Genomic DNA, 72,089 nt, shown 5'->3' on the forward strand with positions numbered 1-72,089 from the left:
ATCCTCTATGAGCCACATATTCTAGTAAAGTTCTAACACCTCCTAATCTTATAATAGGAGAAAAAAATTCACCATAATCATTACCTTCTTCTTGAGAATAGCCTTTACATACCAACCATGCTTTGTTTCTGGAAACATTTCCATCTTCCTTTAGCTTATTTTTGAACACCCACTTTGTGCCAATTACATTTTTATCCTTGGGTCTAGGAATAAGAGTCTAGGTTTTTTTATTCTCTATTTGTTCTATTTCTTCATTCATTGCTCAATCAAACTTCCATTATCCAAAGCATCTTTAACATTTCTAGTTTTAAATTTAGCATGTAAACATGTACCTTTCAATTTTCTTCTTGTCATTGTTCCATTTGATTTGTCTCCAATGATCTGATCAAGTGCATGATGCCCTCTGACATATCTTGCTAACATGGGTTCTTTGGATTTGGACTGAGTTTCATTGATTTCATCATGAACTTCAATATTAAGCCTAGGTTCCATTATTTATGACTCAAGTCCATCAAACTTGATTTTCTCTAGCTCGGTAGCCTCTGATTGTGGCTCAGATTATACTGTTTACAACTCACTAGTTGTTGGAGATTTTGGGGACTCAGGAAGTGAAGCCTCTTTTCTTTTAGATAGATTTGGTAGGGTATCAGGTTCATAGTAGAAAAATCTTATGTAATCCTCAAGCTCTTTTCTACTTTCTTCTTCACTCCTTTCTACAAACTCATCAATTCTCACATGTGCACTTTCTATGATTTTATGAGTTGACAAATTAAAAATATTTGTATGCTTTACTTTTGCAGAAGTATCCTAGAAATATGCCTTCATCACCTTTGACATCAAATTTTTCTTTTCTAGATTCTTTCAAGATATAACATTTGCTACCAAATACTTTAAAGTAACTTACATTAGGTTTGTAGACATACTATAGCTCATAAGGAGTTTGATTTGAGTCTTTCTTCAACTGTACTCTATTCAAGGTATGAACTATAGTGTTGATAGCTTCCTTCCAGTACTTGATTGCAACATTTTTTTCTATCATTAAAGTTCTTGCACAATCCATGATGGATGTATTCCTTCTTTTAGCTATACCATTTTGCTCTGGTATACCAGGGGCTGATACTTGTCTTTTAATTCCTTTTTTAATGCAAAATTCATTGAATTCATTGGAGATGAATTCACCACCTCTATCTAACCTCAAACATTTCAATTTCTTTCTAGATTCTTTTTCTAGTCTTTCCCAATACCACTTGAATTTTTGAAAAGCTTCTGATTTTTCTTTTAGATACATTATAATCATCATTCTAGAATAATCATCAACAAAGAGAATGAAAAGTTTTTCTTCGCTATAACTTTCTATTCCAATAGGTCCACATAAGTTTGTATGCACAATCTCTAAGACTTCTTCGGAATGATCTTTCTTTCTTTTGAAACTAATATTCCCCATCTTACTAATTTAGTAATTTTTTCATAGACCCATATCAGGTTTCTTCAAGCTAGTAATACCTCTTACGTTTTTATGTGTTCTTATCTTAACCAAATTATCAAAGTTTACATGACATAATCTTTTGTGCCACAACTAGCTTTCTTCTACTTGAGCAATAAACCATGAACTTTCACTGAGATCAAGATAAAATAGATTGCCTTTTTTTTGTTTTCTAGATCCAAACATATTTCCTTTTCCATCCAACAGTTTGGCCTGCCCATTCATGAATTCTACCTTGAATCCAATGTTATTCAACTGTGCCACACTCAGTATATTATTCTTTAGTCCTTCAACCCAATAAGCATTACATATAAGTTCATTGGTCAAAGAGATACATCCTTTTATTTTTATGTAACAAGGTTCATTATTTCCAAATCTTACACTACCACCATCATAGTATTCCATGTTCTCATTTTTTTTTATCTTCAGTCATATGATGTGAGAAACCACTATCAATAATCCATGTATCATTTTTTCTAACATGAGAGATAAGGTCCATCTCATCTCTTTCATCATTAGATTCATTTTTTACAACTATATATACCATTTCATCTTCACTGTTATCAGAATATTTAGCCATAAAACAAAATTTCTTACCTTTTTCCTTGTGGTCCTTGTAGTTCTCAAATTCCTTCTTGCCTTTGTACTTTTTTCTTTTCTTTTCATCCTTGTTTTCTCTATTTGGGCACCTAGCAGCAATGTGACCAATTTCTTCACAAGAAAAGCATATTAAAGGAATCTTTCCTTTGTACTTTCCTCTGCCTTTAGAGTATTTCTTTGCAAATAGGACTTCAACAACTTCAAGATCACTATCAAAACTTTCTTCTATTTCTCCTTCACTTCTTGATTGATTGTCTTTTGATTTCTTACTCTTTTTCTTGAGTGAGAGTTTCACTTCAAATGCAGACTCAATATTTTTGAAACTAGGAACATAGTTATCATAGTTATCTAACTCAAAAGTTGTCAATCTTCCAACTGGAGCATCCAAAGTTATTTTTCTATTTGGATCACATCTTATTTCTTGAATAGTAGATACTCTAATTGCATAAATAGGAAGAAGGGTTCTGAGTACTTTGCTTACAATTGTTTTATCATCAATGTCTCCTCCAAATGCTTTGATTGCACTCACACTTGCTTTGATTCTTTCCACCTTTTTTGAAATGATTTCATCTTCTCTCATTTTCATCTAATCAAATTGACCTTCGAGACTTTCTACTTTATCTCTTCTTACATTATCATCTCCTCCATAGATTTCTTTTAGTTTGGTCCACATTGCATGAGTTGCTTTTTAGTCTTTTAATTCATCAAATTCAACATAACTAAGAGCAGATGCAATATCAATCATCATGATGTCATGATTCTTCTATTGGAATGTCTTAATGGGAAGAATGCTTCTGAGGTGGGGGGGGGGGGGGGGGGAGGTGAATCAAAAGTGTTGGCCTTTTAACCACTTTTAAACCCTTAGTAACATATAACTGAAATTAACATGTTTGCATATAAACATCAAACAATCATGAGAAAAAAACATGCATCACCACATAACACTTGAGCTTTTGGTAACCCAGAAACCCTCCAAGAATAAGAAGGTAAAATTAGGGTGGGAATGATAACCAAAAAATTACTACAGCAATTGATTTCAACCACTTCTAATGGTTTGCCCTATTAAAGGCTACAACATGCTATTAAATGTGACCCTATTAAAGGATTTCAACACCCTATTAGGAGTGTGCCTTGTTAGAGGACTTAAGAACATTCAACTTAGAATGTCACCCTGTTAAAGGATTTACATAATGTTTTTAAACCTACCCAAGTCCATGGGATTTCCAAGTTCTTAATACAATTGTGAGAGAGTATTAGAATAATATACTTTATCTAATGCAATCTCTGATGTTGATCTCAGGTACTTGTTCTACTCTTACTGTTAACTGATCTTTGCTAGATCTGATCAGCTAGATGTGTAAATGTTGTCCTTTCCTCTAAATCTTTGACACCAATGTTCTATAACAACCTTAATAGGCTCTGCTTTTCCTTCTTCTCATGATTCCTTTCTCCTCTCTATGTTCAATGACGTCAAGACTCCCTTATAAAGATTAGTGGTCAGTCATGCATCCTTGATTCAAATGTTCCTGCTCAAACCCTTGAAATTCACCTGTTGGTTGCATGTAGTTTCCAATTTTCTTATTGTTGCATGAGGATCACATAGGTGATTGTGAGGATTTCATCTTATCCTTTTATCCTTTCAATGAGTCATGCATAACTATTTTTCATCCTGGCTTGCGATTGCACAAACTTTTATGTTGATCCTACATTGCTCAGCACATGAAGTAATACTGATGCTTAGCACCATCTATTCTGGATTGCTCGGCATCTACTGTAGTTTCTACATTACTCGGCACCTGTTAGTTTTTTGCATTGCTCATCATCTCCTAATTCCTAAATTACTTCACTTGTATAGGATTACTGTGTCACTTAGCACCTATTGAATTCTTGCTTTGCTTGGCACCTATTTGACTTCTGCTTTGCTCAGCTCCTATTGGATCCTGAGTCACTCAGCACATGTTGAATTCTATATAGCTTGGCATATACTATAATGTGTTGTGCTCAATAACAACGATATTTTTACTCGGAACTATCTATAACTCGACACATAAATAAATTCTAGCTCAACTTCCATTGTGTACTCAACATGTATAGTGAAGATGGTTAAGTGTGTTGACACTCAGTTGTCAATCTTACTTATTGATCAACAATCTCCCCCTTTGACATGAGTGTCAAAAACACTTATTGATCATTCATGATCCAATCCTTGTGTGTCCTTTCTTCACTTACAAAATTTCAAGAAGATATTTTGAACAACAATATACCTTATGACTCCCCCTGAGTTGATTATGCCTTATTCTGTCATGAATTCTGATATCTTGTGCCATTGTGCCTGATGTTCTCTTTTTCTATCATGTTCTTGCCTTTTGATCCTATTTTTTCTCTATTTGATGACCCTATCTTCATGTGATTACCAAAAATTTTATGTCCCTTGACTCCTTTATTGCTATCTACAGACAATCAACTTCAAGCTGAACAAAATTTCAAAATTTAGCAATTGTGCTCCCCCTTAATATATATCCTACATTATCTCCCCTTTTCTATATTATCTCCCCCTTTCTACATTATCTCCCCCTTTTTGATACCTATGTCAAAGGGTTCTAAACATTAATTCCATGCTTGGCCAAAAATGTTTTATTTACCTCAAGGAGTATTTTGAGAGTTGCATCCCAGTTATTCAATGCTATATATAATGACTTGTATTAGATTGCAAGCTCTGCTTCTAGATCAACAAGTTCTTCATGTGTAAAAATGTTTGGATCCTTCTTCAAGACTCTTTTTGCATACATTTTCTCCTTATGTAATATCTCCAAGTAAGGAGTGATAGAGGCTTGTATTTGCATCAACTTTTCTTTAATAGTGGCCTCTTCTGCTGATAATGCAACTAATTCCCTCTGAGTGTGAAGCGTTTGAGAAAATTGCTTTTCACTTTGTGTAGGATTTGAGGGTAGTTGTATACTGGAGAGCTTAAGGTTTCTCTCAAGGTTTAAAATTTTTTGATTTATTTCTTGTGTGAATCTAGAAAAATCACATAATTTTCTATAAAGGGAAAAGATATTCCCTAATACAATCTTTACATTATCCAGTTTCTTGACTAGGTCAACCTGTCCCAAAATAATGTTATTAGCTATCTTTTGGTTGACCTTTCCTAGAAACTTCTTTACTGACCATTCCATGAGTTTTACATTTGTATCATGGTCTTCATTATTCACTTGGTCAACTATATCAGATAGTTGCTCAAGGATTGGCCTGCTTGAATCTGGAGGTTGTAGGCTGAATGCATCCATGAATATATCTTTGATCTCATTCATTGCCTACTTTTATTTGTAGTATTTCCTCCTTCTCTTATCCAATGCACTCTATATTTCATTCATATTTTCCTTAGTTAGAGTGCTTGAATCATAATAGGGTATTTAGATTTCTTCATCAAGCTCAAGAATACTATAATGAATGGTCTTGGCTACCCTAGTAGAACTTGAGCTTGGTGTACTGACTTGTAAGGTCAACTTGTTAGTACTTGACTGCTGGGTAGGTTTGGTAGGAGTACCTATTTTTGGCAATTCAACCAAAGTTTTTATCGTAGACTCCTCCTTAACTTGTGTTTCTTCTTTATCCTCTTCTTGCTTATCTTCTTCTTCTTCTATCACTACTGTGGGGGTGTACTTTCTCTCTGTACTATTATACCTATGACTTCTCATGCTATTGCACTCAGCTCCTGATGAGCTTGCATGGCTATTCTTGGTGGTGATGGAGGTGGTAGAAATGGAAGTCCAGTAGTTTGAGTGATTTGAGGTGGTTCTTGTGGTGACAACTTGGCTTCTTTGAGTTTATCTACTAACTTTTGAAGATCATCTACACTAACCAATATGGGACTTGTACACAATTGTGCTTGAAGAGTTGTTTGGTCAAGGATCTTAGTGAGATCCTTTACAATTAATGGGTTGATGTTTTGACTTGAGGTGTTAACAACATCCTTAATCTTTATGATTTCTGCAGGTGTGGTAGTAGAGTGAGGAGGGCTAGGAGGTGGAAGTTGTGTGTCTTGCACACTTTGTTGCTCATTAGTACCCTTGTCTTCCTCCTCTTTAACCTTTTTCTCAACTTCTATCTTTTCTTCTCTCCTCTTTCTTCTTTCTTCTGGCTAAGCAGTAGCCTCTTGTTTGTATTCTTCTCCAAATACATCTTAAACCCTTTTGTATAGATTCCTCCATGATCTTGTTGTCTGTTGTACGACTTCTTTAATTTTATTCTATAAAATGGAGAATGCTCTATATTTAGGTGTAAACCTTTTATTATTTCTTTTGACTACTTTATTTATTTGTTCCTTTGTCAAATTAGGCAGTATACTTGCTAGGGTTGATTCCCTCATCTCCTTTTCCATCATTAGACAGAAATGCCATCTGTCCTCTATAATTTTAAACAATTCCTTTGGAAATTACCTATCAAGTTCAAGAGGTGTATACTTGAACTATGCCATTAATGCATAGACTAATTCTTCTATTTTGTTTTGTTCCTCTTTGGTGAACTTATTGAAATCAATCTTTTTCATTTCACTTAAGTCTCCATTCCTAATATTTTCACATAATGTATCAACTGAAGACTTAGGAGGATGATTTAATTTTTTAGACTGATCTTCTTCATTTGTATCAGGTTGATCCATATATCTTCTTATTTCCTTGGCTCTTCCTATGCCTTCTCGATTGGTTTCTTCTTTGTGGCTTCCTCTTTGGATTTTTGTGTGGAGGCCCTTGTTGTAGCTCTGGTTGTTGGCTTCTTGGATGTTGGCACGGAAGCTTTCTTTGATTTGGGCTAAGGAGCAAGAGGTGTCTTTGCCTTCCTTCTGATGACTTTGCCTTTGATGGGTGCTTCCTTAGCTTCTTCTTCCTCGCCACTCTCATCTTTGTCTTCACCTTGGCCTTGTGTCAATTCAAGTGGCCCTTGTTCTAGCTCATCCTCATCTTTATTATCATCACCTTCTTCTTCTCCTTCACTAATCTCCTCTACTTCACTTGTTGCACTTGTTTCTACAACACCAAATTTCTTTTTTATTTTCTTTACTAACTTTTCCTTCTTCTTTACTATTGTGGTTATCTTGAGTTCGGTAACCACTCTTGATTTGACAGTGTCATATGTCCCAAATGCCTTTGCAGTTTTATCTATTTCCTCTGCAAGTAATGTTGTGATGGCTGCAGAAGCTTGGTCAACATCAAACTCATATCCCAATGGTCTAATCCATCTTTCTCTTGGAAGGACTACTTGGATGTAAGTAAAATCAATGTCAACCAAAAAGCATATGTCATATACAAGCTTTTCTACTAGTAAAACTGGTATCCTCATTCTTTTCTTCATTTCATTCTTGAAATCATCAAAATAGATGGACATTTGATCATCAAAGCTATCTCCTATTTGTGCAATGAAATCATTTATTTGATCAACAATTATTTTGTTCTGACTCCAGTTGACTTTTCCAAATGAAGGGAATTCCTTCATCACATAGAAGAACATACAAACTAGCACTGACCCAAATTTACATTGTACTCCCTTGGACTTTCTAATAGCTCCAAGATTTTCATTAATCTGTTGTAACATGAGCTCTGCAAGGTCATAGGTGTGGTCTTTCTTTACAAGCTTATATGCCACATCCACTGCTATTCAGGGTACAATATTCAACCTATTGGACTGATAAAATTTGTGTGATATGATCCTCATAGAAAAGTCTAGAAGTGGATCAGTTATGGTGTCTATGGCCATGCCTCTATTATTCCACTTTTCTCATGTGTTCTTCTCAATTTTTTCCTTTTTGTCACTTCTCAATGTCTTTAGTTGATCTAGGGTTGGAAAACCTATGATCCTATGAACCATTTTCTTGATAATCTTGACTGGTCCTTTCTCTAACCAGAATGCTCCATCATGGATTCTACTAAGTATTATGTGTATCCACTTAGTTTTGAATACAATTGGAAAAACTATGGCTTTGGTTAAACCCTTCTTCTCTATGATAGAAAACTCATCTTTCAATATACCATTATCACAGAGTTTGTCAAAGGCATTAAAGATTTTTAAGTCTCCTATGGCTCCTATTTTGCAGTTCTAACACTTTCACACATCTTGAACCATAACATATTTTTCATGGATGGCAGATAGGGCACCAATAGGATCATTTTTATATGTAACTTCTGGGATTGGCCTGAATTTAGGTTACTTAACCTCATTGCTAACAAGTTGAATTTCATGGCTTTCCTTCCTTTGGGTTGACTTTGAACTAGACACCATTTTGACTGAACTAGGGTTTAACATTTAAAAAAAACTTCACAAACTGTACAACTTGGCACCTAAAGGAAATACCTAGTTAGATGCTTAAAATCACTTGGGTAGATGTTGAATCAGTACAAATCTCTAGTTGAATGCTTGAAAAATCACTCAATCATGCTCCTGGTAATCGCTCTTTGTTTGAATGACTCAAAATGAATCTATTTTTACTTTTAAGTAGATCAAAAACCTTGTATTTAATGCATTTTTGTACCTTCACATGTCACATAGCTTCCAAAGGTTTTTCAACTCAGCATCCACTCGGCAGCTATTCACAATCAGCATCTACTGACTTTGTTAATAATTTAGCCACCACTACAGTTTTACTTGGTAGCATCATAATTCAAGTTTTGTCTTAGCATCTTATCTCATGCAAATTTATACTTTTTAGTGCTTCATCATGATTTAGGGCTGATGTATGATACCTCCTTATATGTATCAGCCCCATAGGCTCATCTTGTGATTAGTTTGATGAGATATGATCACTTGACCTCGTGGGTGAAGTGACCCTTCCATTGGATGTACTTGGTCCATCTTTTTTCTGCCATGTCTTCTTCATGTCTATTCTGATGTGTTTCACATCAACCTTTTCTTTGCCCTTATTTGCTTCAGTTTTGGGTAACTTGGCCTTTGTTGGACAATTCCTACTGACATGTCCAATTTTCAAGCAATTGAAGCAAGTAGTTTGGTTCAACCATCTTTTATAGTTCCCCTTGAAGTGTGTTCTTATGCAATTCTGAGGTATATGTCCATACTCTTGACAATAGTGATAGCTTTGCCTTGTATTGTAATCCCAATTGTAATGGTGTACATATTTTTCCCTCCTTACATGCTGATTTGGTGTCCTCGTAGGCTTTGATCTGCATTCAAAGGCTCTGTGTCCATACTTCTTGCAATTATGGCAATGTACATCAAATCTTTGTGTCCTTGTGACTTTAGACCTATAGTTTTGTGTCATATGTCCTTGCATGTTGCACTTGTGATAGTAACCTTTGCTTTTGGGTGTGTTTGGCTTATTGATCCTTCTACTCCTACAAACATTAGCAGTATGCCCCTTTTTATTACAGTAATGACAGGTGGGTTTAGAATCCTTACCTTTGTCACTTCTTTACTCAGCATTCTTTGATGATTCCCCAACTTCAATGCTGATGTATCCAAGTCCTGATGTATCATGGGCTGATCTTGGGGATTTCAACAACTCTTCAAAGTACTTGATAGCTTCACTTGACTTGTTGAGATTCTCTACTATTTCTTTTTCTCTATTCAATTCATTCTGTAGTTGTTCATTCTACATCCTCAAAGTAGAGATCTCAATATCTTTCATATTGAGTTCATGATGAAGATTCATCAGTTGGGAAAGTGTATCCATCTGCATGTTTGAGATTCTTGTTAATTCAATACATTTTTCTTCAAGTCTATTTGCAAGATTTATTTTGTCATCTTCCATCATGACTCTATCCTCAACTGCTCTTTTCTTTTGTTCAATGATTTCACATAGCATCATGGCCTATGATTCATGCTCTATCTTAAGAGTTCTTATCTCTTCTACTTAATTTCTATTTTTCTCCTTCAGTTCTACTATTGCTGCATCAAATTCTTTGGAATCTCCTTTGGAAAATATTTGTGTGGTGTCAATCTCTTTGTAGTGAATATCATTTTTTGCTATAGCTATTTCCTTCCTTCTTTTTAAGGATTTTCTTAATTCCTCTCTAGCTTCCTCTACCTTGTGTAGAGTGAGATGTACATCTATCACCTAGTTCTCAATGATCTTTCCAAGTTTGAAAACTTCCATCTTCAAATCTTTTCCTCCAAGTTGTTAGGCTTCTTCTTGAGAGAACTTGGCTCTGATAAAAATTCCAATTGTTGGAATGTCTTAATGGGAAGAATGCTTCTGAGAGGGCGGGGGGGGGGGGGGGGGGGGGTGAATTAGAAGTACTGGCCTTTTAACCACTATTAAACCCTTAATAACATATAACTAAAATTAACATGTATGCATATAAACATTAAACAATCATGAGAAACAAACATGCATCACCACATAACACTTGAGATTTTGGTAACCCAGAAACCCTCCAAGAATAAGAAGGTAAAAGTGGGGTGGGGATGATACCCACAAAATTACTACAGCAATTGATTTCAACCACTTCTAATGGTTTGCCCTGTTAAAGGCTACAACAAACTGTTAAATGTGACCCTGTTAAAGGATTTCAACACCCTATTAGGAGTGTGCCTTGTTAGAGGACTTAAGAACGTTCAACTTAGAATGTCACCCTATTAAAGGATTTGCATAAGGTTGTTCAACCTACCCAAGTCCATGGGATTTCCAAGTTCCTAATACAATTGTGAGAAAGTATTAGAATAATACACCTAATCTAATGCAATCTCTGATGCTGATCTCAGGTACTTGTTCTGCTCTTACTATTAACTAATCTCTGTTAGATCTAATCTACTGATTATGTTCCTTGTTATGTTCTGATAAACTAGATGTGTAAATGTTGTCCTTTCCTTTAAATCTTTGACAACAATGTTCTGTAATGACCTTAATAGGCTCTACTTTTCCTTCTTCTCACAATTCCTTTCTCCTCTCCATGTTCAATGGTGTCAAGACTCCCTTATAAATATTAGTGGTCTGTCATGTATCCTTGATTCAAATGTTCCCACTCAAACCCTTGAAATTCACCTATTGGCTACATGTAGTTTCCAATTTTATGATTGGTTGCATGAGGATCGCATAGGTGATTGTGAGGATTTGATCTTATCCTTTTATCCTGTCAATGAGTCATGCATAATCATTTTTTATCCTGGCTTGCGATTGCACAAACTTTTATGTTGATCTTGCATTGCTCAGTACATGAAGTAATACTGATACTTGGCACCATCTATTCTAGATTTCTTAGCATTTACTGTAGTTTCTACATTACTCAACACCTATTAGTTTTTTGCATTGCTCAGCTTCTACTAATTCTTGAATTACTCGGCTCATATAGGATTACTGTGTCACTTGGCACCTATTGAATTCCTACTTTTCTCGACACCTATTTGGCTTCTACTTTGCTTGACTCTTGTTGGATCCTAAGTCACTTGGCACATGTTGAATTCTATATAGCTCGACATATACTATAATGTGTTGTTCTTGATAGCAACTGTAGTTTTCTCGGCACTATCTGTGACTCGGCACATAAGAAATTCTAGCTCAGCTTCCATTGTGTACTCAACATGTATAGTGAAGATGGTTAATTGTGTTGACACTCATTTTTCAATCTTAATTATTGATCAACATATTATTTTCAGCAATTTCTTCAACTAATAATGTTCTAGTGGGAATCTTGTGTTTGGCATCAAGATACTTACAACTTGAATCACTAATAGTCACCAAATGTAATCTCATAAGTCCTTGTCATGCTGCAAAATTGTCTTTGTTCAACTTGGGAATCTCTCTTCTGTAAGACATCTTGATCTTTACGTTAGGTCCTTGAAATCTTCTTTGCAAGCACCAAAATCTCTAATACCAATTATTGGAAATATAAGAGAAGTAACTAAGAGGGGAGGAGTGAATCAGTTACTACAAAAATAAATCCCAAATCCCTTAGATATCAGTACAAAACAATTTCTCGATAAACACTTATCATGAAAATCTTAAGATGTTATCTATGATTACTTATTACTTTAACTTTATTTCAAACACATAAAATAAATAGCATGAGCACATTTGGCACCAAGATTTAACATGGAAACCTAATTTGGAAAAAACCACCAATTGGAACTAGTTACTATTTTTCACTCTTCTGAAGTGAGCATGTTAGGAGCCAACCCTGTTAAAGGTTACAAAACACACTATTAGGTGTGCAGTTAGAGGATTTAATCACCCATTAAGAGTGGCCTTATTAGATTTCTTTGGAAAATTCAATAGAACTACCACCTTGTTAGAGGATTTACAAATAGTTGTTAAGCCAACTCTATTAAGAGATTTAGATCACTGCTACAATGGTTAGAGAGTAACAATGACATGACCTAATTTTTGATGTACTAAACTACTAATTACAGATCTCAATTTTGGCTTCTACTTGATCCTTCTTGATCAAATATATATTTTTAGCTTCTCAAGGATATTTTTCTTATCCTTCTAATTTGCTTCCTCTTAGCATCATTAGATCTTCAAAAATCTTCCATGCATTCACATATACTTCACACATTCTATCCTTCAACTTAACCTTTTATTTATATCTTTCATTTTGTCAATTCAGCTCAAATACAACTTAGAATAAATAATATTTATCTTCTCAATTGGCTAGAACTACCAAATAAATCAATTCAACTCAATATGCCAAAACAAGAAAATCCTTCATTAGCCAACCCTGCTTGATAGATACTAACTCAGAAATGATTTTCCTATGTTAACCAAGTGAACTCAATTAACACTACATACTTGCTAAGTTCCTTTGGTAACTGAGTGAGCTTAGTTAGTAGTGGTTCCATCCAAAATTTCCTTTATTAACTGAGTGAGCCTAATTAACACTCATCTTTTGTAGACTTTCCTTTGACATCGAGTGAACTTGGTAGATACTGCCTTCTAAACAAAGAAAACTTAGGAATGCTCAGTAGCCACAGAAAACTATCTTCAATACCCAAGTGAGCTTGGCATGCAATGACTGGTAATGATATGACATTTTTTATAACATCAAAGATGATACATAATTAATCAATTGTTCTAGCAAACCTTGATGTAGATAAAGACCTTATGATATTGCAAACAATTAGATGTTGGTTTTGGATGATGATATATTCTTCCACTTGGAGATGAAAAAATGATCCCGAGTTAAAATAGGATACAAAATATATGACTGAATACTTGGTGATGGACAAATGATCCCAAGTGAGAGAGTGCAACTATGACAAGTTTTCTTAAGGATCAAGGTCTAATATCACACTTCGGAAAGATCTTTCTACCTATAGATTGGATTGAATATTGATGAAGGAGAAATATGATTGATGATATTGATTTGAGTTAATCAATATAGTTGTGATTAAAGTCCAAGGTTTATGATGGTTCTCTTGTGTTCAAAGTGGAAGATTTTTTGAAAAATTGAGTTGGAGGGAGATTTGAATAGATGAAGTTAGAAAGATTGATTTTGGATGAAGATGTAAATGGATTGAATTAGGAATTAATTAGAAATGAATGAATTTGACAAGGGATTGGATTAGAATGAGGATGATTTAAAAGATGCGAGTAAGGATGAATTATGAGATTGGATAAGGAAATTGGATCTTGATGTGGATTATGAATCATGACTAGGATGAAGATTGGGGATTTGATTGAATGATTAAGAAGATGAAGAAATGATTAGGATGATTAGAGATGATTAATATTTTGAGGAATGATTTGAATGAGTAAGACAAGTGATACATGATGGTGATGAGTTTGATGGATAGAAGAGGTGACATGGACATTATGTGGACAACTTGACTAAGAGGACTTAAAACAAGATCTTGTTATTGAAATTATTATTTTTGTCTCTTTTTTTTGGATTTTGAACTTATATTTTGTTTTTGGATTTTAAAATTTGGAATGCAAAATCAAACAATAAAATATCTACAAGAAAATTTTAGATGGTGTGTCCCCTTCAAGTAGGGAGGGCTTCGAACACTCAAGAATGTCAAACACACCAACAATCCTATAAGGTTTTAAATAGGATATACAAGCTAAACTAGGGGTGTCCTCAATAAATGTAAGATACATGAGTTCCAAATTTTTAGATGAAAGAAACTAATGTCACACAACCAGGAGGAGACCGTAACCAAAATCTCCACCTTCACTTCCCAAAGGTATAATGTTCTTTGGGGCTTAGCCAAGAGTGAAAAGATTTTACTTCCAAGAGAGGTGTCTTTCGATTCACCTCTTGATACTTATACTCCACCAAAATGCTAAAGTTGAGGTCATCCCAAGGGGTGATGAAATACCCAAGCAGGCCTCCTAAAAAAAAGTGTAAGTCAAGGCCACTTATTTCTTGTTCACTCAAGATCACCCGAAGGTGCGAGAGGAGTGAATATGTAAGTGGTCTTGGGTTTAAAAGACACTTTCTCTTTCCCAATGGAGCTTTAAGTTTTGTAATATATTTTTGAAGACACTTGTATTTATAGCATATGATGTTCTTTCCAACTTTATAACATTGTCAACATAAGAAATTGAGAGTTCATCAACAAAAATAAATCGACCAGCATCAACATAAAAATTTGATAGGGATAGAGAAAATTCCTTTATTGCATTCAATATCCCTGAATACCAAGATCACCAAGTCGGCCTTCTACCGCCCCCCCCCCCCCCCCCCCCGGCCCCCTGCACATGAAGCCCCCCCCCTCCCCCCCCCCCCTATAGAGAGTAGTGGGGCATGTTACGTATATGATTGAGTTCCTGCCCTAGTATCATAATCTCAGAATTTGGGGCGCGTAACATGCCCCATCCAACAATAGAATAGAGGGCCACCCTGCATAGCACCGCACTATTCCCACCTCTATCAGCCCTACTATTCTAATGGGCGGCCCCTATGCATGAACAATTCTATGGGGCCGACTCAGGACGAAACGCCCCATAAAATTTTAGGGCGCGGGCGGCAGAATAAGAAAAAAGAGGGGCCCTAGGGCCATAGAAAGTTTGCCATAGGCATGTTACGTATAGAATCTGCCCCCGCCAATGAATAAGATTAAATGAGTGTTCATTTTAAGCACCAAATCCAAATGTTCATAGAAATGACCTTTTAACCTTTAAGCATTCAAGATTGTTTTTTAACAACATTCATCCAAATGAAAGGTTTTTTTTTACTTGATTATGCATTCGAGATTGGATTTGATTTTTTTAAGTTTAGCCATTAATGTTTGATTAATCCAATTAAGTGAAACATGCATTCAAAGACAAGTTTTTAATCATTCAAGTTCATTTACCAAGACCAAAAACTGCAAGACACATGATTAGTTGTTTCTAGAATGCTCCAATTTGTAATGTTGCAAACAATCAACTTAATTAGCATCACCAAAATCCCAAAAATGAATGCTTAACTATGGAAAAAATTATTTTTACTTTTTCTATAATTTTTTATATATAAAAGTCAACTTAAAATATCTCACATCTTGTAGAACCACTAAAAAATGTAGTTGACAATAAGAAGAGTGGAGATGCCAAACCACACAGACAATAGAAAAGAACCAAGTACAATATAGCTGATACTTACACTTTTAGATCACATATGACAGGAGATATTCACAGATGATAGAACTCATAGATGCCAAAAAAAGTGGAAACGATAGTTAACTGAAACTATGGACTTTCAATCACCCACTAGACAGATGACATAACATTAATCTGTGGAGATGATAGTCAATAAAAACTACAAATTTTTAGTCACACACAATGTAGACAATAGAACAATAAACTTCAAAGATGATAGTTAAGTATGTAGAGACATCCAAACAATGGAGATGACAGAACCAAACTTTTTGCAATTTTAGGTGGTTATTGATTCTGTCACAGGAAGAGACACCAAACTATGTAGATGAGGATCTGTGGAGATGATGAAGCATAATCATAGATGATACTGCATCCTATCACATGTTCATTTTTGACATCCTATCCATATCTTGTATCCCTCGTCCTTGTTAGATTCATTTCCTCCATCCTCCATCCATAGTCCTACAAAATCTTGTTCTCCTTTTATGTGTCCTTGATCTTGATTATTCCATGCATTTCCTCTGTTTCATATTCATACCATCTATTCTTATGTCCTATATTCATATCTCTTCCACTTTCATACCTTGGCTTATGATAAAAACTAGAAGAACCAAAAATAACAACAAAAAAGTAATAAATCCATGTATTCTTTAGAAATAATTCACAAACCTCTATTTCCCTCATGTGTATCCTTTACACACCATCTTTCCATTTCTATGCATCCTTTCCCACCATATTTCCTTCTATTTTCCTATCCTTGGTATGGGGCATTTCAACTACTTTTAAATATGGTTCTTGGCTCCCCATTTTTTGATATCATGTCCTTTGGTCCCCCATATTCTTTCACCTTCCATTTTATCCATATATCATCCCAAAAGTCTCCCCACCTTTCCCATTCATTTACCATTCCTTGGTTCTCCCTTGTCATTGGTTCTAATATATTTCACCTTCCATTAATTTTTACTTCTTCTAATTCATTCAATCAATCCATTTATCCTCTAATGTAATCACATTCCCTTCTTCCAATCACTTCATACAAATCAATTTTCATCCTATCTAATTATCTTTTTCTTCTAACCCAAGCTTATCACAACCATTCCCCTTATCCAATCAAGTTCTTCTTTTATCCATCAACTTGTCCAAATTATTCTATTCATCATCTAATCTCATGATGTTGAGCTTCAACCCATCAAACTAAGCTTATCAAAATAGTGATTGCAATGAAAACTTACATAAATTTTCACTAAGACAAAATGATTTGAGAACCTTGTTCCTTTCACAAAATTGAAAGTGAAAAATCAAAACATTTCAAAACAATTCAATGAAACAATCACTTTTCACCTTACAGGATGCATCCTTCCTACACAAGCTTAATAGATTGACCATTAGAATAAAATTCATGACAAGAACCATTGATTGCATGACTACTTGGTCATAAGTTCTTTTTTTGATTTTATCTTTGTGTGTCAGTGATACCCTCCCCAAGTGTGCCCCGATCTTCAATATCTTGGTATCATTTGAATAGTGTAACCTGATTACATAGGTCATTTTGCAATATGACCTATTTTCATAATTCTTTAGCACATCTTTGTCAATTTTTGAGTTATGGTTATGCATTGCTCATTGGGGGCAATGGGTTTGCACACTTTCCACCAAGATCCCTAATAAGACTTTGGGTGTGCTCAGACCTCTCTAGTGCGTATATGCCATTTGTTCCCTCATGACTATGAGACCTACATCTATGTTGCTAAAGTCTCTATTGTTTTTGAGTCTATTCCATGCTAAGAAACCTTGTCATCTATGCTACTATAGCATTTGATGCATAAATCATCTTATAATATCAAACTAGGGTGTGCTCTCCCATATCAACACAACTGAATCTCATGTATTCATGTAGTTAGGATGCATCTAGTTAAATTATTATCCAATTCACCCTACTTCATTTTGATCTTACCAACAAGTCATGCAAGATCATCTTTTGAGCCTTTTTATTTCCCTTTTCCTTCTCATGTCTATTTTCAAGAAAATGTGGGAAATATACTCCTCTTTGACCCCATTTCCTCAAGGGGGCACTCTCCTCCCTTTTCATTGCTACAATGCAACTAATAGGACTCCTCTCCTCTCTAGGGAAACCTATATTTTATTTTCTTTGATATAATTCCATCCCAACATAACATTAAAAGAGGGAAAAATATAGACCCTTAAAATCATCTCAAACACTATATTAATTTATTTAATATTTCCCTTGACATTATAATTAATTATATTTGTCATATTCTTCTACTTATTTAATTAAATAGGTTCACTTCCCTAATGAAATTAAATTTAATTTGAATGCTTCCCCCTAATGTGTTAAATTTGTTTAATACACAGTGCTCCATAAATCACCTTTTAAATAAATTCTAATTTATTTAACTTCCCTCTAGTTTGTTCAATTTAATCCTAATCCCTCCTAAAACCTAGCCTACCACCCATCACTCTCATCCTTCTAAGCCTACCCACTAGTTAATCCCACTTTATTATCCTAAATACCCTCTTAAACACCTTTTAGTCCCTAAGTGGTTGCTCACATATGTGTGAGCAACTCAAAACCTAAGAAAGCCCCCCTTTCATTATTTCTTCCAAAATCCTCTTACAATCTTACACACTTGTCCCCTTTTCCTTTCTCCAAGGTTTCTCACACATGTATGAGCACACCTTGAGCCATCTTAATCACAAAAATACTTATGTTGACCTTTTCATGGCTTTTCCCTTAGCCCATGTGTATCCCTTGTGGCACCTATGTGGATGTCACATAGATGCCACCTCCTGAAGGCCTCTCTCAAGCCTATAAATAAAGCCCTTGTCTCAAGAATTCTTCATCTCCCTCATTTACATTGTTATTATGCTAGTATAATTCTAGAGCTCTTAGTAGTTTTATGCATTTTTTTAACCTTTGGTAATTTCTAGCTTCACTTTATTCTCATGGTTAACTTAGTTTATTTTCTTGCATCCATCTTCACCATCCTTGAATGCTTTGAGCACGATTTCATCCATAACCATTTTTTGAAACATTATCCTCACATGTAGTTAGCTTCATGCATCTTACACTTCATTTCAATCATCTTTATACTCAACCATTGTGTTTGGGAAAGCATATCCACATCCCTCCCACTAGAGCACATCAAAAAGGTTCACATGGTTGCCCTTGTTGAGCTACTTTGAGGTTTTCTAGGTTGCATATCTATTGGTTGATTAGCTTACTAAAATTAAAGTAATTTTAGTTGTTTTAATTGTTTAAATCTTGATTTATGAACATGTACAACTAATGTTTTTTTTTTTAAGTGTGCTCCTAACATATAGGTTTTCCATGTTTACAAACATATAAGTTCAAGTGACCTGACTTCACCTCAGTATTCTCTCATAAAGAGGGAGAGTGAGTCTCTGATAATGGAGAGTGTAGATCAAAATGAGAGGAGTATAGATGGGATGAATGATCAATAGTCCTTGTAGAAATAATATTGGTTATCTCACTATCTTTGATGTGCACTGAATCTTGTGCAAATTCAATTGTCTTCCATGTCCCACTATGTGTAATATGATAAATAAAGAGAAGGTTAGAGGATAAAGATTAAACACAAAGTACATCATGAAATGTACCATCACTAATTACAATAGAACCTTTCCCACATACAATAATAATAGTGTTTTTCACCATCAAAATGTGTGGAGTAGGAGAAGTCTCAAAAGAAGAGAAAAAATCCTAAGAAGATGTCATATGGTGTGAAGTACTTGAATCCACTAACCATCTAGAAGAGGGTGGAGTAGTAGTTGTACATAGTGCATGATCCTTTCCTATATCTTTACCATCTGAATGAAATGATGATGATGATGAAGAGTTATGAGAAGTAGAAGGAATATCAATGTTACTTTTCTAAAGGAGAGTTGTCAAATTTGAAACCTATTTGGCATAGTCATCTAACTTCTTCTCATTACAATGTGACTTATCATGATTGGGCTTATTACAATAAACACACTTTGATCTTTATAGATTTGGTTTATCTCCCTTAGGAGGAGGTGGTCCTGATGTGATGTGAGGGCTAGAATCAATCTGAGACTCTATAGGATGTAACATTTGTTTCTTCTCCTTCATTCCAGAAGATGGTTAAGATATCAATGCATAAGTCTGTAAGCCTGTGAGAGAATCCAACTAAGATATTTTAGCTTTCTCTTGAGACAAAAAATCAAAAAAACCTCAAAGGATGACATGGTAAATCTATTACCCAAAAGCATCTTTGGTGGAGAAGAAGGTAGAAGTAAAAATTTGAAAGTTTCCACAAAGCTTAAAAAGAAGCAGGTAAATGCACTCTGTGTTAGTCTTGGTTTTTCCACATCCTACAATAATGATATATGTTGCTTGAACTTCATCAAGAAGTCCTCAATGGAAGGAAAAAATTCTAGTACAAGAGACATAAGCTCTGTCTCAATTTGAAGTGCCCTAAACTCATTCATTGTACCAAAAACCTTCAATCCTAGTCCACATAGCTAGAGGGTTATTGCACCCATCAAGATGAAACTATAGACTATTGGATACTTGTAAAGAAATCAACCACATTGCCTCATCCATATTTTTTCTATGTTGCATGATCTCAAAAGGCCTCTATAAAACTGGTTGCACTACATCTAAACAAGAACACAACCCTTTTTCCCAAAGAATTCGTGTTATCAAAGACTTCCATGTGTGATAGTTATGAGGGGTCAGAAGTTCTAGACATGAAGGGGTCTCAACCATTGTTTTAGAAGGTGTTGGATTGTATTTTGAAAAAATTCTAGTTTACTGATGTAAATAATAGAAACAATAATACAAAACACCCCCTATAATAAAAAAAAACCAAACTCTAGTTGTTAGAAGGAATGTGTAAATAAGAAGAGAAAAAAATATTCATTTTGAGAATTACATGTCAATTTCATAAATAATGATGAAAAAATAGATAATCAAGATAAGGCTTGAGAAGGGCTTTTTGATGCTTCTTTCATATTAGAAAATAGAACTAAAACAAGCAAGTTAAGCCCCCAGGAAGATAGAAAGCATCATCAGAATTTGATCAAAATATGAGGTAACAAACTAGAAAAAAATCCAAAAAATACTTCACCATTATCTTCATCTCTAGATTGTCTTTCTAGTGCTTCTTATGAATTGAAAAAATACCTATGTATGCTCAAGTTAGAGCAAAAAGACTGCCAAGGCCTCCAAAAACCCCTTTTTTCTTAAATTTCAAAAAAAAAATTGTGTGGAGCTCAGGTGGCATGGTAGGTGGTGGTGCACTCATGACATGTGGGTTGAGTGGAGGTGGGGTGGCAGGCACTGGCAATGATGGTAGTGCAGTAGTGATGCAAGGGTGGTCAAAAACTTTGGCCACTGGCAGTTTAGCTGTGACCGCCTATTGTTAACAGTGAACCACTAGTGGTTAATAAATCATGGCAATTCTTTTAAATTGTTTGTATATAAAAAATGTGAATTTTGTGATTTTTTTGCAATATTTGTTGTCTCAATTTGCATGTAGAGGTCATACAACCTTGTTATGCAAAAAAAAATTGCCTCCCTAATCAACGTTGTCCAAAATCAACAATTTTTATATGAAAATGGGTGTGTTTATGCCTTTTGAATCAAACCATGAGGTCAGTTTAGCCTTAGAGTGTTGAAAAAATTAGAGACTTCACTTATTTCATAGAAAATACCTGAAAATAGCCAAATCTATTATGTCAAACCCTCATTCTTGTTTTTCTCCAAATAAGAACAAGCTACAATGGGTCAAGCTCTAATAACATGTAGGATTCGAGCAATACAAATCCACAAAACCTAAATAATATATGCATGAAAGAACTTGTCACATAGAAGAAAAGAGAAAGAAGAGGCAAGGATCTTTCTCTGAATATACAAAAAATTATATTATTAAACTAAAAAGATGAGAGATATTTAAAACAAATCAATCCTTATAGAAGGAGATTGAAAAAATTAAAAGGGAAACCCTAAGAGCTAAATGGAATTTAATAATTACTAATTAATTATTAAATAGAAATTCAAGTGCATAAAGAGAAATCTTAAGAAGGGAGTAAAGGTAATTTAATAAATTAAATTAAGTTAACCTTTTATTATAACAAACACATGCCCTAAATTTTTGAAGAAAATTCAAAATAGAATGGATAAATGTCATTTTGAGTCATATACATGATCTGAAGATGTGGTTGGAGAATAGACCAGTTAAGATCATGACGCAGATAATTCATGTCTTGTTATTAGATACCTTGTTACAGATAGGGTTAAGACTATTCGATGCCAAGGACAAGATGTGATTGAAGCCAATACATTGGCTAAATGGAATAATAGAGGAATGAATATTTCCACTATTGAAGATGAAGAAATTGAATTCACTATTAGAATCATTATCTATAGATTTTACCAATCAATTCAACCTCATAGTGTTTCATGTGTTGCAATAGAATTGGGTTGGAAATTTGTCAAAAAGGATCATAGTTATGACTTAGCCAAGCTCCAACTTGCCCAATTAGTAGAGAGTCTGAAGAGTATAAGGAAAGAAAATAACATTTTATGCAAGTTTGGTTCTTTGATAGTTTTCATTTTTTTTTATGTGCAAAATATGTTTCCCACTATTGGTAATGTTGTATGAGATAAGTCGAGGCCTATTACCTAGCAGATCAATGAGTTCATAAGAAATTGGTGATAATTTTGAAACCATTATGGATGATTATTTTGAGAAATTTAAGAGGAAAATGAAGAATAGGTCTAAGATACCACAATCTCTAGTAGACTTATACTATGATGATATTTTCTTCTTGGTGGCCATATACTATACCTATGTACAAGAAGTTCTACCTAGGGTTGCATGGTTAAGACCTCTACCTTATGAGGTAAACATTGATGAAGTTATTGCAGCCATCATAGATTTGTTGGCAAGATATATTGACAAGAATGCCAAGCCATTTGATAGATATGAAATAATCAAAGTAAATATTATTGTTCAAATCAATGCACCAAAGATGGTGAAGAAGAGGAAATCCATGATTGAAAAATTAGAGAAGGTTTTAGGAGAAGGAGTCGAGCAAGAGATGTCATTGGAAATTACTGAAGGAAAATGAGAGGAGAGAACTAGTAGTGATAAAGATGAAGAGGAATATGTAGAAGGAAAAGGCAAGGAGATAGGGGTAGTTGAGCCTTAAGAATGTGGAAATTAAATCCACATCTACACCACCAAGGGTGACAAGACAGAGAACAAGGGAAACTACTACATTTTTTTGAGCCTCAATAGAAAGGAATTGTGAAGAAAACTAAGACTACACTAATCAAGAGCTCAACAAAGAGACAAGATACCTATTTTCACAAAGGTTTGCACCCTTGTCCAAATTCTTACCTAAGGACAACCTTGTGAAACATGGAAACAACCTCCAAGTTGTGGGACTTGAACTATGAGGTTGAATCTCTAGAGAAGGCCGGCTTCCTCTTACTATCAGGCTTGCACCTAACTACTCTTGGAGAGGAAAAGGGAGAAGGAATGCATGAAAAGAAAATCTACCTATTCTAACCTAAGGGGGTGATGCACCAAAATAGAGTGTTCAAACCAATCTTTTCCCATACATGCACTATTGAACCATGACACCAAAAGATATACACATTCAAACTTGCTTTAATCTAACAACCACATGCAGATCAGAAAACCATAATGAATGACACAAGGAAAGAGAAGATTCACTTATATATCATTCACAAGCCAAAAGAGATACAATCATGCAGATTGCAGATCTCTACTAAACACCAATGAGAGGCAAAGATTCTTTCACATTAATGGCTAAAGGAGATAAGGTAGAATATCATACAGTTCAGAGGCAAAGGGAATTTTACACTAAAGATTTGTAGAGCAATATCAGAGAAATCAGAGAAGGTTCGGCCTTTACAAAATTTCCAAAATTTTCCTTTATAGCTCAGGCATAATTGGGATGTCCTTTAATTGTAATTACTCTACAACCACTACATTGAAGTCCTACAAAGAGCAATCATGGAGAAAATTTGATCTGGGTACAGATCCAGATGTAATGATATATAATCTTGGTTGGAACAAGGACCTCAGAAGACAAAAATGGCACCATTAAATAGTTATGACCAAGTAGATCGATAGGATCAGAGGTGGTGGAGTATTTTCTCGCATTCAACATTCATTCAAAGGTGGTTGGAAATCATTACAGGGATCAGATTGTGCAAAAAACCTTGATTTCCCCTATTTTTGGCTTGTGAATTAGCAAAGTCAAATAGTCAGCCAAATTTTGGCACTAGAATGACCAACATGGAATAATGATCTTCTTCTTTTTTTCCACCCCACAAATTCTCCTGTGGTTGACCAATATCTTCTTTACTAACTGTGCCACCTCAGCAGACCCTGATCGCAATGTAACTACTAGTCGTTGGCCCTAACCGCACTGCCTCCATGTTAGTACTTTGGCTAGGCCCACAAGGACACATTTCATGAGGGCACTTCCTTGCAATATTTAAAATCCTCATAACTTCATAATATAGGAATGCCATGATCATTGATCTCTATAAGATCAACAATCGTGAAAGATCTCCATTTTGTGTCTGTCCATATACCAAGCCCATGACACTTGGCACCACCTCAGCAACCTGTTCAACAACTCAATGTGATGTGGCACCACCTTGCATCATGTGATGACTCACAAAGGGATAGGCCCCATAGGGACACGCAGCAGCAAAGCGCTTCCCCACAATATTTAAAATCTCTACATCTTGATAATGTGAGGAAGCCTCGGTCATAGATCTATTTGCATCAGACAGTGAGAATTCTTCATGCATCACCCTACAAGAAAGGTGATCCCATGATGTTGTTCCCTCTATGTGTCATGAAGGGTCTTCCCCACATTTCTTAAAATCCTCACACCTTGATAAAGCGAGAATGCGCCAATTGTTTATCTGATTTGCATCTACAGTGCTCAGAACACGTGTAGAACTATAAGCCAAGTCAGCTGGATGGGCCAATGAAATACCTTCATCATACTCTAACTCACTTGACAAATTCCACAAAGGATGAGCTATCAATACTTCTGAGAAAATTGGGCCCTAACCCTACCTCTGCAGTAGTAAGACACCGAAAGCTCTGTCTCTACAACTTTGCAAACTGGAACTAGAGACCAAAACTTTTGCAACCCTCAAAACCTCAAAAAAATTGGCTATCTCACAGAGAGAAACATGTGCTCGTGTACTTCTTGGAAAATAAGAAACTATAGAAAGAAAACTACTCTAATATAAACATTTTTTTACAAAGAGAGAGGTCAAACAAACCCATTGACTGGTTTGCTGAAATAGCTGCCCTTGCTTATCAACTGGTTTCTTATTCCATGCATAATGGTAGTTAGGTGGATCAGTGGGTATGACAAGTACACTACTGCATGGAACACCTCCTTCCCAATGTTGAAAATAGTGAAGCTTTTCAACACTAGGGTGTTTCATTATGGAGAAAAATTTACCTGCTCCTCTTTGTGGTAATCTTCCTCATGCTCTGGAGTGAGCATGACTGGGGGCAACTTGTAGATTTTTTCCAAAGCTAGATTCCTTATGGGGCATCCCCTTGATGGTGTAGGGCTAGACAAATCATCCTTGACCACTTAACTGTGCTCTACAATGGTAGTCCTTAACTGGTTTGGAAGTGGCTCCTCCTTTTGATTTTTTTCCACATCTTTTTCATGCTACTCATGAACCACTTCCTTTGGACCTACTAGTATGGTGTGACTTTCCACTTGTTGTTGTTGTGGAACATGCTCCTCATATATAGGAGATACTAATTCAATATCCATGAAAGAGCAAAGAGCATCCATTTCATCCAAAAGATCATCCTCATCATTGATCTCCTCCATTGCAGTTTCAAAGATATGCATAGGTCAGGGGGCAACCTCATGCAAGTTAGCACATTCCTCCTTCGGGAAAAAGCTATCCTTGAGGCCTTCTTGTCCATCCTCCACATCATAGAGGGTTACCTACTACAGCAAATGATCCTCTTCCTTCTCTAGTAGCAGATCCTTATTCACTGGCAAGGGCTCAGAAGCCATAACTTGTTCCTCAAGAGGAGGAACAACCTTATTGTCTTCCTCTTCTTCCTTAACAAAAGAGGGAAGCTCTTTTGATAAGAGGGTTGGGTCCTCTTCCTTTGGCTCAGCAGTCTCCTCTTTTTTCTCCTCAACAGACTACAGCTCCTCACATGGAATCTTTGTGAGTTTGGACTCACTCTCCCGAAACTCCATATTTGGACCATCAAGAGTCGATACAACTGGCCCACCTAGAAATAGGGAAATAGTAATAGGTCTAGGGGGTTCATGACTAGTCCACCTCTCTCTTACATGGGTTGAAGGGGCTACAATAGCAAGCTCTTGTGATGGAGGGGGCTTCTTAAAGCTTGGGATGACATATTTTGGAGAGGGGGGGGTATCTGCCTCCTTGGCTTGAAAATGAACTGACTGGAGCCTCATTTCCTACTCTCTTGCTGCAGCAACTTGCCTTGCAAGGTTCTCCTCAAAATGTCTTTGTCTCTCCCTCTCTTCTTCTTGTTGTTGGAGATAGGCCTGGTAAGCCATCTCCTCCTGTTGCCTCTTAAGTTCTTGTTGCCTTGCAAACTCATCAAGTGGCCTATCAAGGTCGAGCAACAGCTCATCTTGTTCACACAGCCTCTGGTCCATTCTCATACTACTCTCCTAGATTTTGTAGTCATTCTACCTTTGTAACTCTAACATCATATCTTTAAGCTTCTCATACGAGGATGTTGAGACTAGTGGAGTAGAGGCAAGAGGAGGGTAATAATTTTGAGCAGCTTAGCTATAAGTAGCTTGGGGTTGGGATTGAAATTGGTAATATGAAGGCTAAGGAATAAAATTTTCCTTTATAGCTCAGGCATAACTGGGATGTCCTCTAATTGTAATTACTCTACAACCACTGCATTGAAGTCCTATAGAGAGAAATCATGGAGAAAATCTGATCTAGGTACAGATCTAGATGCAATGATATCTGATCTTGGTTGGAACAAGGACCTAAGAAGATAGAAATGGTGCCATTAAATAGTTTTGACCAGGTAGATTGATAGGATCAGAGGTGGTAGAGTGTTTTCTCGCATTCAACATTCATTTGAGGGTGGTTGGAAATCATCACAGGGAATCAGATTGTGCAAAAAACCTCGATTTCCCCTATTTTTGGCTCATGAATTAGCAAAGTCAAATAGTCAGCCAAATTTTGGCACCAAGATGAGCCACGTGGACTAATGATCTTCTTTTATTTTTCCACCCCACAAAGTCTCCTACGGTTGACCAATACCTTCTTTACTAACTGTGCCACCTCAACAAACCCTAACTGCAATGTAACTGCTAGCCATAGGCCCTAACCGTGTTGCCTCCATGTTAGTACCTTGGCTAGGCCCACAAGGACACATGTCATGAGGGTGCTTCCCTACAATATTTAAAATCCTCATAACTTCATAATGCAGGAATACCCTGATCGTTGATCTCGGTGAGATCAATGATCATGAAAGATCTCCATTTCATGCCTATCCATATACCAGGCCCACAAAACTTGGCACCACCTCAACAACCTATTCAACAACTCAACATGATGCAGCACCACCTGGCATCACCTAAGGACTCACAAAAAGATAGGCCCCACAGGGACATGCAACAGCAAAGCGCTTCCCCGCAATATTTAAAATCTTTGCATCTTGATAATGTGGGGAAGCCTCAGTCATAGATCTATTTGCATCGGATGGTGAGAATTTTTCATGCATCACCCTACGAGAAAGGTGGGCCCATGACATTGTTCCCTCCATGTGTCATGAAGGGTCTTCCTTGCATTTTTTAAAATCCTCGCACCTTGATAAAGCGGGAATGCGCCAGCCATTGATCTGATTTGTATCTACGATGCTCAGAACACATGCAGAACTATAAGCTAAGTCAACTATATGGTCCAATGAAATACCTTCATCATACTCCAACTCACCTGACAACTTCCATGGAGGATGAGCTATCAATACTTCTAAGAAAAGTGGTCCTAGGACATCACACCAACTACATGTCGTAAGGGCGCATACCTGCATTACTTAAAATCCTTGCATCTCCATCTTGTAGGCATGCGCCAACCATGGATCAGATCACATCAAGCAGTGGAAGGCATAATTAGGAATATGGAATTTCATGGGACAGGTGTCACAAGGGGGCATGCCCACATTATTTAAAGACCTTGTAACTCCATCTTACAGGCATGTGCCAGCCATTGATCTTGGAAATCTAACGGTATTGGTAACACGTGCATCCTTATCCTATGCAATTATCTTCTATGATTTCATCTGGACACGCATCAAAAAGGGGCTTTCCCACACTGTCAGAAAGTCTAATGAGCTCAGAATGCGAGGAAGTGGGCACCAATTGATCTGGCAGCTCAACCTGCCACCCTTTCTATGATGGCTTAGAGAAGATGGACCCACCTGAACCACATGTTGCCAAGGGGCTTTCCTACAATGTTAAGAGGTCATGCATTTTCAAAATGTAGGAAAGGATCCACCATAGATCTGTGCGAGATCTGATGGCATGGAAAGTTGTAGGCTTGCGAAGTAAAAAAGGGAAATACACTAAGGTTTTAATCATTTAATTTTTGTATTTCCTAAGCAATTAAATAATGTTAAATCTGGGAACTAGCCACTAGGCAGGGTGAGCTTTTGAATTCAAATTTTTGGCAGGGGGGCAAAAATAGGCAACAATACCATTGTTGAAGATGAGTCAAGAAAGTAAGAAAAGAAGCCAAGAAGAAAGGTTATTGTGCAGAAAGATGATGAGGAGGATGAAGCTTAAAGAATATAGTTAGAGGACCTGAGTCAATTTAGAGTTGCTATACACAAGAAGCCACAATCCATTGATGAGGTATGTGAAAATCTTAGGCATAGTGTAGGACCATCAGGCTTTCAATAAATAAAATATGCTACATTGAGTAAAGAGGACAAGGTTAAAGCAGAAGAGGTTGTAATAGATATGATGATAAATTTCAAATACAAACCTATAGAGTTAGGAAAGATGATTCCTAAATATTTGTATAATAAAATTGATGGGAAGTTAAAAAAATCTCTATCCATTGAGAAAGAAATCACATAAACTACATTGGCACAAATTATGCTAGAATTGAATAAAAGTCATATTTGTTTAGCATTGAGAGATTATACTAATAGGTTTGTACCAAATAGAAGAGTATTTTTAAGATTGAAGAATAAGATAAAAAATATTGTTGAGGAAAGAAAAATAATGTGGAAGAAGATTTATGGTTTGATGCCTAATGATGATCAAGAGGATAAGGAAGAAAAGGATGAGAAAATGAGTGTTGAGTTGAATAACACTGAAGATTTTGATGATGGGTAAGATAATATTGTTGATACTTTTAACAATTTGGTCTAGCTAAGAGGAGGTTAGATAGAGACTATAGTTATAGATGATGAAATTGACACCGGTCTTGTTAATAATGTCATGACAAATCTAGAGCAATAAAGTGTAAGTCAAGTTCAGACCGATTGTGTGTAAAATCTAGCCCATGAAAAGTTAATGGACCCTAACTCTATATTAATGTCTAGGTAACTACTCAAATCATTTAAATTTCATCTATTCATGTTATTACATTTAGTCTAGTTGACAACTAAGGTATTCTAAAGGTTGGTGTTGTAGAGCAACATAGTGTGTCGGTCAATACAGGGGACACCACACAAGTACCTGAAAAGAAATGAGATAACATAGAGGGTAATGTTTGTGTGATTAAAGAGATGAGAATAAAAATGAAAGCAAAATGATCAAGTAGATAAATCTACTATAGTTCTAAGACCAATCACTTAAGGACCTCAAATTGAGGGAAGTAAGGAGGCAGGATAGGTGAGTTCAGCAAGTGAACTCCAAATAGTTGAAGTCAAGGATGTACAAGATGAACCTATATAACATATAGGTACAATTTTAAGATTAGAAGAGAAGAATAAATGAGATGAAATAAATAAAGTTGAGATGACTATTGAGTCACAAAAGCTGAGTCTAGAGGTTACAACACAAAGTTTGCAAATAATTGTGCCAAGCTCGAACACACTAGACTCCAAGGGCAAGAAGTTGAAGAAGAAGATGAAACACTCACCTCAAGCCATTAGAGGTAAACCTATCACCTTATATGAAGAAATTTCTAATCAAGATTGGGATAAATCAAATTTGAGTGAGGAGGAAATGATCATTCTAAGTGAATTGTTTGCAAGAAAGGCAAAGCAAGCCGAGCTGAGAAGAGAGCATAAAAAGAGGCAAGTATTATATGGTATTAAAGATATTTTTCTTAATATAGCCATTGTTGATGATTTGGATGAGAATGCTCTAATTATTGAGCAATTAGTCAAAATTTTGGAGAAGTTCAATGATCTAGATGTGGATATTCAAGAGAAATTGATGCAAAGAGGAGAGAGGAAATATTCCACAAGAGTGATAAAAAAAGTATGCAATGAGATTGCTATTAAGAAAATTGAACTTTCCACTCTTGTCACTGAGCTAGAATAGTTGAATACAAATACAAATTCATTTTTTTTTAAAGTTGTGTGATGATATCCCCTCTTACTACAAGTCCATAAGAGATAGAATGGATAAAATAGATGGAGTGTTAAAGAAGGATAGTGAAGAGTTGAGCATGGACCTCATCTCCATCTCAGTTTACTATATATAGATCAATTTTTTTTTAAGGGAAGTAGTTATAATTGTCATAGGAAGAGTGCAACATAAGAAATGAGGTGAATGAAATTCAAGAAAGGTTGCTACCTTGTATGGAATTCATGTAGAGACACATATAGACTACTAAGGATATTGTGAAGGATCAACATTTATCCATTGCTAATAGTATGGTGAATCTAATGGCTAAGATTGAAATGGAAAAACAAGTATTGCATATGTTGAAGGCCAACTAGGACAACACTATGTCAATTATTATCAGATTGCACCATCCATTTTTTAACACATTTGGAATCCTATCATAATCCCAACTGAAAATCCATTCAAGTCATAAGTGACAAAAATAAATGGGAATTGAGAATGTGCATGATCAAGTGAGTGAAGTATGTGTATATGAGAATTATGATCATGTATATGTATGTATATGAAAGTAAAATAGTATGTATAGGTATGAATTATATTCTCAAGGGGAGTGCCTATTTTGAAGATTTGGAATGTCAAGTTTTGATAATGTCAATTTTTTTTTTCCACTAATGCCAAAGGGAGAGATTGTTTACCCTAAAGGAAATCTAGTATTGTCAATTTGTGAAAAACACCTAGTCATTTACTAGGTAGAGTTATTTAGTTGACACTATGACTAAGTGATTCTATTCAAGTTAAGCAATGTTATGTAAAGAAGGAGATTTATATATGAGTTATTGTCAAGCAATAGTTACTGCCAAGAATCCAAGTGTCATTGATTATTCTAGTGATTATCAAGTTATTCAAAAGCAACATAAGCTAAGTGTTATAGAGGCTAAATAGTTCATTGAAAGATGAGAAAAATAGTGAAGGCCAAACATAGTTGAGGCTGAGGGACATCATGAAGAATTATTAACACAATTTTGTATAAATGTTTGGAATGACACAAATATTGATGTAAATAATTTTTGTCAAGCTAGAAGTGTGTTTTTATGATCGAGGAGATAGCAAGGAGTTTATTATGCATGTAATTAAGATCATTAATCCCTATGTGAGGTGATTACCCAATCAAAAAATTAGAAGGACTAATTGGCAAAAAGGATGAATCTAGATTGTTGATCATGACCTAGAAGCTTAACCAAACAACTATTTAAGGAGGATCTTAGACCTAATTTCATGAAGGTTGCTTCTTATAAGTTTGGATGAAAATATGTTTTGGAAGCATGAATGTTGATGATATTCCTATGGGGGAGTATTGTAAAAACATGATTGGATCATTATCATGATGATATGTTATATTCATGACTGTGTTTGTCATTAATGGCAACATAGATGAAAAACATCTAGTTCTAAGAATACCAACTACAAAAGATTGTTAACCTTCCTTTTCAAATCCTCTTCATCAATCATTCTCCCCCATATACCTCAATGTGTTTTACATCAAACTATTTTTCCATGTTGTACTTATGTTTCATGCTATTTGATTTTCATGTTATACTTCTCCCCCATTGACATCAATGTCAAAGGTCTCAGCAACCATCAAACTCTACAACAATTGTTTCTAACTAGCTCAAGTGTCCAAAGGCACTATTCAAAAACAACATCTAAAAAGAGTCCTAGATGACTCTGTCCATCACAGATACTCCCCCATGTAGGAAGCATCAGCATTTAGTCCAGACAAATAATAGTGCTCTTTTACACTAGACTGTTGTGCTCTTGCAACATCTACCCTAATGTAGGAAGGGGAATAACCCCTAGCATACCTCAAAAATACTCAAAAGTCTCTTTGGGAAGAGGCATAGTGAAAATATCTGCAATTTTCTCTTTAGTGTTCACATACTCGAATCTAATTTTATTTTCTCTTCTTATTGGAAGGGCTACTCCTTCTTCAATATTTTTGTCCTCATCAAATCGTTTACTGCTAGCAAAGTCTCCTCTAGCACTTGTGCTCCTTGATAAACTAGGTCGAATATTCAAGGCACTAAAATTTGTTTCTATTCTGGTCAATTCTCTAGACTGTCTAAGCTCATTCTCAACTACTTCAAGTCTCCCAAGCAATGTCTCCTTTTTGAAATCTTTGGTACAAGATACTAGTAACTGTATCATTTGAATTGCTGACTTAAATGATGGCATTAAGATCTTCAATATAACCTCGTCATCTTCTTTGGTTCCTCCTTGAGATCTAATACTTGCAGTAATTTATGATATTCTACCTACATATGTTCTTATAGATTCATCTTCCATCATTTTAGTATCTTGAAATTCCCAAATCCAATTTTGTAGCCTCAATTTCTTAGAATGATCATCTCCTTCAAAACTAGTTTCCAAAGCTTTCCAAATCAAATAAGAAGTACCAAGTGATTTTATCTTATTGTATTAAATTTTAGGAAGTGCAAAAAATAGTGCTTCTCTAGCTCTCGTGTCACACATGAAAAGATCTCTCTCTTCCTTAGTACAAGTTTCCAAATTACTTTCAGCAATGGTTCTCTTTGATGATTTTTTCAAGATCCAATATCCTAAACCCATACACAGTAGATGTGTCTTTATATTTTCCTTCTATTTGTCATAAATTGTTTCGTTGAACTTCAAACTATCTTTCTTGAACATGTTTTCCATGAATCTCCCAAAGTTGTTTAACTTTTTCTTCAAGGACCCGATGCTCTGATACCAATTGATAGAAACAATAGTCCACTAAGATAATAAAGAGGGGGAGGGGGGGTGAATTAGTTATCTAATTATTAAAATATTTATCAACCTTAAACAATCTTATCCATTCAACCAAACTACACAACAACCATAACAAGATGCACATGGACAATTGCACCTGATATGTTAACTAGAGAAACCCTTGATCAAAAGGAAAACCCCAATGGGAATGATGCCCACAAGATGATGTACTAATATAAATATTCTTTGTTAGAGGATGGACCCTATTAGGACTCTATTACAATATTTAGTATATGATTCCTTGTTAGGAGACTTTGAATCCTTGCTAGAGGATTCCAACCTTGTTACAAGTTGTGCCAACCCTATTAGGAGTTGTAGAAGATAGAAAGACCCACTATCCAAATAGCTTCTCTAGAAAGACCACTAAACTCACTATCCAACTACTCTCTCAATTATTCCTTGCAAAATAATTGTGTGTATTGTGCTTCAACTTCTTTCCCCTATCCTGTCAACTAGACCAATCACTGTCAAACCTTGTAGACTAGGTCACGAACCTCAGATCCAAGTATCAAACTTCATATCACACAATAAAACCTTGACAATGAATTTTCCTTCACTTCCACTCTGCTTTTCTTAACTTCACATTCATCTATACATGATAAAGGAAAATGTCCTTCCTTTATACTGAATCCATAAAAAAATTCCTTGAGTTAGCTATTACACCTTCTCAATTAATTATTATAGGACCACATTAAGAACACATTACACTTAGTGATAACATTAATCTTTTTCCTTGCAACTAGAGTAAATTTTCATACATGTAACATTATGACCAGTGAGCTTAGCCACATCATCATTAAAATGTCTTTTTATATCTTTAACTTCAGCTTCTCAAAGTAAAAACTCTACTAAGAGATATAACAAGTTTGCCAAAACATGCCTCTGTAAACTCTATCTCAGAACAATCTTCACTAAAACTTGCATAACTTCCTCTAGGCCTAATATCTTATGCTTCTGAGGTTAGTTGATTATACTAGACACATAGTATAATCTCCCTTTAACCTTGCTACTAAAAGTAGTTAACAAACTATCCATACCAACTTGATCTTTACCATTTTTCTTTTGTTAGATACCACAAAAAATTGTTATGTTGACATCAATGAGAAACACAGTCATGAATGTAACATATCATCATGATAGTGATCTAATCATATTTCTACAATACTCCCTGATAGGAATATCATCAACATTCATGCTTCCAAAAATCTCCCCCTTTGGTAATGAATGTTGATGATATTCCTATGGGGGACTATTTTAGAAACATGATTAGATCATTATCATGATGATATGTTACATTCATGATTGTGTTCTTTATTGATGTCAACATAGAAGTTTTTTGTCGTATCTAACAAAAAAATAGCGGTAAAGATCAAGTTGGTATGGACATATCATTGAATACTTTTAGTAACACACTTGAAGGGAGATTATATTATGTGCCTAGTATACACAACTAACCTCAGAAGCATAAGATATTAAGTCTAGAGGAAGTTATGCAAGTTTTGGTGAAGACTATTTTGAGATAGAGTTGACATAGGCATGTTCTTTTAAACTTGTTATATCTCTTAGTAGATTTGCTATTCTAAGAAGCCAAAGTTAAAGATGTAAAGAAGACATGTTAGTGATGATGTGGCTAAGCTTGCTCATCATATGTTATGAAAAGTTATTCTAGTTACAAGGTAGAAGATAAGTGTAACATGTTCTTAATGTGGTAGTAGAAAGAAAAAAATTATAAGACAGCAAAAAAAAACATGGATTGGTCATAAATCAACCTATGTGTCTTGTTAACTTGTAAAAGGTAAAAGGTTTTTCCATCAATACCAAATGGGGGGATTTTTGCACTAAGAAATAATCAACTAGACAAATGATGTATAATGAACTCAAACAATGAGTTAGAAAATTGTGTTGCCATTGATTGGCAACCAGTTAATATGAAGTCATAAAATGTTGCAAGTGCAACTACTAGTAGACTAGCTTATTGATCAAGTTAGAAAAATAAAGGAGAAGCAAAAAAGAAGTGAATGAATGTGGTCTAGTCACCATTTATGTGACAATATAGGAAAAGTTCTGAACATAACAAGATATGTATCAAAGTTGTGTGGTCAAATGTAGTTATTTCTTGCACATTCATAAGTCTAGATGTAGGTATGTCATTGATCAAGATGACCTATAAGCATAGGCATCTATGGATAGGGAATCATGGGTCTCTTATGATTATTCTTGCTATAGATTTTGAATTTTAAACTACAATTTGAGTGGGATAACCATTAGGGTTTTTTATTCACAATAAAAGGTCATGATTTATAAGGAAAAAGCTAACACAAACATGTGTGTGAGTATAAGAGATTTGGAAAGAAAGTGAGAATAGAAACAAAGTGAGAAAGAGACAAGAAAGCTACTATTACTACAGTCATGTGATCTTGAGAATCCAAGAGGGTAGTCATTTTTGAATAGAAAGGAAGTGAAAAGTGCATGAGAGGCAGAGTGTGAGGGAAGACAGACATGAGCCAAAATAAGAAGAAGAAGAAGATCAAAGCATCTTCAAGGAGCCAAAAGTAGAGGATATATTAGGCAAGGTTTAACACTTAGATCTATTACTATAGTTTTATTTCTAACCATTTCATCTATTGTAAACCTTTGATAGGGAAGACTTGTAATACATCATCTAAATCCTCTAACAAAGTATCTATTAGAAAGGGATGTAATACCTCTAGCGAGGTAGTCTTAGCAAGACTGATTATAATCCTAACAGGTTACATACATTTCTAATAGGATGTATTCTCATAATGAATAGATGTAAAGCTCTTAATTGGGCACCCTTTTACTTGAATGGAAAGGATAGTGGGTAGATTATCCCCACTATGGTTTTCATCCTCTCATTGAGGGTTTTCACATATATCTATATATTTTATTGATGTATGCTTCTATGTGGAACATCCCATGGTTTTATTGCTTAGCTTTTATTATTTGTTTAATTTTTTTGAATTAAAAAATAGCCAAAACAAGGGAGTTGACCCATAAAATAGACAAACTGGTGAACCACTAGCAGATTACCATCAACCAAAATTACCCCCTACCACTTTTAACACAAAAAGATTTATTTGAAAGCACATCGTAAAAGTATCAACAAGCATAACACTACTACTACCTATACTAGAACTAATAAAATTAAGAAACCATAATAACAAAGGCACCACCACCTTAAACCTAGAAAAGTTCAACAACCAGTAGTAAAAAAACATAAGAAAACAAGAGGAAAGGGCCCTAAGGAATTTTGGCATACTTCCCCCCCCCCCCCCCCCCCAAGAGGATTTTAGCCCAATCTTCTACAAGGAAGTTGAATAGCATCTTAGAGTCCTTGTTGGTCAGATCACCCTCACGGTCCTTTAGTAGATGTAATGTGGTTGCAATAGCATGCATCACCTAGATATTGAATTTAGTCAAGAGACACATACTTTTCTCCATGGCATAGATTCTCTCCCATGGCTCATTGTCAGCCATCTTTTAGACCTCCTTAGTGACCTCCCTCTTGTTGCAATAGTAGTCATCCACATGCTCCTTAGTGACACCCTGTACAATCGAGGGGTTAGGTATAACATTATCTTTGGAAGAAACCCTAACAAGAGAGGATATCATAATAGAGGAGGGCACTCTATCCATAGTATTAGAGAACTGGTCCCAAGTTAGATCCACACATCCCAACCCAATGGTGGCTGAGACATGTGTCATCCTTTCCTCCCTTTAATCCCATATCCCAAGCCAAACCTTGAAGAATTGGAAACCTCCACTTCCTCCTCCTCCATATTCCCCCCACCAAAATTTGAAGCCTTCTATTTTATCCTTTGTTTGGGGTGGTCCATCTCCTCTGAATCTTAATCCTCCTCCTGTAAGGCCCTAGATCTCAACTTTCTTTTAGCATTATATTTTTCAATCCTCCCCAACCTCCTCCTACCACCTCTCCCCTCATCCTCTAATTCCTTTGGCTCCTTCTCTTTTCCTTTTTTAGACTTCCCTTTTTTCCCGGGGGGAAAGCTTCAACTCAATAGGGGACCCATTGGGCGAAGGTTGTGGGGTAGGGGCTCTAGGGCCCATGATCCTAAGGGGGATTTGTTAGGGAAAGGGGTTGGGGGGAACAAGGATATCAATATCAAAAATCCTAGGGGGGACCAAAGCAAGGTGGAATTGATAGAGGCAAAACATTAGCCCTTGAAGCAGAATGGTATAATTAAATCCCTTCCTCATTTTTTCTTTAACATGAGCAACCATGTCAACTAAATCATGTAATAGAAAGAATGGAATGAAAATAAAGTCACGGTGGAAAAAATGGTTTGGAAGAGGGAAATGATAGTAATAATAGACACCATACCTCCCTTCTAGAGTTAGGTACTTCATGAACATCAAACAAACTTTATTCCAAGACTCCAGGAGCTTATCCCTCATAAACCCTCCTCTATGTTGAATAGGTTCCTCCCCTTCTAGGAAAAAGTAATTCAAACTCACTTCATAAACCACCCTTGTCACTGTTTTCCATTTCCTTCCCCTCATAGAAATTCCCATCACCAGAGAGATGACTTCCTCCAAGATATGAAATGAGATACCATTAATCGTGACTCTTCAGTCCTCCCAAGAATTAAAAGAATCATTTGTTTAATTGTTAAAGAGGTAATAACTAAGTGCATTGAAAGAATCATTAGACTAATTGATAAAAAGAAGAAAAAATATAGGTACTAATTCACACCCCCCCCCCCTAAGTACCTATTGGGACTAACAATTTCTACCACTAAACTCCCAATGGAAGTACTAGATCTTGATGATCCACCAATGAGATTTTTTATTATTGAAATTATCTCCTCAAAGAAGCTAAGTTAAAGGAAAAAGAATATTTCAAGATGTAAGCCAGAGAAGAGGAAGTCCAATAGAAAGAAGAAGAAGAAAGGCTTTGGAAGGAAGAAGAGGAGCACCATTAGTAGGAAGAAAAGAAGAAAGAGGAAGAAGCACAAGAAGTAGAAAGACTCTATAGGAAGAAAGAACATGATAAGATAGAAGAAGCTTGGCTAAAGTCTAAGGAGGAGGCCCAAAGGAAATAAGAGGTCAAAGAGATAGAGCTCAATAAGAAGAGGAGAGAAGAGAAGCAGAGAAGAAATAATGCACGGTGGCATTGACTTTTGCACCATTGATAATTGAACCTGAGTGGGGTCAATAGACATGAAACATGTCATATGGGGGAGTTTTGGTAGAAAAATTGAAAGGAAAATCCTCTAAAGAAGTAAATAAAGAGAAGGAACCAATGACATCAAATAAATTGAAGGCCACAACGGATAAATACTAAGGTCAAGAAGAAATAAGAAAACTCTTTCCCACACCACTAGATTAGGTACCTAATCCCAAAAATAAAATAGGCATAAAAATCATCTATCCATCATGTCCTTGAGTGATTCCATGGTGTTAGATGGTAGTTTCTACCCATAAGCCAAAGAAAAGGGCCAAGATACTCTATCACATTTGGAGTGGACTGATGGGGGAGTTCACTACTAGCATTGTAGTACCTCCAGAGGGTCAAGATGAAGTAGATTTTGACACAAAAGGATACACCATACATGAATTCCACTTGAGGTACAAGAACAAGGTGAAGGAATTGAACATGATAGATCAAGTCTTCCACATAGTTAAAGCACAATATGAAAGACATGGGGAAAAGAATTAGGCCCTTGAAGATAAAAATATAAGTATAAGAATAGTCCTTTTGTAGTTGGTGTCACCAATTTAAGTGGTGATACACAAAGCATCAATCTTGAAAACCCAATCACATTGGGGGAGCTTGAAGGCCTAAGGATTATGAAGACTAAAGGACTTGGTGATGGATGACTAGATCTCTAATCAACTAAAAAAAATAAGAGGCCTTCTTGAAGATTCCCTTCAAATATTCTTTGGTTGTAGAAGAGTTAGCAAGATGCCTTAGTAGCTCCATCATCAGGTGGTTGAAGAAAAAAATACAATCCATACTATCCAAAAAAATGGATACTCTTAATGAAATCATAGGCATGGGAGAATTAACCATACACAAATATAGTGTTCTAGGAAACTAGGATATATTATTTCTTCTCATCTCCTACCAATTAACAAGCTTCAAGATAAAACCCTTACTTGACACACTTTGACCCCTAATCATAGACCTTTAAGTCCACATTAGCTAACCCATGGATGGAAATAGTGTTCACCCTAATTAAACCCTTTCTTTTTTAATTCAATGAGTATGAAAATAAAATATTATGCCATGCAGAGAATTTTGATAATAAGATGATTAGTGATCTTGCCAGTTTTGTGATAATCACTCATGAAGGTCTAAAAATCTTTGACTATTTGAAGCATATAATAAAGGAAGTGGAACATTAGTTAAGTGAGGAAATTTCTTGTCTTTATTGTATCAAGGAAATAGATGAATAAAAAGATCATGAAATGTTGGAGGTCTATGAGAGGTTTAAGGAAACCTCTAGGAGATGAGATTTTATATTCTTTGATCCATCATGTTTTCAATCTTTGTTATGTGGGCTTTATAATTCTAGAGCTTGAAATCAACATTATTTATTTATTCATTCTTTATGGTAGAAAATGTTAATGATTTCTCCAGAGCTAACCATTCATTGTACATCCTAAAAGATCTTGTTAGAAACACCATGTAAGAAATGGAGAGGTGATCTAACATAAATTTGACATGTAAAAGTTTGTCACACCTAGACCCCATCTGAGGTGTTGATAGAACATTGAAGGTTTCTTATAAAAATTAGTACCAAAGATAAAAATGTAGTTCTATGATTATGGAGTGAGCGACATGAGGATAGTGGATTAAATGAATATGCTAGACATATGTGTTGTGATCCTCCTCGAGATTGGGATCCCCAAGATTTTCCTTTCTCTCTTTGTCCCCCTTCTTTTATATCCCATTTGATTATGTAAATATGGAAATTTGTATGCTTTTAGTAGGTAGTGTTTTCTTGTAGATATGATGCAAATATGTAGAGTAGGTTGCAATTCCCAATGTATAGTTAGATTTTTGTGTCTAGATAAAAGGTTTTTTGCCCAATTAGGAGTTAATGAAATTGATGATTTTGTTGTCCATATGCTTGAGTATTTTCATTTTATAGTTCTAGTTTAGTAATATTGGTAGTAGTTAAATACTTTCATGGAGCATGGGTGTAATGTCATGTCCCCTTTTCAAATAATTTTTTAAAAAAAAATCTTTGCTTAGGCAGGCAGACCCAAGAAAGTGAAGTTTCGGAAAAAGGGGGTTAATCTTTGGAAACCGTTGGACTAATAAATGAAAATTATTATTAAAATATGTTTCATTAACCTCTCTTGGACGTGAGTTACGGTTATGCCCTCTTTTAAGGGGTTTTGGAGGCATTTTGGGCTCATTCCAGAACTTGATTTTTGCTCATTCTTTGTTATTCTTCAGAGGCTGCCAAACCTGTGGAGAAGGAGACCCAAGAACGGGAGTTTGCGGGTTTCTAGGGAGACCCAAGAATGGGAGTTTGAAGGTTTAAAAGAAGGCTAAGGATGGGAGTTTGAGCCATTCCATGTGCATGCTCATACAGGGTTTGCCTTTGTGCTGAACAGTGCAGATTTGTGGGTTTTCGGGTGTGTTTTTTGTACGAGTTTCATGTTTTCAGTTGAGTATTTGATATCATTTTGGGTTGCTGCTGTATTTCAGACTTTAAGGTGTTAAAATAGAGCTCAATATATGTATTGGGATGTGATTAAACTTTTGAGATAGATTATTAGTGTTTTTGTGGTGTTTCCGGGCATTTTTGTGTTAATTTCGGGAGCCCGATGAGCATAGTTTTTGTCCTACATTTGAGAACTGTTGTGTAAAGGCTATACGGATCTAGAAATTTAATTTTTTAGGCTTTTATGCTGCTGAAATTTCTGTAAAAATTTCCATTTTCAGATTTATTAATAATTTGTGAAATTGTGAAGCTTTTGGCACAATTTTTGGCATACCCAATTTGGGGTTTCTTGAGAAATTTGGTGGATCTTTGTGATATTAGTTGTTTGATCTTGAAAATATGATTAGAGGTTGAAAATATCATACAAAAATAGAAAAGGGACATTTCAGTGGTATCAGAGCCATGATCTTGCCAGCCTGAGGGTTTGTAGATGTTTGCATGTCAGTTTTGACAAATACCCAGATCTTGCATTTCAGTTTTGAGAACTACCCAAATCTTGCATGTCATAATTTATGGTTGCATGTTGCTTCTAATCAGCTACATGTCAAAATTTATGGTTTCATGCTACTTCTAATCATTTGCATGTTAGTTCTTGGTGAATTTGGTGGTTGTAGAAGTTTGCATGTCAGTTTTGACAACTACCCAGATCTTGCATGTCATAATTTATGATTGCATGTTGCTTATAATCAGTTGCATGTCAAAATTTATGGTTGCATGCTACTTCTAATCATTTTCATATTATTTCTTGGTGAATTTGGTGGTTGCATGTTGCTTCTAATCAGTTGCATGTCAAAATCTATGGTTGCATACTACTTCTAATCACTTGCATGTTAGTTCTTAGTGTTTGAAGAAGTTATATCCTATTGGGGTTACACTCTACTTTATCCAGAATGGACAAGTATAGTATAGAGTCTCAGAGGACACGATCTTGGACAATTGATATTCAAAGTCAAAATAGTAGAAATGATGGTTATTTAGACATTTGAGATAAACTTATAAAAATAAGCCATGACATGTCTGAACAGTTGGTTGAGCACCATCGTATAATGAATGACATGTTGTCCGACCCAGCTAAGGTGGATAAGTTGACTGGATTTCTATTTGGCAGATTTTCTCACAGGGTAGATGACACAATTACCAAGAACTTGCATGAGGAGTTTGAGAAACTATCTGATAGCCAGGTAGAGGTCTCAAATTCTACTTTGCCACAGGAGGTGGTGGGAAAGGATATTACACAGATTGATAGTAACGATCAACTTGATACTCAAATTGAGACAATTTTTTACAGGTCGTCAAAGGGTGATGCCATAGGTATTCAGGATGGTATAGTTACAACAGGCAGTGACTACAATGTAGTGGGTTCAGATGATGATTATGAGGATGTTGTTGTGCAGGATGGTGAGATACATGGTAGAGATGAGCAGACATTGAGCATTCCTGACTTTGTTAAGAAAGAGTACCAGGCACAGTTAGATGCTTCATCACATGAGGTTGAGGATGGTAGTACTTCACATGATTTGTCTAGCCAGCTGAAGGTGAACAAAGATAGTATTGTGACTTCATTATCTCATCATGACAGGTATCTGGAGTTAGTTGGTATTGATCATATTACTCAGGTGAGGAGTTTGCTTGAGTTACCAGTTGATTCTAGTTTACAGACATGGACTTGAGATTGTTATATTGGCATTTGGGATTCAGTTGACTGGAGATCTTTAACACTTTTTGGTAGCAGTGTTTGTTTGGGTGCTATCATGGATTTGATTAATAGATTACACAGTGTTGTCTTTTCTTGTGCCAGTATCTTGTCTGATGTTGGTATTAGTTTTTATACACCAATGTTGGGCTTTGTTCATATATCCAGTCGACCATACTTGCTGGAATGTGTTGATGATATTTCATATTTGGCAGTGTGTATAGATGAGTCCCAAGATCATATTGGCATTGATGACATCCAGGAGGATGCAGTGGGCAATTTTGAGGACTTAGTTTCCTTGGGTATAGAGGAGTTGGATAGCAATGCTAATGTTTTTGATACTCCATATGTTGATATGAGCTTTAGATTTGATTCACAAGATATGGATGGTAATACTCTAGAGACTAGTAACTTTGAGGATACTCCTTTAGACAGTGCATCAGAGGAGGTTTGTAGGAGACAGTCAAGCCAGTGCCATCATGTGTCTAATCAGTTGAGAGTTAGTAATCGAGACATTGCTATCACTTGCTAGCATTTCGATGTTGCTCGTCAGTTGTTAACAATTTATGGATGGGGTTCTCCTACTAGTGATGAGCAAGGAGACAATTATCATTCCTTGACAGAGCTCCACTCTTTATGGGAGGCTATTCATATTTTGAGACAGAATTATATGCAGTTGGTAGCCGACAGAGATTATCTTATGGAGTGGGGCAATATAGCATATGATGCATTGTTGGCCAAGGAAGATGAGGTGAGCGAGCTTACTGAGAAGCTTGAGGTGACTTCTAAGATTCTTGAGAGTACACAGTTGGCTTTCAAGGAGTCACAGTTTCATTTGGCTAAGGTGACCATGGAGTTAGAGCGACTACAGTCTTTACCTGATTCTATACAATCACAAGCTGTGGTGTTTGGTGATCCAAGGATGTCCATGGCTGAGATTGTTAGAGACAGTGGAGATGGGGATGCATCCATCCTTGATACTAAAATTGGCATATTAGGTTCATTCCCACTAGATTCAGGTTCAATTGAGTTGGGTGTTGTAGCAAATTTTTGTAGTGTGCCTGACATGGTGGTGACCTCTAGTACTAATGGCACGAAGACTAGAGATATTGTATCAAAGACCATGTGTGATGTTGGTGAGCTGATAGTTGGCATGGTTCCTGCTAGTAATACTACTCCCTTGGCAATGTTTTTAGAGGTAGTAGTCAGTTCCAACATGGTTAATGATCGATTGCAGTTAGTTACATCTGGATTGCAGTCTAAGCCACTGACTGAGATTGGTGCATTCTATCGGCATTACACTGTGAGGTATGCTCATCAATCTACCTTTGATGACCATGTTGATGAGATGATGATACAAAGATGTACTTTGGTTCCTAGTGCTTATCATCAGTTATGGGATAGTTTGATGCCTCGGGATGAGAGTTGTGATGGTCATGACATGGCGATAAGTCTTGTAGTTGACAGGTTGATAATACATGACTTAGAGCAGGAGTTTTGGAGTGATGCTTCGGCAGGTGTTGTTATTGATTCTACTCCTTTGGCTATGACATCTCCTGACTTAGCCGGTGATCAATCACAGTGGGTTGTATCACTTCTTCATGGTGAGTTGTTGACTGAGGTTGGTTTTTTTTATCAACATTATATTGCAGGGTATGTACATCAGTTAGCATTTGATCCTTGTGTTGAGGAGTTGATGGCAGACAAATTTGGTTTGGATTCCATTTCTTACTCTTTATCTTGTAATGTCTTTTCACCATCAGTAGTGCATGGGAGTTATGGTTATGAGATAGTGGCTGATGACTTGCAGAGTTGTGTTGACTGCAGGAGTTTTACAGTGTGTGGATTCTCCATACTAGGTACAGTTTCATTCGAGAGCGTTCACCATTGTTGCAGAGTTGGATTGTACATTCCGTATAGGCCAGTGGGATGTGTTGATGGTATTTACTGTGTTGGTAGTTTGATTTGTCCACTTTACTTGGGTTTTGATGTTTTAAGAGTTTGTGTCTCATGGGTTTTTGACTGTGGTAGTGGTGATTTTGGAGTTTGGTTGAGCTATAATTGTTAGTTTGATTATGGATTCCTCTTGGTCATATTGCAAAGGATATTGCAGGAGCCTGTGTTAATTGGTAGTAGTATAGTTCATGACTACATTTGGGATCCAGGTGGATTGATTGGTTTATTGTTCAGCCATTGCTTGAGGACAAGCAATGTTTGGGAGGGGAGAACTTTTCATGTCCCCTTTTCAAATAATTAAAAAAAAAAATCTTTGCTAAGGCAGGCAGGCCCAAGAAAGTGAAGTTTCGAAAAAAGGGGGTTAATCTTTGGAAACCGTTGGACTAATAAATGAAAATTATTATTAAAATATGTTTCATTAACCTCTCTTGGATGTGAGTTATGGTTATGCCCTCTTTTAAGGGGTTTTGGAGGCATTTTGGGCTCATTCCAAAACTTGATTTTTGCTCATTCTTTGTTATTCTTCAGAGGCTGCCAAACCTGTGGAGAAGGAGACCCAAGAACGGGAGTTTGTAGGTTTCCAAGGAGACCCAAGAATGGGAGTTTGTAGGTTTCCAAGAAGGCTAAGGATGGGATTTTGAAGCCATTCCATGTGCATGCTCATACAGAGTTTGCCTTTGTGTTGAACAGTGCAAATTTGTGGGTTTTCGGGTGTGTTTTTTGTATGAGTTTGGTGTTTTCAGTTGAGTATTTGATATCAGTTTGGGTTGCTTCTGTATTTCATACTTTAAGGTGTTAAAATAGAGCTCAATATATTTATTGGGACGTGATTAAACTTTTGAGATAGATTATTAGTGTTTTTGTGGTGTTTTCGAGCATTTTTGTGTTAATTTTGGGAGCCCGATGAGCATAGTTTTTGTCCTACATTTGAGAACTGTTGTGTAAAGGCTATACGGATCTAAAAATGTAATTTTTTAGGCTGTTATGCTGCTGGAATTTCTGTAAAAATTTCCATTTTCAGATTTATTAATAATATGTGAAATTGTGAAGCTTTTGGCACAATTTCTGGCATACCCGATTTGGGGTTTCTTGAGAAATTTGGTGGATCTTTGTGATATTATTTGTTTGATCTTGAAAATCTGATTAGAGGTTGGAAATATCATACAAAATCAGAAAAGGGACATTTCATGTAATGGTTGAACCAATGATGTTGGCCCATCATAGCTACATTTAAAATAAAGATACATGTTGTGCTTCACTTCTGGTATCTTCTATCACTGAATGCATTAGAAGTTGCTATTTTTTTTATGTCTCCATCCTTGGCTTGAGAAAATTTATGAATAGTGGTATTTTATTTTAGTAAAGGTTTCATTTATGTACTTGCATATGTTAATAATTATTAGTCATCCATGTGTTGAGTTAGTTACTTTATTGTTCATACATGTATTGATGGAAACATTGATAGAAGTAGACTATAATTAGATATTATTTTCACTATGTATTATCTTTTTATCTTTCTTTGTTAATGATAATTGATTAACTCTTAGATATGTCTGTAGAGCAATAAAGAGTACCAATATAATCTCTTGAATATTAAATAGTCACCTCATCCAACTTAGCCAAGCCATGCACAATCGAGACCTGATTACCAAGTTCTTGGGAGCTAGGAGGATTCATCCTCTAGTAAAATCATATAGGTAATGTTGGTCATTGCATCTAGGGCTGGTGACAATTGTTAGCCCTTTTGGAATAGCATATAATAAATCCTGGTCAATATGTGAGTTCAATATGGTTTCATAAGATTAAGGATGTTGCAAATGGTAGTATGGAAAAGTTCAAAGCTCATTTTTTTACTAAGTGGTTCTCTCAAAAGGAAGAAATTGACTATGACAAGACATTTTCTCTAGTAGCCAAATACTCTTCCATAAGAGCTATAATTTATATGGCTTCACAAATGGATTGGAATATTACTAGATGGATGTCAAAATAATGTTTCTCAATAAAGTAATTTAGGAACAGATTTACATAGAGAAAACTAAAGGATTTAAAGCACATGGTAGAGATTCTCATATTTGTATAAAATAAAGAGGACTTTGAGGACTCAAGAAGGCCTTAGGCTATGGTATTCACATATTGATATTTACTTGTAGAATCTAGGGTTTATCAAGAGTGAAGTAGATTATAACCTATACTATGTTTAAGTGAAGTTGAACTTCACATATAGCAGTTGTATGTTGATGACTTATTTCTCATAGGGGTAGAGGATATCACAACACATTGTGAGTAGGATCTTGTAGAAGAGTTTGAGATGAAGGTTCTGGAATTGATGAACTACTTTTTGGGATTAGAGTTGTGGTAGAAAGAGGGAGTGATCTTCCTTATATAGGATAAATACTTAATTGAGATATAAAAGTGATTTAGGATGAAGAACTATAAGCCCATGTTGATGAGAATTATGAAAATTTGGAAGAAGATTGACACTTCTAGATTAGAGGCATTAGACCCTACTTTATACAGTAATTGATAGGTGATCTTATGTATTTGGTCAGTACTAGGCAAGATATTTGTTTTGCAATAAGCTCTCTTAGATAGTTTTTGGTGATACCTAAACTTATGCATTGGATAGTTGCAAAGCATGTTTTGAGATATCTCTAAGGCATGCTTGACTATGGGATGAAGTATGTTCAATAGGATGGAGTGAAGCTTGATGGATTGAGTGATGCAGATTGGGTAGGTAGTACAATTGGTAGGAAGACAACTTCAGGGAGTAGTTTCAGTTTGGGATTAGGAGCAATCTCTTGGTACATCATGAGATAGAAATCACATGTAAAAAAAAATTTAGAGGCTCGATATATGACAACCAATATAGTTGTATGTTGGGCTATTTGGTTTCAAAATCTTCTAGTTGGGCTATTTATCATACACAAATCCTACAATCATTTATTGTGATAATCAGAGTTGCATCAAACTTTTTGAGAATCCATTATTTCATGACAAGTCCAAGCACATTCAAATCAGGTACCACTCCTTTATAGATTATATAGACAAGGGAGTAGTGAAACTCTGATACATTCGTACAAACAAATATATAGTAGACATCTTGATAAAGGCTATGGTGAAGAATAAGTTAGTATTGTTTAGGGATAAGCTTGGTATTGTGCAAAATACCTTCTTGGTTAAGAGGGAGTGTTGATTTTGTTTTTTTATTTTGGAAGGTGGATTTTCTTTAAAGTAACTTGAGTTGGATTTTGAGCAATAACTTTATTTTTTTTCCTTTAACATGATATTTTTTATTTTGCGAGGTTGCATAAAATGAAGAGTGATTTTATATAATTTAACATCAAAGAAAGAACTGAAAGTTTATTTTTCTTGCAAGCTAAGTAAAAAAATTGGGCTCTATATATGTAGTTTTTTTTTGTAAAAAACTTTGTTGTACTCTTGAAGAGAAAGTTTTTGGTTAGGTTGAAAGAAGATCAAAAATTTATATGTTTTTCCCCATTTGGGTTTCCTTGGTATACATGTGTTATTTTCTATATTTAATTGGTTTCTATTATTTTTTCTATCATTATTAGTTTTATTAATTAAACTAGAGTATTTATCGTTATAAATTAGGTAGAGTGTCTTTTTTATGAATTTATTGTGCAATTGATATGTAGCTGGATTGTGAGAAATTAACACAATTTCTATAGGTTCCTTGCATACAACACATGCATTTCTACTGTCATTTATCGTACTTTCAAGAAATGATTAGGTGATTATTTTCGTCTCTTATTCTCCATATTTTTACAAATGTCAAAGACCATGATTTCATACTAAAGATAGACAAATTTCATGAGATCATTTCAAACTATAATAATTGACAAAAGTCCATGATTCATAGTTAATATTTTATCAATCTTTTCACTTTTTCCACAACTCAACTATCAATTGCACCTTCTTACACTTCGTTAATCTCACTAGTTCAAGATATCCAAAAAAATATTATAACATTTGAAAGTTAACAAATCTTTTTGAATTGTATAATTAGGTGAGATTATTTGATCAAGAGGAGATTAAGCAATCTGCTCTTTTTGTGTATTTTATGCAAGTTAATTGACCTTCATTTATATTTTATTTTCCTTTATATTTTATGAGATCTAATAAATCATTAAAATGTACATGTTTTTAAAATATTAACTAATCTTTCCATCTTTTGCAAGTCAATGAATCCAAAAAGAATGTTCCAAAAGAGGAGTGTGATTAACTAGTCATAACTTTTGACTCGGATACTCTCTTTGAAAAATTCAAAATAAAGGGCAGAGATGGAGAAGTTGTGAACTTAATGAGTTCATAAAACTAATGAATTTCAAACCAAAGATTGGGCATAAGGTCAATCATCAATGCTTCTCTCTCGCTCAAAAATAAATAAATGAATATTTAAAAAATACAAGTAAAAGAAGGTCTTTTAAAATTGAAGACAATGAGGTGAGACAAACAATGAGCCTACAAGAGAAACTATCACAAAATGAAAGTCAAATTTTGTGTGTATGGACATATGGTAAACAAAACTATATAATAAAATGTTGATTCAATTACATAGTTAATAAATTTTGATTTGTTTACACTTTGGCCATTTTTAGGTATATACAATTGGAATAAATGATGTTTGTGTACAACCAACCCATTTTTTAATTCAAGGAATAATGATACATAAAATATTGTCAACAAGACCGCTTGTATGATATGATAGAAAGATGAGATTATAAGGCTTCTAGATGAGGTTGATAGAGGATAATGACACATAAAAATACTTATATATCATGGTAAATAGTAAATAAATTATTAGTATAATAGATGAGGTAGTGTTAGTGTTTTAAATCACATGTTACTCTACTTGATGGTGCTAATATATTTGTATAGAGTGTATGATTTAATCTTTGTGTTTTTTGAAGATGAAACACATAATAGATAAGAGATGATGTAGGCACCATGAAATGACCAACATCTTATATAAATTTATCTTCTATTTATTTAAGAATGAAAGAATATTTTTCAATATTTAAAGAGAATATAAAGATGGTGTGTTTTTAAAAAAGATTTAAACTCCTAGATTCATCCTAAATAAAATGATATAATAATTAAATTTTTGATTATGTGCAAAATATTGAAGAGTGGTTTCACAATAAAGTGTTACACTTTTTGACCAAACTTGATATTGAAATTACAATTTTGACCTAGATCTTCATTTGCTAACACTTACACAAAAGCCAACAAAAAAATGAAAATGAAACAAGCCACTGATTTATGAATTACAAACCCACCCACACATACTTAACTTTTAATGAATGTTCTTTTTATAACAAGTAGTTGTAAGACTATAAAATAGGTAAGAATGCATAGTAAAGGAGAATCACAAATCTCATAAAATTATGCAAACAATCCTAGTCTTAACATAAAAGCCACTTGGGTAAACAAAACCATTAGTTAAACATCATAAAGATGGTGAGCGGGGAGGGGAGAGATCAGGAAGCACATGTTCAAATTTCAAACCTGGCACCAGGCAGGAAATCTCAGGGAGGCGGATCTCGAAAACTAGGTACACAAGATGGGATCCAAGCTGACTATGGAGAGATGGAGTCTAGGGATGGGGACTCGCATACAGCCGGTGGAACCCAGGATAATCTAGAAATGCAATCCAAGGTGGATAGGCTATGGAATCTCCTAGTGAAATGGGCCTCACTCTTTGGTGTTAAGATTTCTAGTAAGTCCTCTTTCCCTCCGATTAAGATTGTGTCAAGACTGGAAAATGGATCGTGCATGATAGCCATTCTAGATGAAATTGTTGACCACAGCATTGCTACGATGGTATCCACACTTGTGGGGAAGTTTATGGGTCAGAGACCAAACATCAATGTAGTCCAATCCTTCACAAAGAAAAAATGGAGTCTGAAAGGGTAGGTCAGTGTTACTGCTATGGCAAAGGGATTTCTTTCTTTTGAATTCACCTATAAAGAGGATATGGTTGACATCCTGTGTAAAGGACCCTAGATCATTGGAAGGGTTACCCTGGTGCTACAAAGATGGTCTTCAAAATTGGATTTAAATGAATCTTTCCTTTAGCAAGCTCCAATATGGGTTAGACTCCCTGAGATGCCCTTGGAATTCTGGAATGAGGATGTTTTTATGGCTATGGCTAGTTCTTTTGGAGAGCTTCTCTCCATAGACCCAACTACTACTTCTAAGAGCAAGCTGACCTATGCAAGGATCTATATAGGTGTTAGGGAAGGCGTTGATATGCCTAAAGTAGTGTGCTTTCAATCAAAAATTGGCACTCATATTTAGCAATTGGATTATGAGAGTCTCCCTTTTGGATGTTATCATTATTTTAAGATAAGCCATAAGGCTTTTCAATGCCCAAAAGAAAAGTCAGTTCATAAGAAGAATCCTTCTGCTACTTCTCTCTTTAGGGTCCAAAAAATATGGGAAAAAAAGACCACCAACCAGGGCCAGAAGGGTCCTCTTTTGCTGAATAAGAAGGTTGTAGAAGGTTCAAAGAAGGTAAATCAAATGCAAGCTTCTGATTCCACTTTGCCTCTGGGCATAGATGGAAAGATTGTTCCTCAGGATGAGCTATTGAAGACAGCCCTGAATTCCTCTCTAGTCATTAGGGAGTGGCAAATTATTAATGTCCATCCCTAACTGACTGAGGGTGCTCTTGTTGAGGAAAGTTTGGATCCTCAAGTGATTTCAAGAGATGTAGAAGGCAAGGATGCCCCACAATAGGCTGTTTAGGAGGCTATGATGTTAAGTTCTCCACTTTCTGTGGGAGGGCTTGACCTCACTTCCATTGGGGAGGAGAAGGATAAAGTTAATAGGTATATTATCATCTATCATGACCTAGAGGAAAATCTTGTTTCCTCTATAGCTAGAAGGACCAATACAGGAAAGATGGTTGTCTTGGTGAAGGATCTGGACTAGTGGGAGGATCTTTGAAGCAACCCAAAGTTTTCTCTCAAGGCTTCTAGGTCATTGAATTTTTGCATGGAGAGTGAAATTCTTCTATCCCTAAAGTCCAAGAAGAAAAATGTTAGAGAACCTTCTTTGGCCTCTCCGGTGGAGACTAGGAGCAGCTGCAAACTAGATGTGGGCTCAGCGGCCAAAAGAGGTAGAAAATTAGAGAAGGAAGCCAGAGAGGAGGAGACCAGAAGAAGCTTGGTGAACGGGTACCAGAGAACTCTTCAGGAGTGTTCCAAGAATTAAATATGAAGATCATATCATGGAATATTAGGGGCATTAATGGAGCCCATAAACAAGAAATTATCAGGAACCTGATTAGAGATTAGAGACTAGACATCTTGATGATCCAGGAAACTAAGATGAAAAAGGACTTTTTGGGAAGATTAAGTTTAGCAACTTGATGAGTGGGGAGGCTTCAAACTCTAATGGTGTTTCTAGGGGTCTGCTGACCCTTTTTAACACCAAAAATTTTAGAATGGAATCTTCTTACAATGAATGTAATATTATTTTGTGTAAAGTTTTTCATATCCCTTCCAATGATTGTTGGTTCTTGCTGAATTTATATGCTCCCAACAATAAGAGAGAAAGAAAGAATTACTAGACTAGAGCTTGAAGTCTGGTGTAGAGTAGCAATTTAAAGAAAGGAATTATTATGGGTGACTTTAACACTCCTTTGTTGGATGAGGAGAAGAAGGGAGGTCTGCCTCTGGATTGGGAAAGTAAATATGACCTATCAAACTTCATTAATGGTCTGGATTTTTTGGATAAGGACCTCATGGGAGGTGCCTTTACTTGGTCAAAAAAATGCATTGGTTAGGATTGTATTCAAGTCAAACTGGACAGAGCTCTTATCGCTCCTGACTAGCTGCAGTCTTCCTCTTACAAAATAGCTCTTTTGCCCATAGTGGGTTCTAACCACTCCCCTATTTCCCTTTCAGTTGTTCCTATAGGCCCCAAAAGGCCTCCCCCTTTTCATTTTGAAAAAAGGTGGACCTCCTACCCTGATCTTTTAGACAAGATTAAGCTGTGGTCGAGTATTGATGTGGAAGGCATAGCTATGTACAAGGTAGCTAGAAAATTTAGCAACATTAAAAGAATGGTTAAAGCTTGGAACAAGTCTGATTTTGGCCACATATTCTTTGAGAAGGAAGTCCTATCTAAAAATATTTCTTCTATCCAAGCCTCTATTCAGGAGGATGGGTATGACGAGTTAAACAGGGAGGCTGAGTTGTCTATCCTTTCATAATTATACAATATTATCAGTAAAGAGGAGAAGTTTTGGAGACAAAGATCAAGGGTTAATTGGCTCAAAAATGGATACAAGAATACAAAGTTTTTTCTTCTTACTACTCTAAAACATTAAGCTAATAACAGAATCATAGGTTTAAAGAAAGGATAGGGTATGCTGACCAAGGATGATGAAATCTCAATTGAAGTTGTTTCTTTCTTCTCCTCCCTATTGTCTTGGGATCCTATGCTATCCAAAGTGGATAAGGATGACATTTTTTCCTGCATCCCCCAGATCATCCATCCTCACCATAATAAACTATTTTGGGCCATTCCCTCTGATTCAGAAGTTAGAGAAGCTCTCTTCTCTCTACTGACTGATAAATCTCCTAGCCCTGATGGTTTCCCTACTTTCTTTTTCCAATTGTTTTGGCCAGTTTTGATGAAGGATATGATGAAGGCTATTCAAGAATTCTTTGGGGCCAGAAACATTCTAAAGGAGATTAACTCTACTTTTTTAGTTCTCATTCCTAAAGTTCCTAGAGCCAATTCCTTGGACAATTTTAGACCAATTAGCCTATGAAATTCTTTTTACAAGATCATTTTGAAGGTTCTTACTTCCAGGTTTCTCAAGCTCCTCCCTTTGATAATATCTTACCAGCAAAATAGTTTTATCTCAAACAAAAAAATTTTACACTTGATAATGATGGTGCATGAAGTGATTCACTCTATGGAGGGATGTTACTTAAAGTGGACCTATCAAAATCCTATGACCGAGTTGACTGGTCTTTCCTAGATATGGTGCTTAAGGCTTTTGGGTTTGATGACAAAACATGTAAGCTAATTTCTCAGCTAGTAACTACTTCCTCACTTTTTGTTTTAGTTAATGGATCCCCCTCTAATTTTTTCAAACCTTCTCATGGTCTTCGTCAAGGGGATTCTCTTTTTCCTATTCTCTTCATAATCTTGGCAAAATGCATAAGTAGACTCATTGAGAAGAATAAGAAAGAAGGGAGAATCAAAGGTATTAAACCTTCTTCTAAAAGTACCCCTTTTACGCATCAAAAATTTGTTGATGATACTATAATGGGAGGGGAGGCTTCTATTAAGGAGGCAAAGGCAATGAAGGACATCTTGGATACCTACTCCAGAGGGTTGGGAGAGCTCATCAACTGGGATAAGAGTTATGTTTTCTTTATCAACACTCCTAAGGATAGACAGAAGAAAATCTCTAGAATTCTAGGATGTAGTGTGGGGAAGCTTCCCTCTACCTATCTTGGACTCCCTTTGGGCATGAATCCTCCTGATTCTTTCTGGAATGGCATTATGGATAGATTCAGTAAGAAGCTAGTTGGTTGGAAAGGGGCCTCTCTAAGCCAAGCTAAAAAATGCCAACTAGTTAATTCCACCCTTCAGAACTTGCCTATTTATGCTTTGAGCCTTTTTGTGATCCCTATGAAATTTTCTGAGAGGATGGAAAAAATTTAGAGAGACTTCTTATGGACAATGGTTGAAAGGAATAAAATGTATCCCCTAGTTTCTTGGGAAAAAGTCTACCTCCTAAAGAAAAATGGAGGTCTTGGCATTAGGAAGCTAACTCACCTCAACAAGGCTCTTTTGGCTAAGAAAATATGGCATATCTTCAGTAGCATAGGGGAATGGAGAGACATTTTGGTAAAAAAGTACATAAAGAGGCCCTCTAAATAGTTTACCCTCTTCGGTGAAGATATCCCAAGAGGATCCACTATTTGGAATGGTTTTTTAAAAGCTAGGGACCTAGAAAATTCTAGAGTCTCTTGGAAATTGGGAAATGGGGAGGATATCTAGTTCTAGTCTAATAGTTGGTTTATTTAGGGCCCTCTTATAAACAACCCTAGCTATGAGGTCTGGGTGAATGACTGCATCAACCATTTTGGGTAGAAAGTTAGTAACTATAGGAACAACTAGGGATGGATAGACCTTTTCGTCATCTCTGAAGATCTTAATCCTATTATGATAATGCTAAACTCTATGGTCCTAAATAAAGATAGGGATGAATTGGTCTAGGGAGATAATTCCAATGGGCTATATACTGTTGCCTCTAGGTATTCGGCCCTTTGGAGATTAATTGAGGTTCCTCCTTGGTCGAGGGCTTGGCTCCCTAGCCTCACTCCAAAAATTAATATGTTCTATTAGCTGGCTCTACAGAAAAAAATCCTCACCTAGGATAACCTCATTAAAAGAGGTCATATTATGCCTAGCAGATGTGTGTTATGTAAAGATCAGACGAAGATCGAAAATCATTTGTTCATTCATTTCTCCTTCTCCAGGGAAGCTTGGGTTTTCCTCACCTAGGACTTGGGCTTTAGCTAGTGTGTACCTTTTAACCTTCTAGATCTCTTCTATCAATGGAAATGCATGTTCAATAGGTTTGATCTTCAGGAATTAAGTTCCTAGATCCTACCTCATTTCTGTTGGAGCATTTGGAAGGAGAGAAACAACAAAATATTTAGAGATAAAGAGGAGCCGACTATAGTGATAGGGAATAAAATATTTGCTAACATTAAGGAAAACTATTTAGTGAGGAAAGGGGGAGATATAGAATTAAGTGGCAGAAAAAAGGAGAAGACAAAATATAGAAAGATGAAAAGATAGGAAGCCAAATGGCTTCTCCTCTTGGAGGGATGGCATAAAGCCAACTTTGATGAAGCTTCCAAGGGAAATACTAGCTCCTCGAGAAGTGGAGGCATAATAAGGAATGAAAATGGTGATGGTATTACAGCTTTTTCCTTCCCACTAAGATTTCAAACCAACCACTTTGCGAAAGAAAATGCTGCATGTAATGTTGTCAAACTGGCTTTTGAAATCAAAGTTACTAACCTTTGGCTTGAAGGGGATTCAAACAACATTATAAAATGCATTAAAGGTAACTCTCAGCCATCATGGTCAATTGCAAATCTTATTGATGAGACACGTGAGACTCTTTCCAAATTCAATAGAGTCCATGTCACTCATATATTCTAGGAAGCTAACCTGGTAGTCAATAGGTTTGCTAATATAGGGGTTGGTGCAAACCAAATAATGACATGGCATCCCAGAAATAGTTTGCCAATGAATGTCAAAAGCATGATCGAACTAGACAAGATCCAAGGAAGTACGAAGAAGATCAATTTTTAATTATGAATATGAGTGGATTAAGGGGAAAGGGTACTTCCCAAAAAGGTAGCATTGAAAATTGTAATTGCTATAATTTATTACAGACTATTTGACATGCTTTGTGGGTCATTTTTTGCATTTGCAATAGGAGCAAAAAAAAGGTTAATTCTTTCTGCATTCTACTCATTCAAAGATGTTCATATCAGTTACAGTGCGAGGTGCATATGAGAATTAAGTGTGTGCAGAGTGCAGATATGGTAGGCGAAAGGTGTAGAAAGGAGCTGGTGGGTGAAATAGAGAAATGGAGGATTAGGGAAAAAGTTTGGGATCAACTAGATAAGGGTGAGATTACCAGATACATTACAAAATTGCATGGATTTGATTAGGAGGTGACCAATAGTATGGTTGGATCATGGAAGGATGGCAGAGTTAAGGTGAATGGGGTTTCTTTCAAGATCACTGAGGAGGTGATATCGACCATTTTTGAAATCCCAATTGAGGGTTTTAAGTTCTTCAGGGACAAGAAGCTCTCAACTAACACTATGTGGGGAAAGCCTTGAAGAATATTGACATGTACTATGTTCCTGATACCATGAAGAAACTATGGAGATATGTTCTGAGAGTTGTAATTGAGTATATTACTCTAGACCCTAGGTTTGATCGGGTTCATACCCACCACTTTGTTCTTTTGAATCATTTTCGGCATAGCTGTAAAATTTATTTTCCTTTTTACTTATTAACTTCCATGAGCAAGGCAGTGGATAGCTTCAAAAAGAAGCCCACTGATAACCCTACTCTACATGAGGGGCTCTTGCTGCTTATTTATGAGCACTTTAAGGCTTAGACTATAAGCAATGCCCCCCCTCAGACTGAGAATGTCACCTCTAGAAGTTCCAGCTTCTCTTCAGACTCGAATGATATTTAGAGCTTAAGCTCTGAGGATGGTGGGATTTCTTCCACTCGTAAAAAAGTCACCCATCAGGTCAAGAATTCACCTTCTTCCATACCCCCTATTGGAAAAAGCCCTAGGGTTCATGGGAAAAAGCAACCTGTGAAGGATGAGAAGGTTGACAGCGATGATGAGGAGGATGTAGAGAAGAAAGAGGAGGAAAAGGAGATGCAAGAGGATAATAAGGAAGACTAGGGAGGGACAAAATGCAAGAGGGAGGGTCTGGAGGATGAGAGAATGTAGCAAGAACTGGATATGTCTTTGCTGCCTCTTTCTCCTATACATATTCAAGCCCAACCTGAGGAGCAAAAAATGGATTCTGAGGCCGAGGGACGGGAGGTGCAGGTTAAAGATGGGAGAAAAGCTTGGAAAAACTTTAATGTTAGGACCTTGAAAATGGGCATTTTTAGAGAGGCCATGAACCCACAGGTTCTCATGGAAAACCAAGAAGGGCCACGGCTTGAAGAACTCATAGACCCAGTGATTGTGGCTATTTCAAATAAAGCAAGGGAAACTGGGATGAACCTCTTGAACAATGTCTACAATAGTATGATTGATAACTTCAGATCAATCAAGTGGCTTTTCCATGAGCTGGAGGAGGTCAAAGAGTAGGTGGGTCATATGGAGGAAAATAGGAATGGAGCATATTCTAATAATAGAGAAGGCCATGGTGAGAGGCTTAGTCTGGTAGAGAGAAGGATTAACAACCTCGAGATCTAGAATCACAATCTCTCGAACTAGATGATTTCACTGCTAAGCTCCATTAACAACAACATCATATCTTTAACTAGCTAGATCAAAGACAGAGTTATGAAGGAAGATGAGGAAGGAAAAGATAGGGAAAAATCCAGACTGGTGGTCGACCCTACAAAGGACAACATCAACAATGGTGAGGACCAGAAGGATCAAAGGGTGCACTAGTAGGAGGCTGAGGAGAACTAGATGGCCTATGAGGCTGCTTAGGTCATGCAAGAGCTGGAGAGAAAGAACAAGGACTAATCCACTGCTTGTTCTTTTGTTTCTATCTGTGCCTTTTTTTGGCTTTTTGTCAGGGCTGTTGCCTTTTTCAGTTCTTGCTGTTTCTGTTCTTGGTCTTTTCTATGTTCTTTTTTTTTCAGCTAGGCCTTGCGCTTATTATCAGCCTTTGAACTTGAACTCTTTTGGTAGGGCTTTTCTCGCTTATTTTCAACCTTGTTAATGTTTTAACTAATGGGTTTCAGGGTCCCTGTAAAACTTGTTTATCTAATCAAAAACATAAAAGCCACTTGAAATATAAAATAATTTAAAATAACAAAACTCACTTCAAGTGTACCTCTTATGCTCTCCTTTCTTCTCCATAATGAATTTGATGTACCTCTTGATCTTCTTTTTTTGTATTGAAGCGTATCAAGTAGACTCTATTGTTCAAACTTCTCTTGATCTTTTTTTTTGTATTAAAGAAGATTTGAACTCAGTGCCATTTAGGTGACTACAACATGGACTTTTCCATTGAACCATATGTACCTAAAATTGATCTTGACAAGATGTACCTACAATTGAAATCAAGATGAAAGGGTGTTAGAGTAAATGGCTCCTTTCAATTTCATTCTTATATTAAGTTTACTTAGGTGAGATTTTAAATTAGGAGGAATTATATATTCTTGGATATTATTATTAGGAGGATATTGTGAGTCATCCTTTTGACTCCAACTACTCCTAAGATATCACATGTAGTTAATTTCAATTTGGGCACCACCCTTCTAGATTGTAGGTGGATGGTAGGTGGTTGATTCCATCAGGACTCTACTTCCTCCAAGTTGAGACACTTATCTCAATCTTGGCCAAGTATCATCCTATCTCTTGCCTATATAAACATGATAGCTCTTATGTATTACATATTAGGAAATATTGATGCTATAATGCCTTTGAGTATTTACATTAGAGATTGTTCTTGTATTGTTATTCTGATAATTTTATTTCCTCTTGATTAATCTATGTCTTTCATTAGATTTTGGTTTTTATTTGTTTTATAAAAATTCTAACATGGTATCAAAGAATTTTTGAAAGAGTAGATTATTTTTATTAGAGGTCTTGTAAAATCTCATATGCTCTTCTCTTGTGTTTCTATATGAATTGGAGAATTAGAAAGAATTTATGAAGACCCAACAATCCCTCTTTTGCATGTTTTTTTTTTCTTAATCTATTGATTTTAGCAATCTAGTGGATTCATATAGCCATTCTAACAGTTTCATTCCATCTAGAAGGTTCAAAAAAGTCACAATCAACTTTTTTTTTCATTCAAATTGGAGTTCATTTGCATCAGTTACAAACACATGCTTGTAGCTCAAATCTGGAGAAGGCACACCAAACAGAACATTTTCATGCCAAATAGACCCTACCATTGTATCCAGAAGGATCAAAAGGAAAATTTTCATAAATAATTTGACCTATTCTAGATTTTAGAGCTCTCTGTGATGAATTTTTATCTTTGGCACAAAAACCAAGGTAGAATGAAGCGTATTTTTAAAAAGTATATACATATATGCCTTGTTCAAAGTGCATGAAACATGCCTCACTAAACCCATGTGAAGGCATAATTGGCCAACATGCACATTGACCAACTATATATATATATATGCCTTGGTCAAAGTGCATGAAACATGCCTCACTAAACCCATGTGAAGGCATAATTGGCCAACATGCACATTGACCAACTACAAGGTTGGCCAAATCAGCATACAGATTTAGGTGGGACTGCTCAACATTTAAAGTGTAGAATTCCCTTTACATTTATGAATGTGGGACAAATATTTTTGCCAAAGGCCACCATCTTACTATGTTAAAGTTGATGTCCATGTAACCATCGTAGTGAGAATTTTTTCCTTTTCGTGACATTCATTTGATTCACTTTTAATCATAGAGATTTTTCATTTTCCCTTCTTCAGTTGCATTTTTATTTTGGTAGTCTAACTTTAAATGACCATAACTTGGTCATCTGGACTCCAAATTGGATGCAATTTTTTTATTTTTGGTAAAATTCTCCAAATAATTTAGTGGTGGTATCATTTTTTATTTTTTAATATGTACAATAATATTTATTTCTGCACTAAAATGGATCAATCAGCAATATCATTACTCACACCCTATAACTACTATGAGTGAAACTCTAAAATGACAATCTATCTTAAGAAGTTAGGGCTATATAAAGTAACAATGGGTTTTGAAATTGAACCAAATTTAATTGTAGAAAAGCCTAAATGACACAAAAAATGTGATGAAGCATATGGTACCTTATGCATGGTTATGTCTTTAGATCTTCTCTTTCATGTGGAATCATCTACAACTCCTAATAATGTATGGACAACATTAGAAGGATTATTTGAAAATTAGGATGAATTGAGAAGGCATCAATTATAGAATGAATTGATAGGATTAAATCCATGTAACTTTGATACTATTCAAGACTTCTTTACTAAGTTGAAAGCTTTAAGATTATAGTTAAAAGAAAGTGGAATTAAGAAGAAAGATTCACAACTAATTCTATGTATTCTTTTAAAGCTTGGTCCTACATATTATGTGTTTGTCTCTTCCTTCTATGCTACTAAAAGTTCCTTGGGCAACAACTACACAATACCTTCTCTTGATGAGTTTGCAAATCAACTCACATAGGAGTGGGATAAGTTGATCAATATGGGCATGATCAAGTCATCTAAGTCTCATTCCTTGATTGCAAATCAATGCACAAGAGGACAAAGAGGGCTTCCTAAGAAAGAAAAGGAAAAAAAATACCAACCAAAAAAGAATCAAGAAAATAAGTTTTTTACTCCAAGCTTAGTAAATGATGCATCTTCTTCAAAAAGAAATAATCCCAAGAAGAAGAGAACAACATATTCCTATTATAAGAAACTTGGTCATGATGAACATAAATGTGTGAAGAAGCAAATTGATCACTTGTCCCATCTTCTTGAAAGGAACAATATCAAAGTGTCTGATTCAGTCAAGTCAAATTCATCCCAAGAATCTTCCAAGGAATCAAGTAAAGGAAAAATAAAGGATAAGGCCCTAATATCTATTTCCTCATAACCAAATTCATGGATTATTGGTTAAGGTGCATCACACCACATGGTTTTATCAAAAGAGTGTTTTTCCTCATTGGATTCATGTTCTATGTCATCCATTATTTTGGGTGATGAAACTCCCACATCTATTTATGTGAGCGAAGGGAAATTTCATGATGTTCTTTGTGTTTCATCTTTGTTGACTAATCTTCTATCTATTTATCATATCACTCACACAGGCTCTGGCAAGTGGGCTGAGTTTACTTCAAATACAGTGGTTATTAGTGAGATGAGAAATGGGTCAACAATTTTAGTGGGAAAGGTGGAACATCAATAAAGATTGTACCACTTCTCTCACTTTGTTCTTGATTCACCTTCACTTGCATTACTCACTCACTCACTCTAATGAAGTGAGTCATTTGTGGCATCAACAATTTGGCCACTTTAACTACCACTACTTACAGCACCTTAGTCAACATGATATGGCTACAGTGTTACCTTCTATTTGATTTTCTAATGGATTTTGTCAAGGATGCATTCTTGTCAAGCATCTTGAAGAAAATTTTGATAAAGGCAAAGCATGGAGAGTCACACTAAATTTGGAGCTAGTACATAATGATTTGGCAAGACAATTTGCACATCATTTTTTTAGCAAAGCCAAATATGTTTCAACATTCATTGATGATCTTTCTTATTTTTTTCTTCATCACATGTGAACTCATGGAGTGATCTTGTATCCCTCAGACCCTTTTTTTTCACAATACACATTTGTATATTTTCTTAAATAGAATTCTATAATCTTTAAGTATCTCCAAGACTTCAAAGATTTTGTAGAGAAACAAACTAGAAATTTCATCAAGTTCTTGTGCATGGATAATGGGGGGATTATGTCAACCAAAGGTTTGAGAAATTATGTATCATAGAAAAAATTTATCTTCAACACATAGATCCCTATAGTCCACAATAGAATGGAGTTGCAAAAAGGAAGAATATGTCCTTAAAGGAAATGGCTAATAGTATGATCCATTCCAAATCATTGGCACCTCAGTATTGGGTAGAGGCCATCAATTATCCATCTTACATTTAGAATCAAGTTCCTCATCGAGATGTAAAGAGGGTAACTCATTTTGAAGCTTGGACTGGTCAAAAACCTACAGTTAAAAACTTTTGAGTGTTTGGGTCTCTTGTATGGGCCCATATTCCAGCAAAGAAATGCAAGGTGGTGGATCCAAAAAGTAGGCCCTCTATATTTGTTGGGCATCTAGAGGGTGTCAAAGGCTATAGTCTTCTCCATCCCACTACACATGATCTTTTCATTAAGAGTGTTTGCTTGGAGGAAGATACCCCCAGTTCTTCTTCTATCACTTCTCCATCATTTATTCCTATAGAGACATTGCAACTACATGATGATAGTTCTTCTAAATTTCTTGATCCTCTTGATCCAAACAAGGAGTATTCTTCTACTTCAAATAATGATGATGGGGATCCATCTTCCTCTTCTCATTATTTAGAGAATGATTATCCTCTAGATTCTTCACATGCTCCAGATGTTGGGCCTCTTTGGGCTCAACAAACATTAGAATTAATAGGCAATTGGATTTGTGATCCTTTAGATGAGAAAAGAATAAGGTCTCGGTTTAAGAAAGCTCCACATCTCTTTATTGCTACAACTTCTAATCCACAAACATTTCAAGAAGCTTTTGGTATTCCTAAGTGGGATACTTGTATGCAAGAAGAGTTTAGTTCCTTAGAGAGGAATCATACTCGAGATTTAGTCACTCTACCTAAGGGAAGAAAACTTGTTCAATGAAAGTGGATCTATCGAGAAAAATTTGTAGTAGATGGGTCAGTTGATAAGTATAAGGCTCGGCTAGTTGCCAAATGATTCTCCCAGGTTCCTAGAATTGACTTCTCTAAGACATTTGCACCAATTTTAGAGATGAATTCTATCTAACTTGTCCTTTCCATTATTGCATCCCATCATGTGGAAATTCATCATATGGATGTGAAGAGTGCATTTCTTCATAGTGACCTTTAGAAAGAGATCTATATAGAGTAGCCACAAGGGTTCATTAAGGATCCTACACTTGTATTTCACCTTCAAAAGTCCCTCTATGGCTTTAAACAAGCTCTATGAGCTTGGTATGCCAAGATCGACTCCTTCCTTCTATCAATTGGGTTCACTCCATGCCATTCTAATCCAAACAACTACATCTTGCAATAGGATGATACTCTCACCTTCTGTGTCCTCTAAGTTGATGATTTTTTTATCATAGGGAGTCACTCATCTCAAATCACAACAGTCAAAACTACCCTTCATGATAGGTTCTTAATGTCTGACTTAGGCCTTCTTCATTACTTATGTTGGCTCTTGATTTAACAGAGATTTCAACTACCAAGTAGCCAAAAAAAATGCATCTAAGGGAAGCTAACTCCTATTATGGATACACATTATTTAGAACATGTGACACTATAAGGTTGAACTCCTTCTTCACTTCAGGCTCTACAAAACCTAGGTTTGTAGGCCTCATATTCATTTATATGGCACCAGTTCCTAAAACATAAATCTAAATATGTATTACATAGATGAAAACTCAAAAACCTTCTATGCTCATGCAATGAAAAATACATGAAATAACTAATAACATGATTTATGAGATGCACAAGCTAAGTGTGGGTATCCTTTTCACCTCTATGACATGAAAGGGAAAATGATTTTGATGAATTGTTTGATATCGACATAACCCACATATGAAACAATAATATACTTGCAAATCTTATGACTAATCAGTTCCCTATCCATTGGGTGTTCCACAAATCACAACACACATCTAGATATCTATGATCTATCCATTCACTTTGTGAATCAGACATCTATGTTCAAACTAAATCTCATACTCAAACTATCCTTCTCATAAAATTTGCAACCCTACCAAGATATATTAAGCATTTACATGATTCTTTGAATCAAAGGAAAAACACATCAAGACATACAACTCAAAATGAGATGCAAGTGGATCTATGTTCTTTTTCTCATAAACCACAAAAGATTGCAAACAACAGAGATATGAGATAAGAATCAAAATCAAACTAACTTGCTACTCTTTGTATTCATTCCTTTGAAATAAGTACATTCAAGATCTATGAAAAGACTAATGAAATACACAAATAAACCAAAATTATATACTAAAACTCCATTAATGTTGTTCATACAAAGAGAAAAATGTTGAGAATGGTGGAATCACGGCTAGAGCTCTACTCAATAGAGTGGAACCAACCCTATACAAAGAAATGAGAAGAGAATATGTAGAAGAAGTAAGAAGGGTCAGATCTAATCTAATCAGGCCACTTGTCTTTGTGATTCTTCATCCTCTGCTAAAGGGAAACCTCTCTCCTCTCTCCTCAACTAAAACCCAAATATGATCTTCACCATTGTTGCAACAAATTGGAAAATATCTCATCAAAATGATGAAGAACCCTTTCTGATAAGCTATTAGATCTAGTATCGAAAAGTTTCCAAAACCTTCACTAAAATGATTTGGAGGAAAAATAATGCTACTAATAAGATTCTCTCTAAATTTGGTGGATACCCATTTCACCATTTTGCCACAAACTAAATCTAAACTACCCATACCAAAAAGCAGTTGAATATGGAGTGCCTTGGAAAACACTAAGAATATCTAGAATAAACTAATACCTATGCAAAAACTAATGGAAAATATATAAATTATCCTTTCATAGCTTTTTGAAAATATATAATAGTCCTACCTTTTAGTAAACAATGTGCCTTGGACATCAGTTTGAAGTTGCAGATCAGGAAGATAAACATGTCATTATTATTTTGCAAATATTTCACCTTGCTATAAAGTTTTAACTTTATGATATAACCCAATTTTATTTAAAATCTTCCTTGTACATCCATTCATGAGAGGAAAATTATAAAAACTTTGAATTTTCCCTCTTTTTCTAATTTTAGGTCAAACTTGGTTGATTGGCCTAACACATGGCAACACCCTATTCATTGCTCCTATCCTCATCATCTACCACATCACCATCTAGTAAGCTCCTTTAGATGGCTTGCTACATCAGCACCACATAGCATTCCTTGATTGGCCCTTAGCTTCTAGTTAGTACTCCACCTTAACTAGTTCCATCTGGGTGCCCATGCCACATGGTAGCATCTCACTACATCTCATCTCTGACAATCTTGGCTTATGAGTCGACAAGATTTTTCCATGTGTCATTTATTGACATCATTGTCTCTACCTCTAAATTCCATGTGTCATTATCTGATTTGTCGAAGTCACCACCTCATCCACCAACTCAGCACCACATCACCAACCTACTCAATGCACACCCATGCTTGTAGTGCCACATGTCACAATCATGATTTCTCTCATCTTTGACAACACCCTTTGGCCATCAAGCATGATTTCTCCATGTGGTGCCTCCATCTCTATCACCTTTTTGGGTCTTGTTGCTTTGTGGTGACACCTTGCTTTATGTCATTTCTAATGGCTTCACTTAGCAAATGAGCGAGCATGTGCCCCCTATCAATTTTTCCCAACTCAGGTACCTTGAAGCTCATGTCATGTGTTATGTCCTTATTCACCCATCAGATCACCATGTCATCACCACTTTATTTTTTGTTCATGTTCAAAATTGTACTCACATCTTCCAATAGGCCCAACTAACCCCACACATGAGCTACTTACTTTAAATGTTTCTTTTGACACTTAAAGAGTTTAGCATAGTTACTTTTTAAAATGATGAATCCCCATCCACTATGAATGTAGGATATCTCTAAGGGTACTTCCTATAAATAAAAATTTAGATCTTAGCTTTTCCACACACTTGTTTTTCTCTCTTCTTACTGATTCATTAGCATTGAGCAACTAAGGTGTTTGAGCCAGCTTTCAGATTATGCCATGTGGTAAAAATTTCAATTGATGTCATTTTCTATATGTTTTTCATCCATGTATTTATTGCACATTAAGGAAATGAACTATTAACCCCAAACATGCCCTTGTATCCCTTCACTTTGCAAATTTTAGATGTATTAATCTAGGCACCCTTGCAGACATGCTCCCTACATGAATATGTTTTCCTCATTCATTCGCGATCTACATCTCTTTTCATAGATAAGAAGCAAATTCAAAAACCAAATGCTCTGATTTTGGATACAAACATAACCAAAAGTGATGCACAACCAACTCCCTAATTCAGTTTTGTTTATTCACATGGGGATCACAACCTTCCCTTTTCAGATTCAGTTCGAGTCAAGAAAGATCAACTACCACACAAAAGGATGTTATGTGATAACACCAATATTCCACACATCTGCTTCTACACTTTAAGACCCATGATCTTATAGTGCAACATAGTATGCATTGCTTACAATATCATTTAACCTCTCATCTATCTTAACAAAATCTGACGAGCTAAAGTATATAGCCTTCAATTCGATGCTTTCTACACACCTCTATCTCAAACTTTTGCAATCAATTTGTGTTCCTTACAGCTCCAAATCACAAGCTAAGAGTCTAGCTTTATCCTTGATTATCATGCATCTCATAGACTAATTAAGTTTTCATCCTTTATCCAATGGTGCACTCTCATATCCAACACACAATCTTGCAGGTCAAAGTGCTCCTCATTTGGAGTGTAATCTTCTAGCACAAAAGGAAACCATTTAAGACTTTCAAAACATTTTAGCCTTGTTCATGCTTTTATTACACTCCCCTTTGGAGAATCAACATAAGCCCTCTTTCAAATGTATGTATGTGTTTAAGTTTTGGGAGAAAACAAACTTTATTGATGGCTTGGTGATATTCATGGAAATTACAAAGCAAATGGAAGCCATAAAAATCAGATGCAAACATGTAATTTCTACAAATTTCATTTATATATGAACCATCACATCCATTATTCCTCATAAAACTATGTGTTGGTAAAGACCTTTTGCCTCTCATACTATTTATTTTGCAAAATGTTCACCATGTCTACTTCTGGTGCAGCTTTCCCACATACATGCATAGAAGGCTATAAAATTGTGTTTCAGAATGGCAATGGAACTTTGTGTGTACTCCTCTTTGAAAATGCATATCCTTATAGCTTGGTTGCATGCCAACATATATTTATTTTCTATGTTGATTCAACACTAACCATGCATATTATTATCATGAAATGGCATCACTCTCTCAACACTTATGTTATTACCCCACTATGCAAAGAATCTTGAAAAATATATTCAAAATGAAATGACATCTTCTTGAGTAACCCATATAAGAATCCATCAAAGATCATGTCACTAATTATGATCTTGAATTTCAATCCATCATCTTTCAAAACCAAGTCTCGTTTATGAAGACTTAACAATGTACCACTTGACAAGAAGAGCTTTCGATATACCATGGAAAAAATCATTGATAAAACAAATTTTAATGTGTGAACCTCATGACCCTTCTTGATATGTTAAAATTATTTCTTTATTTTTCACTATGTATATAATCCCACACACCTATATAAATAATTTTGTAATCCTCTAATCATCTCTCATGTCATTTAAGTTAGAGTGGTTTGAAAATCCAAGTGTTACCATTTGTGATGGCAAAGATATTTTATGACTATAAAAAATAAAAAATAAAAGAACTCAAACACCCAAATTCTTTGAAATTCCCTAATTTATCTTCTCAGAGTAGTCAAATTCAATTTATATCACTAGTTAATCAACTAAAAATCATTTATTGACCTTTTATACAAACTGTCAAACCTATGTTGAGAGGTCATCAGACTGGCCTTAGAAACTAATTGAATCAAGTAACTGAAGTCTAACACTTGGCACATATGTTATGTATTCCACATTCTTTCACCCTATCATATTTCATCTTATGATGACACTTGGATCAGAAGATATTAATCGCTAAATTCACCTACTTCAAATTGATCTTGCAAACATGTTAGAAACATGAAATTGCATTTGGTTTTGGTTTTGAAAATAGGTCAAATGACCATTTGGGGAAATGAAACCTAGAACATGGGCAGAATTTCATATAGAAAGTATAAGGATACAATTTGGGCTCATGATGAATAGAAAGGCACATTTGGCAAGTTGTCAAAGTAGGCTACTTAGAATTACAAGACTAGACAACTTGATAAAACAATGATTTTGGCAATTGGAATAACTTTGGGAAAGTACACATATGGATTCATGAAAACTTACAAATTGGCACATGTAAATTATTTTTAGAGTAGAACACAATGGTAAAATAACTTTAGTCCCATCTATCACTATTTCAAAATCATAACATCCAAACATGCCAACTAATCAATCTGCATATTCAATTACCAGTAAGACTTTAGAACTTGCATTTGGAATCACGTTTAAAAACTAGTCAAACAGATTCATCAAAAGATCAAGTTCAAAATATAATAAGTCTTTGACCCCTAGAATGTAATAGAGAAATAATTTTTAGATTTTGGTCAACTGGTTCAACATTATGATTGGTCAAACAGGGCTTCTAGTAATTATCAGAAAGAGCAACTATGCAATTTTAGTTTTTGCAAATGGAATTAGTTTGGGAAACTCATCAAAAAAATTCATCAAGGTTTCTAATTATAAACATAGGATATCATTTATGAATATAATATGGTAGTATAACCATTTCTCTAAGATACTCAACAAGTCATAAGACATCACTATCACACAAGGCTTCTAAGAATTTTGAATCATGTGCATAATCAAGGTAGAGATAAACAACCAACTTTGAAGAATGCAAAGCCTTATCAAAACAAATCAAAATGACTCAAAATATGAAACATAGGTTCTATAATATTCACACTAGACACTCCTAAAGTGGAAAGTTATGAAACTTTACCAAGTGCAAGATATTCAAATGCAAACTAGGCTTCTAATTAGTGTTTAACACTTAGGCAAAAATGTAGACTTCTCATAAGCTCAAACTAAAACTTCATGAAATGACTCAAAACTTCATATTAATGACCTAAGGTGCATGGACATACTAAATGAAGGGTAATGAGCACTTTGAATTCATCCTATGACTCAAAATATTAGTTGGGCACATATGCATGAAAAGCATTTATAGGGGCTACTTTTAGAAAAAATTCAAAATAGGTGCTCAAAATCCTGATGAAATTTTGAGTCCCAACAACTTCTTAGGGATTGAGATCTCTCAGTCACCTTCTGGTATATTTATTGTCCAGCCTAAGTATTCTCTTGATATGCTCTCCATATTTCACATGGCCGACTACAAGTCTGCATGAACTCCATTTCTATCAAGGGTGAAACTTGAGGCTTCTTGTTCTTCATCATCGATTGATGCTACTTTGTATCATAAATTGCTTGGTAGCATCATATACTTGACTTACACAAGACCTAATATTTCATATTTTATGGGCATGGTCTATCGATTAATGCAAAAAACACATGAGCTACATTGGAAGTAACTAAGAGGATTCTCCATTTTATCCGAGGTACTCACAATTATGGGATTTATTAAGGATCATAAGTCTACTTATGGGTATTGATTCTCTCTTGGTTCTAGTCCAGTTTCTTGGTCAAGAAAGAAGTAGTCTTTTATTGCTCTTTCATCCACTGAAGTTTAGTATCAAGGAGAAATTAATGCAACCACTAAGGCCATTTGGCTTCAACATATCCTTACTGAGTTTGGAATTCCTTTCCAAAATCCAACAGTCATCTAATGTGACAATCAAAGTGTTATTCAAATTTCTCACAATCAGGCCCATCATCAAAGGACCAAGCTCATTGAGATTCACATGCACCATATCTAGGAGATGATTCATGAGAAGGTTCATGACCTTCAGTACTACCAGACATCTGATTAGATTGCAGACATCTTCACCAAACCCTTCATTGAGAACAAGTTCATTCACTTGTGTGCCTTGCTTCGGGTGTAATAGGCATCTTCTTCTAGAACATTTTAGCTTCATTTCTACTCTCTTTTGGAGAGGAGTTTTTTCCCATTGTGATTTCTCCTTTTTCTTTAGTTATGAGAGGACATTTTTTAGTTGTGCATTGGTACATAACATGTCTTTGATGCTAGGACCCATTAGCTATATATTGCATTATAGTACTCCCCAAGTTTCACTTAAGAGGGGGTGTTAGAGTAAATGGTTCTTTTCCATTTCACTCTTATATTAATTTTACTTAGGTGAGCTCATAAATTAGGAGGAATTACATATTCTTGGATATTATTATTAGGAGGATATTGTGAGTCATTCATTTGACTCCAACTACTCCTAAGATATCACATGTGGTTAATTCCAATTTGGACACTACCTTTCTAGATTATAGGTGGATGGTAGATGGTTGATTCCATCATGACTCTACATTCTCCAAGTTGATACACTTGTCTCAATCCTATCCAAGTATCCTCCAAACTCTTTCTTATATAAACAAACTAGCTCTTATGTATTACATATTAAAAAATATTGATGTCATTATGGCTTTGAGCATTTACATCAGAGATTCTTCTTGTATTGTTATTCTAACAATTTTATTTCTTCGTGATTAATGTATGTCTTTCATGAGATTAATTTTTTATTTGTTTTATAAAATTCTAACAAAACAATGATATCATAGAAATGGTAGAAAAATGACAAGATGATAATGAGAATACTAGGAGTGTGGTTAGCCAAAACAAGTGCATAATGGCTCAATTTATAGGTTTTTGAAGCCGAATGAAAGAAATGGAAAGAAAGAATACAAAAGAGAAAGATATCATAATCATGTGTGAAACTTAGAAATTGCTATGAAAAGGAACTTAAATTTAGAAAATCATGAGACAATATGACAAATTATGACAATGTGTAAGAATTGTGCATAGAAATGTGTAAGAAAAATGGAAGAAGAAAGTGTAAGAAAAAATGCATAGAAAGAGGTAAGAGGTGTAAACTAAAAATTAAGAATGTGTAAGAGTGAAAATTTTTGAATTTTTAAAACTAATAATTCCCTCTAAAATGAAAATTAGAAAATATGAATTAGGAATGTGGAATTAGGAAAATAGAAAATGGAAAATGAGAATTTAGAATTAGAATTTAGGAAATTAGGAATTAGAATTTGGAAAGATGGTAAATTAGAATTATAATTTTGGAAATTAGGAATTCTCATTATTCATGAAAGTGGAATCAATTAATCAATAAAGATTTATTAATTGATAGATGTTAGTAAAGAGGAATAATTAATAAGAGGGGGATGGAATAAAATGATTAAGGCATAGGAATTGACTATGGGTTATCTAATTCTATAGGAGAAATTAACAAATCAATTGGCCAAGATGATTAAATAAATGCAAGAATTAACCCTTTTGAAAAATTGTGATGAAAGTGCAAATCAAATTTGATGATATTAGATTGGGCCAAAGCAATGATCGAATGAAACAAATGATGCTAGATGAATGACATGAAATGATAACTTGTCATGGACACATAACAAGGGTTGATGTCATATGAAATTTAATGAACATTTTAAATGTCACAATATTGATTGAAATGGTTGACTTAAATAACATCAATGAACATAGTCAATGTTATTCAATTGATTGAATAAGGACATGATTAGACACTGAAGGACTCAACAATGTCGAGGATCAAATTGATGATAAATTATAATATACTAAGGATACATGACATGTATTATTGATTATTTATAAGGAATTGAAGGACATAATAATTCCAAGGATTTAATGGGGAAATGACGATATGTCAAGGACATGTGACACATATTAATGAATGTTGATAAGGCACTAAAGGATGTAACAATGTCTAAAGGAGTGATGATTATAAGATGATAACATTGTAATGGTTTTGAATTGATTTTGAAATAATTTGTATTTTGATTGAATGATGATTAAGTTGGCCAAAAGATCAAAGTTAGTGAAATGAGAAAATGGGACAAGTTAGGATGCAAAGTTGATGAAAGCATAGGCACAAACCATTTTTTAGTGCCTACATTTTGTCCCTCTTTAATACAATGTGATAATGAGTGTTCTATCAAAGAAAAACTAAATATAAAAGATCAATGCCCCAATGAAATTAAAAGGAGGTAGGATGCCCCCTTGAAAAATTGGGCAAGAAATTGACTTTGGACAATTTTTTGAAAATAGGAAAAAATGAAGAGGAAGATTGATGGAAGAAAATATCAGTAGAAGAGGAAGTGAGACATGAGAAGAGTTAGTAAATGATGAAAATTTATTTCATTAGTACACTTTATGTCATAAGAGATTTATTTTGATATGGCAAATGAAATGAAATGCATTTGCCAAAGTAAAA

This window comes from Cupressus sempervirens, chromosome 5, assembly GCF_028749045.1.
Source record: "Cupressus sempervirens isolate cs-2001-9-10 chromosome 5, ASM2874904v1, whole genome shotgun sequence".
Classification (NCBI taxonomy): domain Eukaryota; kingdom Viridiplantae; phylum Streptophyta; class Pinopsida; order Cupressales; family Cupressaceae; genus Cupressus; species Cupressus sempervirens.